We start from the raw sequence: 72,089 nt of genomic DNA, 5'->3' as shown, positions 1-72,089 counted from the left end.
AAGACAAAACCTTACTCATCCAAAGTAGTAATAATGATACTAATATAAATATTCCTCAAATGATTGAATGGAAAAATATTACTCTCCTTGACCAATGGGTTACAGTTAATGAAAATTACAAACATAATCAAAGACAATCTAATTGTCAAGATATTCAAGATATACAACAATTTATTGATGGATCTGTTAGGATTAAATTTAATCGATCTCAATCTTCTCGTCATAGTACTTCTAGTATACCTACTGATGTTGAAACTGAAGATGAAATATTTAATACACCTTTATTCAGAAAAAAATAGTCAAATTCATCTAGGTCAACCTTCCCATAATAAAATGAAAGGAATTGATAATTCCACAACTTCCCAAATTAGTAAACCTGTTTATTCAACACACACACATTTACCTGAAGATGACACTAAATCTCAAGATTCCCCAACACAAACTGATTTCGAAGTTATACCCCCAATCAATCCTCAATTAATGACTATGAGTAAACCTTTTGCTCCCTATCTTGATAAATTACACATTGAATTTAAATCTAAAATTAATAAAATCAAACGACATGCTTTTCAACTTAAATATAATTTTAATCAACAATCCGTAATCACTTGAAAAATGGTACAAATTTATGCTTGAACATAAAATTGAAATTCCTTTCTTTGAATATTTAGAAGATCATTACAAAGAAGTTCAAACAACTACAAAACATAAATGGAAAACTTCACCCAATACTACTGTAAGCTCTAGTCATCCTCCTTTATCTACTATAATTATAGAACATCAAGGATCTACTATTCAAGCTTCTCCTTTTAAATTAACTGGCACTGACCCTGAAATCAAATAAGTTATTGAACAAAATAATTATACTAATCAATGTCTAAAAACTGTTGGCAAACAATTAGATAAAATAGAAACGAACTTAGAAGATTATTCGGCTAACCATACCTTTTCCAATAAAACTTTAGACCAACCAATATTAAATTTACCTAGTAATCGGTCTAGACGAGATAGCCTAATAACTAATGATAATTCTACCGTTAAAGTTATCGAACAATTATTTTCTAAATTAATTACTGAAACAGCTTCTCCTTCTACTGAAAAAGGTCTTATTGTTTTAAATCAACAACCTACTCCAGGACCTATTTCTACTCAATCCGAAACTGATACAACTGATAATGAAATTAATATCTTAGCTCAACAATTTCAATCAACTAATCTTAATAAACTTCATTATCCTAAACCAACTCCAACCACTCTTACAAAAAATTGGTATTCTCAATCCACACCACCTGATCTCCAATATGAAGAAACTAATCTTAGTAATCAATTTTCTGTATCTGCTACAAAGTTATATGAATGGAATATCGATAGTCTTAGTAAAGATCAAATCCTTCAAAAATTAAATCATTTATCTATTGTTTCAAATAGTTATCTTAGTAACTACCCTAATTATACTCAACCTGAAATTGTCTCCCTAATTACTTCTGGCTTTACTGGTATGCTTAAATCTTGGTGGGAAAAATATCTTAATGAAGATCAAAGAGAATCAATTTTACATGCAAATCAAAAAGATGAAAATGATTTACCTATCTTTGATGAAACTATTGGCTATTATAAACCTGATGGTGTTAATACCTTAATTTATACCATAGTTCGACATTTTATAGGTACTCCTACTAATATTTATTCTCGTATCCATGACCAACTTAGTAATCTAACTTGTCCTACATTAAGTGATTTTAGATGGTATAAAGATGTCTTTACCTCTAGAGTTATGTTAAGAGAAGATTGTACTAAATCTTTTTGGAAAGAAAAATTTATTAATGGATTACCTAGTCTTTTTGCTCATAAGATTAGAGATGTACTTAGTCAACTTGTTGGTGTAATTGAATATGATAATTTAACTTATGGTGATGTAATTAGCACTATTCAAAAAGAAGGATTAAGAATGTGTATTGATCTTAAACTTAGTCAAAAAGCTGCTAAAAATAAACATAAGGCTAAATATGAATTAGGTAACTTCTGCGAACAATATGGTTTACCTCCTGTAGCACCCTCTCGCCGCAAGACACACAAATACACTAAACATAAGTCATCCTACAAATATTTTAATAAATATAAAAAGAATTATACACCTTTTAAATCTACTAATAAATTCTATACTAAACCCAAAAAGAAATATTATACAAAATCACATCCAAAATTTAAATCTAATAAAGATATTACCTGTTATAATTGTGGTAAAAAAGGTCATTATTCTAATAAATGTAAAAAAACAAAAATTAAAACATAAAGTTAATCAACTTCAAATTAATGATGACTCCAAAAATCAATTATTTGAAATCTTCCAATTAAATCAATCTGCTAGTAATTCCTCTTCGGATAATCCTAATACTTCATCTAATTACCATTCACCTAGTGATGATTCTGATAATAATATTGAATTAGGATGTAATGATGTTTGTTGTAAACCAGTTAAACAAATCACCGTTCTTACTACACAAAATCAAGAAGAAACTGTTCTTATTGAATTAATTAGTAAATTAGAAGATCCAGAATTAAAACACAAATATACTGATAAATTGAAATCTTTATTAACCAATCATGACAAGAAGCCTAAGTTTGATAAACCTATTATTAATCTGTCCAAAACTTTAGAAAGATTTAAAAATAAACAAAAAGAAGTTACATTACAGGATTTACAACATGAAATTAATCAGATTAAACAAACCATTAACGATTTACAAAGTAAAGATAGGGCTTTAGAAGATAAAATTATTACAGTAAAACTTAATAAAAGTTTAGATAATTTCCAAACCAATGATGAATCACCTAATGAATCAAAACATGAATCTGAACATACTAATCCTGATAATCTTTTGTTTGATAATCGATCACACCAATCCAATCATGAAGATAAAAGATTAAATCTTATTAATAAAATTCATATCCAAAAATGGTATTCAAAAATCAAAATAGTAATCAATGATTTTGAATTAGAAGTTATTGCTCTTATTGATATTGGTGCTGATCTTAATTGTATTCAAGAAGGATTAATCCCTACTAAATATTACGAAAAAACAAATGAAAAATTAACTTCTGCTAATGGTAGTAAAATGCGTATTAAATATAAATTATCTAAAGTCCATATATGTCAACATAATGTCTGTTTCAAAACCTCATTTGTTTTACTTAGAAATATGACTGATAATGTAACAACCCTCGCTTCATCTTGGTCGTGCTCACATGCATACACATGAATTTGTTTTGTTAAGTTGCATTTACAGACCTTAATTGTTTTGTCTGAGTGTTGCTTGCATGTTTTGTTTCTCGCTTGGCGTGTGTTAAGCCGAGGTCATCTTAAGCCTAGATCACACCTTTGAACCTCTTACACCTAGGACCATCTTGGAACCACTTTGGTTGACCTCTATCTTCATCCTGGCGTCTTGGCGGAGATGTCATCATCTAGGCCGAGATGCTATCATCTAGGCATCCGACATCCTTGAACCTTGCACCTAGTGACCTTGTATTGGGACTGGAATGACTTAGATCGAGGTGTGGCACAGCTGAGCCAAGTGTTATCCTTCCTAGCCGAGATCATTGAGACCTTACTTGCCGAAGCCTTTGTCCTAACCCGAGATCATTACCTGCCGGAGTGCCTATGTCACCTTGCTTGTTGTATACACTTTGTCATGCTCTTGTCCTGTTAGTTAGTCACCTTTTGAGGAGAGCCAATCAGCCGTTGCCACGTGTCCCAGCAGAGGGTTAAGTCTGCTGGCAGTAGAGAAACCTATATCATTTTGTTATATCTTGTTCTAGGAAGAGAGAGAAGCTCTAGAAAGAGAGGAAGAAGAGTTCTTAGAGTGAGAATAGATTTCCAAGCTTGATCTTCATACCTTGAACCGTAAGATCCGTACTTTGAGGTTAGAATCTTAATGTGCTCTTGTTATTCTTTATGTTCATCTAACTACATTGCATGATCTAGCATTATTCATGAGCCATGCATTGATGTAAAGCTTGTTTTGGAAAGAGAAATGATATTCTTGTGTTCTTGAAATAAAACCAAGTTTTGATCCGAAAGTTTGTATCGAGATCCATGTTTTCGTGTTTGTTTTCATGAAATCTCCAAGTATGGGTACCCAGGTCCATGTTTTCGAACTCATCTCATGAAATCTCCGATTTTGTAATAACAAGTTAAGATTTTAGCATTCATGTTCTTTATGTTCTTCATATTCATGTTCTTCATGTTCCTCGAAGGGAAACCCAGATTTTCCCGACTTCATTTCCCTGAATGTGGTCATCGGGACCACACCTCGGCCAAGAGGTATGGGACCTCGACCAAGACCTGGTTGGTGCCTAGCATGTTTTCTCGAGACGTGAAACAGAGTTTTAACTTCCCAACATATGTTTTGCTTTGCCTTGACTTAGTTTTGAAAGAGGTGCCGAGATTATTTGCACACATGTAAAGCTTGTCTCTGGGATGCATTCCATGTCCGTCTTTGAGCATCTCTTCTTGTCTTCTTGAAATGCATTCAATGGGATTTATTATGTGCTTGTAGGCCTTGGATCCTTGCTTGTAATCCCCACACCCGAAGAGCTATGTGAGCGGTATTTTTAATAAAGCTATGTTATAAAGTTTTGATAAAGCTTTGCTTCGTTTTGGAAAAGTATTTGATCAAGATGTAATGTGTATTTGTTTTATTTGTACTCAAGTCGTAAAACCACATTATGTATGACATTTCAGTTGATTTATGCACAGCTCTTGTGGACTATTTAGATTTAAATTTATTGCTTCCGCACATGTGAGCCCCATATGTATACTCTGATTGTGTGTGACTTTGTAAGTTGGCCTTCGGTAATCTCGGATTACTGGCCATCATGGCACCATTCTACTAGGGGCCGAATGGGGTCGTGACAGATAAAGTTATTTTAGGAACACTATTTATATCCTTATTATATCCATTTACTACATCTAGTGAAGGAATATCAATTCAAGCTTTTGGTTAAACAGTTACTTTTAAATTCTTATCACCATCTAAAGTATTGGAATTAAATCAATTAAAAGATTATTATATTTCCCAATCTATTAATCGATTAACTAGTCAGTTATGTTTTCTCAAAGAAGAAGTCCATTATAAATGCATTGAACAACAATTAACTGATCCTGTTGTTATATCTCAAATTGAAGAATTTAAATTAAAATTAGAAACAACTGTTTGTTCTACTTTACCTACTGCCTTTTGGCATAGGAAAAAACATGTAGTCACTTTACCATACATTAAGAATTTCAATGAAAGACAAATTCCTATTAAATCTCGACCTATTCAAATGAATTATGAATTAGTTGACATGTGTAAAAAAGAAATCAATGAACTATTAAAAAATCGAATTATTAGTCCTAGTAAATCACCATGGTCTTGTTTTGCTTTTTATGTTAATAAAAATGTTGAATTAGAACGAGGTGTCCCTCGCTTAGTCATCAATTATAAACCATTAAATAAAATTTTAGAATGGATTCGCTATCATATTCCTAATAACAAAGACTTAATCAAAAGACTTAGTCAAGCTGTTATTTTTAGTAAATTTGATTTAAAAAGTGATTTTTGGCAAATACAAATTCATTCTAAAGATAGATATAAAACTGCTTTTACTACACCCTTTGGTCACTATGAATGGAATGTTATGCCTTTTGGATTAAAAAATACACTTAGTGAATTTCAAAATATAATGAATGATATTTTCAATTCATTTAGCCATTTTTCCATACTTTATATCGATGATGTTCTCATTTTTTCAAAATCAATTAGTGAACATTGGAAACATCTTACAGCTTTCTTTTATACTATTAAAAGTCATGGTCTAGTCATATCTGCTCCTAAGATTAAATTGTTCCAAACTAAAGTCAGATTTTTAGGGTATGATATTCACCAGAATACAATTCTACCAATTAGTCGCTCTATTAAATTTGCTTTTAAATTTCCTGATGAAATCTTAGATAAAACCCAGTTACAACGTTTTTTAGGATCACTGAATTATATTGCTGAATTTTACAAAGACCTTAGGAAAACTTGTCAACCTCTGTTTGATCGGTTAAAAGACAATCCTCCTCCTTGGTCTTTTACTCATACTGCTATTATTAAACAAGTCAAACAATATGTCAAGTCCCTTCCTTGTCTTGGTATTCCTACTGAAAATTCATTCAAAATTATTCAAACTGATGCCTCTGATATTGGTTATGGTGGCATCCTTCTCCAGAAAATTACTCCTCAGTCATCTGAACAAATTGTTCGTTATCATTCTGGTGTCTGAAATAAAGCACAAAAGAATTATAGTACTATTAAATAAAAAATTTTATCTACTGTTTTATGTATTAGTAAATTTCAAGATGATATTTTAAATCAAAAATTTTTACTTCGCGTCGATTGTAAATTTTTTAAGTGTGTTTTAGAAAAACATGTTCAAAATCTTGCTAGTAAGCAAATTTTTGCCCGATGGCAATCTATATTAAGTATTTTTGATTTTGACATTGAATATATTCCTGGTTGTCAAAATTCTATTCCTGATTTTCTTACCAGAGAATTTTTACAGGGTGGATAATAATGCCTATTCCCTCTATTTCATCCCATAAACAAAAAATTAAACACTACAAATCCCTGATTAAGCATACTGCTCGTCGCCTTGCCTTTCTCAATTTGACCCATTTACCTACTCAAAAAGCCAAGTACATACAATTTCATCGGATTAAAGCTCAGAAACAACAACTTGCTCATTATATTAATTGTTTACATGAACATACTGATCAATTAGATATCCTCAGTGGATGCTAATTTATCTCATCTATTTCACAGATGTCTCGTCCACGGCCTTCTTCCGAAGCATTGGTCCCATCTAGTCAACCGTTTGTTCCTCATCCATTGGAGTTAGTCACCAAATACCATCCTGCTGAATTGGTTAACCGTTACCAAATTCTTGGTAACACTCCTAAACCTAGTTATACATCTGCTTTGGCTACCGATCCTTTTGCTTCATTTAGTCAAGCAGTTACTCCATACCCTCCTAATCTTATTCAATCAACCAGATCTGATTATGTTAAATCCACCACTACTAATCTCTTTTTCAAACAACCTAGTCACCCAAAGAGTCATACTGTTCATGATCTGGTTAAATTTTATTTCCCTCCTGGATGGCATTTTATTCCTCTCCATCCAGAAAAAACAATTACTTTCTATAAAGACATCATGTTCAACCATCAGTCAATTGTGATTAAACCCATTTATGATCGCACTTACACAAGTAAAATTGTGTACCATTCACTTTATATTCATGACTTTGTTTCTCTAGTTGATTGGGGTTCTCCTTATCAACTACGAGATCTGCCTGGTCATTCAATTCAATACAGTTACTATGATTACATTGATGCTTGGTTCAAAGTTCTCTTGTATCAAAATGAGTTAAATAGTCACTCCTGGTTTCTCCAGTTTGATCAAAAATTCAAATCTGAATTACCTACGACTCAGTATGGCGCCATCCCAGAAATCTTCCCATCCATAATTATGGATCAAGTCAACTATTTCTCTACTGTTTTCTCATTCACTCCACAGCAAAGGAAATTCCCTCCATTGCTTATTTTTATATCCAAAAACAAAATCCCTTGGATATTCAAATGGCAATATGGTCTTTTTGATAATGTTATTTACCGACAACACTTGGTTAAATGGTGGGATAATTTCAAGATTCCACGCATTGTTGAAATTGTTCAAACTGAATTTCCAATCAACATTCATGCCCCTACACCTGCTATGATTAAAGCTCAGCAGAACCCAACTGCTCTATTAACACAAGGAACCAACATCCAGTTCTTCCAAGCCCAAGTCATCCAAATCAAAGATTAAATCTAAGTCAGCAAAGCCCAGTACTGACCAACCCAAGTCAAAGGATAAGTCTAAATCAAAGGATAAGCCCAAGTTCAAGTCATCTAAAGATGAGCTCCTCCAAATGGCTCGTCTCCTCATGGCCCAAGCCAAGTCAGACTCGGATAACAGCAGTTCAGAAGATGGTTTAGACAGTTCAAACTCTTCTGAAGGTTCAACTACTCAAAATCCATATGGACCCGAGTTTCAAGATGCTCAGGACCCATATGCTTAATTTAGTCATTGAATTCTATATAGCTATAATTATCAACTTCAATCAATACTCGTCTTTTGAGAAAAGCTGCTGATATATATATATATATATATCTATATTGATTTCCTCAGTTACATGCCTCCAAGCAATGAATAGTAAAAAAGTCAACTTTACTGTTCACTATTCATCAAAAAGTCAACATTACTATTCATCTTTCATCATGATTCATTCCACTGACAAATTCAGCACAATAAAAGGCAGCTATCAACTTTAGTCACTCACCGAAAGTAGCAGACAGCCCCCATATGCTCCTGATGCTCCTTTTAAGTCAGATTATTCACTCACAAGGCTAACAGTAGTCACTCACAAGGCTAACATTAGTCTCTTTTGAGTATAAAAGAGCCTCTTCAGTCAAGAAGAAGGCAGAGTTAGAAAATTGAGAGCACTCATTTCCTCAAGAAAATAGCATTCTCTGTAATTTTATATTTTCAAAATTGTTTTCAAATTATGTATTTGGAAGAACTGCTTGCTTCATTCCAGTAATCAATTGTAAGTTTTATTAATTTTTATTTAAACTGTCTTCTGTATTATTGTTTATATGTATCTATTTTAGTGCTATTTTCTGTTGTTTCCTCTCCTCCTTCCCGCTTCCGTTTCCTTTTGTATATATATATATGATATCTCCTGACTCGCATTAATAAATACTGGTGCTGATCTTACTTGTATTCAAGAAGGCTTACTCTCTACCAAATATTATCATAAAACAAGTAAATAATTAACTTCTGTTAATGGTAGCAAAATGCATATTAAATATAAATTACTAAAAGTCCATATTTGTCAAAATCATGTTTGTTTCAAAACACCATTTGTTTTAGTTAGAAATATGACTGATAAAGTTATTTTAAGAACACCATTTATATTTTTACTCTATCCATTCACCACTTCTAATCAAGGAATAACTACTCAAGCCTTTGGCCAAACCATAACTTTTAAATTTTTATCTCCATCTGAAGTAAAAGAATTAAATCAGTTAAAAGACTGTTCTATTTCTAAAACTATTAATCGATTAACTCGACAAATCAGATATCTTAAAGAATAAGTAAATTATAAAAGAATTAAACAACAATTAACTGATCCTATTACTAGTTCTCAAATTGAACAATTTAAGCAAAAGTTAGAATCAACTATATGTTCTTCTTTACCTACTGCCTTTTGGCACAGGAAAAAACATGTAGTCACATTACCATATATTAAGGATTTTAATGAAAGACAAATTCTTACTAAATCTAGACCTATTCAAATGAATCATGAATTAGTTGTAATGTGTAAAAAGAAATTAATGAATTACTACAAAACAAAATTATTAGTCATAGTAAGTCACCTTGGTCTTGTCCTGCCTTTTATGTTAATAAAAATGCTGAATTAGAAAGAGGAGTTCCTAAATTAGTAATTAATTACAAGCCATTAAACAAAGTTTTAGAATGGATTCGTTATCCAATTCCTAATAAAAAAGATCTAATTAAACGACTTAGCCAAGCCGTCATTTTCAGTAAATTTGATTTAAGAAGTGGATTCTGGCAGATACAAATTCACCAAAAAAATCGCTATAAAACTGCTTTCACTACACCTTTTGGTCATTATGAATGGAATGTCATGCAATTTGGATTAAAAAATACTCCTAGTGAATTTCAGAACATAATGAATGGCATTTTCAATCCCTTTAGTCATTTTTCTATAGTTTATATCGGTGATATTCTCATCTTTTCTAAATCCCTTAGTAAACATTGGAAACATCTTACTGCTTTTTTCTATACCATTAAAACTCATGGTCTAGTCATTTCTGCTCCTAAGATTAAACTATTTCAAACCAAAGTCCGATTTTTAGGATATGACATCCACTAGAATACCATTTTACCTATTAGTAAATCCATTGAATTTGCTTCTAAATTTCCTGATGAAATCTCAGATAAAACCCAGTTACAAAGATTCTTAGGATCACTTAATTATATTGCTGAATTTTACAAAGACCTTAGGACAACCTATCAACCACTTTTTGATCGGTTAAAGGATAATCCTCCTCCTTGGTCTTCTACTCATACTGATATTGTTAAACAGGTCAAGCGATATGTTAAATCCCTGCCATGTCTTGGCATTCCTACTGAAAATTCATTTAAAATTATTCAAACTGATGCATCTAATATTGGTTATGGTGGCATTCTTCTCCAGAAAGTCACTCCTCAGTCCTCCGAACAAATAGTTCGTTTCCATTCTGGTGTCTGGAATAAAGCATAAAAAAATTATAGTACTATTAAACAAGATATTTTATCTACTGTTTTATGTATTAGTAAATTTCAAACTGATATTTTAAATCAAATTTTTTTACTTCGCGTTGATTACAAATTTGCTAAATATGTTTTAGAAAAAGATGTTCAAAATCTTACTAGTAAACAAATTTTTTCCCGCTGGCAATCTATCTTAAGTATTTTTCATTTTGATATTGAATATATACCTGGTTGTCAAAATTCTATTCCTGATTTTTTAACCAGAGAATTTTTACAGGGGGGAAAAGGGATGGCAACTCCTTTTATTTCCTACCATATATCACAAGCCACCTATTACCAAAACCTTATCCACCAAACTGCTTACCACATTGCTTGCCTCAAATTAGCCAAGAAATCTAGTAAACGTGCTCAATTTATTCGATTTCACACCATTTGCAGTCGCCGTAATTTGTTGGCCCACTATATTAACTGTGCTGATTATCATATGAGTAAATTAGATATCCTTAGTGGATGCTAATTTCAATCCACCTATTTTATAGATGTCTGCTCATAGACCTTTGAGACCTTCTAGTAAGGCTCTTGTTCTTTCTAGTCAACCAGTTCCTCCTTTGGAGTTAGTCACCAGATACCATCCTGCTGAATTAGTCAATCGTTACCAAGTTCTTGGTAATATTCCTATACCTAGTTATACCTCTGCATTGGCTACTGACCCATTCGCCTCTTCTTCTCAGTCAGTTACTCTTTACCCCCCTAATCCTATTAAATCAGCTCAATCTGATTATGTTAAATCCCATACCACTAATTTCTTTTTCAAAGAACCCAGTCACAAGAATACTCATACTGTTCTTGACCTAGTCAAATCCTATTTTCCTCCTGGATGGCATTTTGCTCCTTTTCATCCAGAAAAGTCAATCACCTACTACAAAAACATCCTATTCAATCATCAGTCCATTGTTATTAAACCTATTTATGATCAGGCTTACACCAGTAAAATTGTGTACCATTCATTGTATATTCACAATATAGTCTCTTTGAATGAATAGGGTCCTTTTTTTCAACTCCGAGATTTACTTGGTCATATAATTCAATATAGTTATTATGATTATATTGATGCCTGGTTCAAAGTTCTCCTGTATCAAAATGAGTCAAACAGCCACTCTTGGTTTCTCCAATTTGATCATAAATTCAAGTTAGAATTCCCCACTTGGTTTCTCAGATGGTGGACTCAATATGGGGCTATTAATGCTATCTTCAATCAAAATAGAAGGGAAAATATCATTAATAGCCCCATATTGAGTCCACCATCTGAGAAACCAAGTAGGGAATTCTGACTTGAATTTATGATCAAATTGGAGAAACCAAGAGTGACTGTTTGACTCATTTTGATACAGGAGAACTTTGAACCAAGCGTCAATATAATCATAATAACTATATTGAATTGTATAACCAGGTAAATCTTGGAGTTGAAAAGGAGGACCCTATTCATTCAAAGAGACTATATTGTGAATATACAATGAATGGTACACAATTTTACTGGTGTAAGTCCGATCATAAATAGGTTTAATAATAATGGGCTGATGATTGAATAGGATGTCTTTGTAGTAGGTGATTGACTTTTCTGGATGAAAAGGAGCAAAATGCCATCCAGGAGGAAAATAGGATTTGACTAGGTCAAGAACAGTATGAGCATTCTTGTGACTGGGTTCTTTGAAAAAGAAATTAGTGGTATGAGATTTAACATAAGCAGATCGAGCTGATTTAATAGGATTAGGGGGGTAAGGAGTAACTGATTGAGAAGAAGAGGAGAATGGGTCAGTAGCTAATGCAGAGGTATAACTAGGTTTAGGAATATTACCTAGAACTTGGCAACGATTGACTAATTCAGCAGGATGGTATCTGGTGACTAACTCCAAAGGAGGAACTAGTTGACTAGAAGAAACAAGAGCCTTACTAGAAGGTCTCAAAGGTCTCTGAGCAGACATTAGGGATGACAATTTAAACTCGGCCCAACGGGGACCCGATCCCCCGACCCCGATTAAGACGGGTTTTCCCCGAAAATTATCCCCATAGGGCCGGGGATGGTATTAAAAATTAAATCCCCGATAATTTTTGGGCCGGGGATGATGATAGCTTCTCTAGACTTGACCCCGGCCCGCTCCCGCCCCAAACATCCCCGAACCGTCTTTATATATATATATATATATATATGTTAAGCTTTATATATGTTAAGCTTTATTCTTATTATATTATATATATATATGTTAAGCTTTAGTACTAGGATTTATGTCAGATTCTCAGGTCTCTCTCTTTCACTTTGACTCTCCACTCTCTCTCTCAACTCTTTCACTGAACTCTCTCTGAACTCTCTCACTGTCTCACTCTCTCTTAACTCTCTCACAATCCTCCATGGCCTCCTCCGTCGCCGATCCTTTATGGCCTCCTCCGTCGCCGATCCTCCGCTCCATGGCCTCCTCCGTCACCGACTGTGAGATCTAGACTGTTGTTTGTTGATGATTTTTTCAAATTTGTTGATATTTTTTCAGATTTGTTGTTGATAATTGTTGTTGATAATTTTTTTAGATTTTTTTCCTTTCTCAGATTTTTTTTTTAAAGTTGATGATTGTTGATGATGAATTGAAACATACTGAAAATAGATTATTTTTTTTTTTTTTTTGTTCTTGTGTTAAATAAATTTTTTTTAAAAAAAAGTCAGGGTTTTTCCGGGGTCGGGGAAACCCGATCCCCATCAGGGGGCGGGGGTGGGGAAGGTGGTGGCGTCCCCGCCGGGGATCGGGGGTGGGGACGGGGATTTATTTATCTTCGGGGATCGGGGACGGGGAGTATAATCCCCAGCCTCGGCCTGGCCCGTTGCCATTCCTAGCAGACATTTGTAAAATAGGTAGATTGAAATTAGCATCCACTAAGGATATCTAATTTACTCATATGATTAGTTAATTGTTGTTCAATTCTTTTATAATTTACTTCTTCTTTAAGATATCTGATTTGTCGAGTTAATCGATTAATAGTTTTAGAAATAGAACAGTCTTTTAACTGGTTTAATTCTTTTACTTCAGGTGGAGATAAAAATTTAAAAGTTATGGTTTGGCCAAAGGCTTGAGTAGTTATTCCTTGATTAGAAGCGATGAATGGATAGAGTAAAAATATAAATGGTGTTCCTAAAATAACTTTATCAGTCATATTTCTAACTAAAACAAATGATGTTTTGAAACAAACATTATTTTGACAAATATGGACTTTTGGTAATTTCTATTTAATATGCATTTTGCTGCCATTAGCAGAAGTTAATTGTTCACCTATTTTATGATAATATTTGGTAGGAAGTAAGCCTTCTTGAATACAATTAAGATCAGCGCCAGTATTTATTAATGCGATGACTTCTAAGTCAAAATCATTGACAACCAATTTGATTTTTGAATGCCATTTTTGAATATTAATTTTATTGATAAGATTTAATCTTTTATTTTTAGGATTATCAGATGGATTGGATTGATTATCAAACAGTATATTGTCTGGATTAGTATCTTTATTAGTACCTTTAGATTCATTAGAAGAGATGGCATCATTCTGTTGAAAGTTGTTTAAACTTTTATTAATTTTTAGTACATATATTTCTTCTTCTAAAATTTTATCTTTATTTTGTAAATCTTTGATGAGACGTTTAATTTGATTAATTTCTTGTTGTAGATCTTGAAGAGTGACTTCTTTTTGTTTATTTTTAAATTGTTCTAAAGTTTTTGTTAAGCTAATGATTGGTTTGTCATGCTGTGGTTTAGTATCTTTGTTAATTAATAATGATTTTAATGTTTATCTTTAGCAACTTTTTGACTAAATTTTAAATCAATACACATTTTTAATCATTCTTTTTGGATAGGGCTAATTATATCACCATAGGTTAAATTATTATATTCAATTATTTCAGTAGGTTGACTAAGAACTTCTCTAATCTTATGTGCAAAAAGACTAGGTAGACCATTAATAAATTTTTCTTTCCAAAATGATTTAGTACAATCTTCGCGGAGCATTACTCTGGATATAAAAACATCTTTATACCATCTGAAATCACTTAGTGTTAGACAAGTAAGATTACTAAGTTGATCATGTATTCTAGAATAGATATTAGTAGGTGTGCCAATAAAATGTCTAACTATAGTATAAATTAGGGTATTGATACCATCAGGTTTATAATAGCCAATTGTTTAGTCAAATATGGGTAAATCATTTTCATCTTTTGACTTGCATGTAAAATAGATTCTCTTTGATCTTCAGTAAGATATTTTTCCCACTAAGATTTTAACATATCAGTAAAACCAGAGGTTATTAATGAAACAATTTCAGGTTGAGTATAATCTGGGTAGTTACTAAGATAACTATTGGCGACCATGGATAAATGGTTTAATTTTTGGAGGATTTGGTCTTCACTAAGACCATCTATATTCCATTCATATAGTTTTTTAACAGAAACAGAAAATTGATTATTAAGATTTGTTTCTTCATGGTGGAGATCAGGGGGAGTAGGTCGAGAGTACCAATTTTTTGTAAGAGATGTAGGATTTACTTTAGGATAAGTAATTCGATTAAGATTAGAAGATTGAAATTGCTAAGCTAAAAGATTAATTTCATTGTCAGATGTGTCAGTTTTTGATTGATGAGAAATAATGTCTAGAGTAGGTTGTTGGTTTAATACAGTAAGATATTTTTCCCACCAAGATTTTAACATACCAGTAAAACCAAAGGTTATTAATGAAACAATTTCAGGTTGAGTATAATCTGGGTAGTTACTAAGATAACTATTGGCGACCATGGATAAATGGTTTAATTTTTGGAGGATTTGGTTTTCACTAAGACCATCTATATTCCATTCATATAGTTTTTTAGCAAAAACAGAAAATTGATTATTAAGATTTGTTTCTTCACGTCGGAGATCAGGGGGAGTAGGTCGAGAGTACCAATTTTTTGTAAGAGATGTAGCATTTACTTTAGGATAAGTAATTCGATTAAGATTAGAAGATTGAAATTGCTAAGCTAAAAGATTAATTTCATTGTCAGATGTGTCAGTTTCTGATTGATGAGAAATAATGTCTAGAGTAGGTTGTTGGTTTAATACAGTGAGACCTTTTTCAGTTGAAGGAGAAGCGGCTTTTTCATTTGAAGGGTGGCTAACTTACTAAATAATTGTTCTATGATTTTAACAGTAGAACTATCCTAAGTAACCAAACTATCTCTTTTGGAACGTTGACTAGGTAAATTAATTAAAGGTTTGTCTAAAGATTGTTTGGAGGAATGTCCAGGCGTATATTCATCTAAATTAGTTTCTATTTTATCTAATTGTTTACCAGTTGTTTTTAAACATTGATTAGTATAATTGTTTTGTTCAATAACTTTCTTTATTTCAGTGTCATTACCAGCTAACTTAAATGGAGAAACATTTATAACAGAACCTTGGTGTTCTATAATTATGGTGACTAGAGGAGGATGATTAGAACTAACAGTAGTAGTAGAAGAAGTTTTCCATTTGGTTTTTGTAATTGTATTAACTTTTTTGTAATAATTTTCTAAGTATTAAAAGAAAGGAACTTCTATACTATGTTCAGTCATAAACTTATACCATTTGTGAGTAATTTTGGATTGTTGGTTAGTATCATATTTAAGTCTGTAAGCTTGGCGTTTGATTTTGTTATTTTTGGATTTAAATTCAGTATGTAATTTATCTAAGTCAGGAGCAAAAGGTTTGCTAATAATTAGGGGTTTATTGGAGGTATGACTTCAAAGTCAGTTTGTGTTGGTGAATCTTGAGAGACAATGTCCTTTTCAGGAAGATGAGTATAACTTGAATAGACAGGTTTACTAATCTGGAAAGTTGTAGAATCATCTACTCCTTTCATTTTGCTATATGAAGTTTGACCAATATGAATTTGATTGTTTTTCCTAAATAATGGTGTATTAAATATTTCATCTTCTGTTTCAATTTCAGTAGGTATACTAGAAGTACTATGTCTAGAGGATTGAGTAGATCTATTAAATTTAATTCTAACTGAGCCATCAGTAAATTGTTGAATATCTTGGACATCTTGACTAGTAGACTTTTTTTTATTATGTTTGTAATTTTCATTGACTGTAACCCATTGATCTGGGAGGGTAATATCTTTCCATTCAATCATTTTAGGAATATTTATATTAGTATCATTACTACTACTTTGAATAAGTAGAGTCTTGTCTTTTGGACTTTTGTGTAAAACTTGAACATTTAAATTAGTTTTAATACATTTGTAATAAACACGGTAAATTAATGCAATATTATGAACTTTCTCTTTCATATTTGTAAAAGAACCATTTAACTGAATATTCAAAGTTAAAGCATCTAATATATGTGGATCTCTAAGACTAAGAGTAAAATCAGGAAAACAATTAAAATGAACGAGTCCTCTGTGGAGACCAGTTTCCATCATACTCATTAAACTATCATTATAATGAAGAATACGAGCATCTCTTAAACATAATAAAACAGAAGTATTTTTACCTTGTTGAGTTAATGGTTTGATTCCAACTTGAATTAATCCTAAGTGAATGAAATTATGACCAGTTTTTAAATGATGTTTAATAGTATTAGGATCAAGTAATTGACATGTTTCCCTAGGTTTTTCAAAAGCATAAACTTGTTCTAGGGTGTTAACATGAAGATTGACATGAAATGTAGACTGCATAAAAGTAGTTTTATATATTTCTTTAATGGGTAATTATGGTATATTCCAACTTACATCAATTTTATCATTTTGTATTTCTACATCTTCTTCATTAATTACTAAACCTTGATTAGGTATAGAGGGTAGTGTCATTGACCTAGAGCTGACAGAAGAGTTACTTCTAAATAATCGACTCATTTTTCTCTTTTCTAGAAATGGCTTACAGTGAGCTTAATACATTGTCCAATCTTATCATGTTTTCTCATACGATGTGTTCACACATACCCATTCTGGAAAACCCCTATGTATCCAATATTGCCTAACCAAAGGACTTATCTAGGACCTGGGATGAAAGATGGGTGGCTAATAACAAAGTGAAAATACACAGATAAAGATTTTGACAGATTAAGAGGACTACAAACAATTTTCTAGAGGAAAGGAACATAGTTGATTAAATAGGACTAGCACTTCAATAAGCAATATAGATCAACATCAACTAGGCTCTGATACCAAAAGGAGGCGGAAGCAGGAAGGAGGAAGTAGCACTAAACATGATAATTAAAATGAGAATAAAATAATTAAAACTTCAAATAATTAAAACTTCAATATTAAAACTACAATAATAAAACTTACAATGGTTTACTGGAATTACTGGAATGAAGCAAATAGTTCTTCAAAATACATAACTTGAAATTTGAAAACAAATTTGAAAATATAAAATTACAGAGGTAGCTATTTTTCTTGAGGAATGAGCACTCAAATTTTTATAACTCTGCCTTATTCTTGACTGAAGAGGCTCTTTTATAGATGAAAAGAGTTACTGTGAGCCTTGTGAATATATATATATATATATATAAGAACCGGTTACAGGTTCATCTATTCTTTCCTATTTTGCCCCTTCATATTAAATCATTTACTAATGGTGGTCTATATATTGAGTGAAGGTTTTTTTGTAAATACGCAAACATTCTTGGTCAATTATGAAACAAGTTTTTTTGTAATTATGCAAACATTCTTAGTCAATTATAAAATATAAATCTTTTATTTTTAACAAATTACAAATATACCCATAAGATTTGTTTAAAATAAGAATTTGTCGTATAATACTAGAAATTACAACTACCGTTTTTTATAAGTTTTTATTTAACATAATACTTAAGGGAAAAAAAAAAAACCAATTCTCCTATGCAATAATAAATTATTAAAATTGTTTATTGAAAATTATTTCTCATCTCATTAAAAACTATAAATTGACTCAATAATTTTCATATCATTAAAAATTATTAATTTACTTAATGATTTACTTAGGAATAAAATTGATCATTTGTTATGCGAGTATGATTTATGTATTAATAAAATTAGTTATTTGTATATATATATATATATATATATGTATGTATTTTCTTTTACTTCTTTATTAGTTCAGTGAATTATCTTAGTAGTTTTTTCAGATGGGAGAATTATCTTAGTATTTGTTTTATATTATCTGTTGAGAAAAGCCGAACACCATAATTTTTTTTTTCTAAATTCGAAAGAAATATAAAGACTAATAAATTCACCCAAAATGATATGGTAATAAAATTAGAGTCTACATCATTGGGTGTATAGCAAATCAAAAAAATGATACATACCATACCACATAATTCTATTATATATCTAATGATTTATTCCATTCAATTTCAAAGAATAATATTTGAATTTTTAACAAATTATCAATATACAAAACTTAAATATATTGTAATAATAGCCCATGCCTTGCACGGGCCTATGTAAACTAGTATAGATATATATACCTTTTCACTGTGGTTTAGTATCCAATTACGAAATTAACATTTTTTCAATTATTTTTGTTTTTAATGATTTTTTTTCCTTCAAAATTTTGTCAACAGTTTTTATTTTTTCGGATCATAAAAAAATTGAAAAAAAATATTAAAGACAAAAAAATGCAAATTGTTGTGGACGCGCCCAAACGTCCCGGGAAAATCCCGTTTTGTTCATTGGGTTCACTACAGTTCGGACTCAATGTCACGGTTCTTAATCTGATCTTGCAAAGTGCAATGCGAGATTAATAAATCACAAAAGAGTCCAAATCCGGCAAATCGTTTTGAAAAACTGATTTTTAAGTGCCAAACATGGACTGCTTTGCCAGATACAGAGTCGCCACCTAAATATTTTATTTTGGGGGGATTTAGGAAACCCTGACTTGTGCCTAAGGCCACGTGTCCGTCATCACCAAAGTTGCTTCGGCTCGGGAACTTGGGTACAAGAGGGGAAGGTCATGCAATGAGCACCCCCGCTCGCCCGATCAAAGATCGGCCTTTACTAACATGATATCTTGTTTTTGAAAATACATGTGCTCTTATTCCGGTTATTAACCTAGAATTACTATGTGATGCACACAGCATACAAGTATAGACTGGATCGCCAAAGTTGGAACAAAACATCTCATGTTTGTTTTTGAAAGCGGTTTAGTACTTGCAAGTAGGCTAAAATGCGGATTTTGCCACCCTCAAGTGGGCTTTAGAAAACATGGTGATTTGCCACTCTCAAGTGGGCTTAAAACTCGCAATCAATGAATTGCTTCAATTCAAGTAATCCAACCTTCACCCATAGGCATTCAGGCAGTTATATCACATAAGCAGTTAACCTCATGGCAAGCATGCTATCATGGCAGTCACTCACACATATGCAAGGATGCTAAAGCATAAACACTTACCGAGTACTCCGAGCCAAAACAAAAGCTATGTTAGAAATCAATGCATGATCCTAGCTCTGTCAAGAATGCCTAATGCAACACATACAAAATGCAACTAAGATAGGCTCGGCTATTCTAAAATGTCATGTGAAATGCAATTTTGATACATGTATTCAAACAGGAATTGAAATACACTACAGTTAGTATGATGCGCCGAGCCTGGTGCATGCAAGACAAATGAATGGATGCAAACATACGAGCATAAGGATGCTAATTAAAACATGCCCTAAAACTAACCATCGTAAGCTGGTAAATAAAAGGGAGAAAGAAATGGGGGTTGGAAGACATGCATCACACACACCTACACTTATTTACAACAATTGTGCCCTCTCGACGGAGGGTCCGAATGAATAATATAGAACCGACTAGCTAATCTAAGCTAATCTAATTAAACTAGTTATTACACAACAGAATGAATAACAAGCTACAACCAATTATTACACAACTCTAACTAATTAACAAATTAACTAAGTTAGCAATTAAATAAGCATATAAACTATATGATGTAGGCTGCCTCAGCTTTGCTTTGGATGACAAAGGATGCATGCATGCTCGAGTCGCCTTGTTCGGAAATCCCTCGCGACGCCCCGATTTGCCTCTGTTTGCAATTGATCTCAGAAACTTGCACCAAGCTCCAGAGAGATGAAACTCCACCTTGGGAATCTGTAGGGATGTTGCCGACCAGATATTGGCCTTGGAGACCACTGGCCGACCAGTTTTTGTGGTGAAAACCAGAAAAAGTGGTCGGCCAGCCACTTTATCTGGTCGGCCGACCAGTTTTTGTTGTTGGTTTCTGGTTTTCTGCAACAGAGGGCAAGAAAGGGACATGGCAAAGTATTTGCAACACATGTGTGCACAACCATCCTCCCTATCATTACATGAGCTCAAGGGAGTATAGTTCTCGATCCTCGGGCCATCAATCACGTATCTCGATGCATGATGGCCGAGGAGCCAAATTGCGCAACTCAATATGAAATGAATGCACATATGAACCCGTAAAGCCTAAAACTCCATCATGTATACTCAAGAGTATCGGTGACCGGGAATTGAGGCACGTTTCATCACTTCGAGTATGAAACGCCCCTCGTTTTCCGTGTTTAGGCTAACTTCTATCCTAAACACAATGCATCAAACATGTCATGCACAATGCGACCTCAAGTATGCAACCTAATGCGATACAACTTAGACGTGCAAACATGAAAGGGATGGACATGCAAACATGCAACTAGCATACACAATGTTATGAATTACATGGCATACACAATGCCCATAACGCTTGCATACACAATGCACATGGTAACTAACATACATAATGCGATGAAAATGGCATGCACAAGTGTAATGATCAATCATGCAACAACATGGCATACTCAATGCTATGAACCACATGGCATACTCAATACACAATGGACTTAAACCAAGATGGATAGGCCTCAACCATGTCCAAATTAGTGGCCAATGGTGATGAAATCAAGGCAACAAAACCCATACAAGCATGCACAATGTAAGGGCCTAAGCCTAAGGCACAAACACAACTTTCCAAAAGCATTGAAAGGATGAAACATGGAGTACAATAGCATGTGTACCAGCACTGAAATGGCATACAAAATGACTTCAAATCATGCAAACAACTCACGCAATGCATGTTGAAAGGCTTAAGTATCGAAAGCTAGTGAAGCATATTACACTAGAGACATGCAAAGCAATGCTCAAATGACCAAACCAACCCTAAACAGACCCTATGCAGGCCAAAACAGTAGCAAAATGAGTTGGGATGATGGCTTTGAAAGGCACAAAAAAGGGGCTCATGCAATGGCTCACAAATAGGGCATAAAAGCATAACTCTAAAGAGCACTTAAAGAGTGAAAAAAAATGGAAGTATGGAAGCCCTACATGCTCTGAAATAACATTCCCAATGATGTCAAAACATGCAAATATCTCGAGTTAAGCATGCAAGAGACCTTAAAACTCAAAGCTAGTCAAGGCTATTACACAACAAGCATGCATGGCAAGCATCATTCGACCAAGAGGCCTTAAAATAGAGCTAAGGCAGCCCAAAATATGAACAAAACCATGTTGGAGGAAAGCCAAAATGTGCTAAAATAAAGAGCCAAAACATCATGCGAACCAAGCTAGTAAACAAGATTTACACTACAAGCATATGGAGCATGTGAGTGGTTACCAAACCTGCCAAAAACAGAGCCATGATATGCCAAATGATGACCAAAAACCCACTGAAATGGAGCTAAAACATGCTAGATTGACATGCTACCTTGATGAGCCATAAATGGGAATACACTACACATATGAGAAGCATGCCAAGGGTGACCAAACCAACCATGGAAAAAGTCTAGGAAGGCCCTAAAAATCACCAAAAAGTGCCTGAACCAAGCCTTGAAAGTCTGAAAATGTATGCTCCTTTGATATGCCAAAATGCAGGTAAACAAGACAAAAAGAGAGAAGGTCACCCCTTTCTGATTTAGGACCTCAAAACCACATTTCAACCATTGAAAATCCACTGGATTTCAGTGGCTAAAAGGCTAAGCAAGGATTAGCTCAAAGGCCCTAAGGCATGGCACAAAACAAGGCCAAACAAGGCGTGCAAGAGGGTAGGAGACCCTCAGCACCCAAGAGGCCTTAAACAAACATGTTAATTGCTCAAAAATGAAGCTTTTTTTTAGTTGAAAACAAAGCTCAAATAAGCATGCAAGTATGGCTAAGAGAGTGACCAAAACAAAGCTTAAAAGTGAGAAAAGAGGTTACCCTTGAAGCTCAGTAAAACCAGCAGATTTTCTGAACCAAAAACTAGCTTTTCAACCTCCAAAAAGGTCCTCCAAGAGCCTTAGTTTGATGGTGGGGTATGTGGTTAAGAGTTGTAGTGTAAAGGTGAAGAACAACACACATTTTAGGCACCAAATATAGAGATATAGAGGGAGATAATACACTTGTGTCTTAGGCAAAATTCAGAACCTCTGGAATGGAGAGGGAGAGCCTCTTTTATAGAAAAACCAAGGGTTCAAGCTTCTTGGAGAAGCTAAGGCTTGGATGCAATCCCTCCGTACACGTGTATAGAGGATACAGTCTGTGCCCTCCAGCTGGCACAGCTGGCATCCATTCAGTCTGACAAAACAGGGGGAAAGCTGCCGACCAGAAAAGGTGGTCAGCCTGCTACTTTTAGTGGTCGGCCGACCACCCAAAGTGGTCTCCTAGGCAAAAAAGTGGTCGGCAGGGGGAAATGATGGTCTCCACACTAAAAGTAAGCCAATGGTGGGGTGGGAAACCAGAAAATGTGGCCCAAAGACTAAGAAAACCAGTTTCCCGACCAGAAAACCGGCTAGCGTGGAGAAAAGTGGTCTCCAAGGATAAAAACTGGTCTCCCACCTTTGTACCACTTCCCAAACAAGGAAAGTAAGGTTTGTACCTAATATAAACCAAAACGGATGCAAGACGAGGGTTTGGGAGGCAAGACGCGCAGCTGGGAGCCCTAAAAACCAGCTGCCGAGCATCAAAAGTGGTGTATGACCACAAAAGTGGTCTCTCGGACCATAGTGTCCCTCTAGACATAGGAAATGAGGTGTGTTCCAAAAAATCGTGCCAAACGGAGAATGTTAAGCGGTCCCGAGTCGAGGTGCATTGTCGACGGCTCTGAAAACCGGAAACTAGTCTCCAAATGGGAACAATAGCCTACGATCACAAAAAGTAGCCTACGACCACTGAGAGATGGTCTACAAGACCTCTCCCTCCCTTCGGGAAGAGAAACAGAGTTCGGTCCTTAGACCGAGCCTAAGCACAAAGAGTTCGGAGACCCAGAGGCAAGGCTCTCAGCCAAAACTCCGAAGCTCGAAACGAGCATGACATGCGCAATCACCGAGCGCTCAATCGATAACGTCTGAGTCTTAAGGTCGGTCAAAAATGGGGTGTCTAAAGTTGCCCCTTTTTGACAGAACTCAGAAGTCAAGAAGTGACGGGAGTGAATGTCAAAGCCCAGAGACGACCCATTTTTGACAAGGCTGAAGACTTGGACAAACAGGCGAGATAAACAAAGAGATATGCCCGCAGGCAGGGGCAAAATGCAAAAGACATGCAGGAGGCCAAACATAACTTATGATCATGCAAAGAAAACTGTAATGAAGCACATATACACAATAAATGCAACAATTTAAGCAAGCGAATACAGGCCAAACTACATTGCATGCAGAAAGGATGTAAGAGAATTATACAATTCTCGCCATGTCTCACGCGGAGAATACAATACCTTCCGGTTCGTCTGGTCGCACCAGCTTCAAATGAATTGTGCATACAATATCGTGTCTGCAAAGGAAGGAAACTTAATAGGTACAATATAGTTAGCAACACATGCCCAACGCCATATCAAACGCGGACACATATGGTGCCGATGGAAAAGTGCATAGCAATGAAAGTGAAACGTGCGTGACGACGCGTGCAAAGTATGGGTGCATGGCAATGCCAGTGAAATGTGCACAACAATGCAAGTAGTGTGCATAACAATGCAGGACAAGTGCAATTTCAAAAGCATGTTTGAAACAAATGCTGAGTAAAGAAATACAAACCTTAAAGAGAGCAACCCAAACGCGACCTCCGATTTACCTCTCGGAGGGGTCGCAATGTACTCAAAAAGGATACACCTTGCTCATGGCGAGTAACGACGAGCCACGCATTGAAGACTTGAATTGAGGTTCCCGCGGAGACATTTCGCGCCGAAAAGTGCGCTTTTCTTGTACTTTCTCGAGAGCCGAGGACTCCAATCATAACCAAAATGCACAGGGAGAACAAAGGGACTTTGGAGACCGCCCATGAGGGCCACTGACCACCTAGAACAGCCACCGACCAGTTGTTGAACACCAAGTGGTCGGCCAGCCAGAAAAACTGGTCGGCCGACCAGTTTACATAATTCGGGGCAGTTTTGTCTTTTAAGGTTCAGATCTTTAAGTTCACTCATCCAAATCACTTTTGCTCACACCTCCAAGGTCGAAAACAACTTCTCTTGCTCCCTAGACCCTTTTCTCTCTCAGATCTGCACTTTATACGTGTTTTCCAATGCCCTACGCGAAGTTGTTTCGCGAAAACTTTCGGTTCTCTTCGCTTTGAACCGATTAAAATTTGATTTCGGAGCTTCTTTCTCCATTTTCACCACTTGACGTATGTTTGTCTCGAAGTTTGGCACATTTTCTCGGGCGTTGAATTTTGTTGACTTTTTCCTTTCCCGAGAGTTGACTTTTTGCGATTTTGGCTCATTTCGCTCATTTTTGCTCATTTCTTCGGATAGCAGATCATTTTCATCACGAGGGAGGTTCTCCACATGCCGAGGACGAGCCAAACATCATGTCATTTCCTCCAAGGATTCGGCCCTTCGACCTGGAGAGGTACCACCCTCGGGAGCACGTCTTACCTCCTACCACCTTCTATCATTTTACTGACTTCGCGCAGCGAGCACCCGTGGACCTACTGCTATGGGAGCCAGAGTCTCATCTATCTCACTAGGCGCGAGAGGTACATACTTCCTTTTACATTCTCTGTAATGTATTCTGCATTTCCTGCACATTTCATGCCTTCGCAATGTATTATATCTGCTCGTTCTGAACACATTCATATGCATAGTACTTCTGCATATTCTGGCATACGGCTCGCACATAGCACAATATTGATTTGGCACGCAGTTTGTTTAGGATATGATGCTGACTTGGCACACAGCTCACAGCACAATATTCTGTTAATTTGGCATACAGCTCACTCTGAACACACAGTTCATCCTGACCACACAGTTTATCTCGAGCACACAGTACATTTTCGGGCACACAGCTCATTTTTTGGGCACGCAGCTCATTTTTCAGGCACACAGCTCATTTTTCAGGCACACGACTCGCTTTTCTGTTTGAACACACAGCTCACACATTTCATTTGCACGCGGCTCATACTGGACACACAGTATTTGATTTAATTTGCACGCAGCTCATGTATTCCACTTTGAACACGCAGCTCAGACCTTTCAATTCTGAACACACAGCCCATACATTTTTGTTTGCACACAGCTCATATATTCCACTTTGAACACGCAGTTCATACCTTTCAATTCTGAACACACAGCCCATACATTTTTGTTTGCACGCAGCTCATATATTCCACTTTGAACACGCAGTTTATACCTTTCAATTCTGAACATACAGCCTATACATTTTTGTTTGCACGCAGCTCATACATTCCACTTTGAACACGCAGTTCATAAATCTTCATTTCTGATCACACAATTCATTTACTTCATTTCTGAACACACAGTTCATTTGCTTCATTTGCACGCAGCTCATACATTTCATCTTGAAACTGAATACATCTGTTCATTCTGAATGCAGGTATCTTCCCGTTCCATACGGGGTTATGGGTCGATCGTTGCTAGGGAGTGGTATACGGAGCTCCCAGATGTCGTACGTCATATCATGGACGAGGCAGGATTTGGACCTTTCTATGCAGGGATATCACGTTATCCGGCGAGTAGGACCCTCATGGGGGCACTTGTGGAGAGATGGTGGGACACCACCAACTCGTTCCACTTTTCAGCTACTGGGGACATGACGATGACCCCGTATGACTTCTCTATGTTGATGGGCCTTGACGTGGCCGGTCGACCGGTCCCCTATGACGCAAACATGGGCGAGTGGGAGGCGGCTTGGATTTATCTGCTGGGAGCCCGCCCACCGATAGACAGATCATCAGGTAGAGTCAGGTACACCTGGTTCTCCGAGCGGTTCAAGAGGACTATGCCTGAGACTGTCAAGGAGATAGAGCAGTATGCCTGGGATTTTTTGATGTTTCTCATCGGGACCACTCTGTTCTCTGACAGGGGGAACACAGTTGGACTTTATTTGCTCAGTGTTTTGGTAGACCTATCACAGGTCAGCTAGTATGATTGGGGTGGCGCCGGCCTCGCTACCCCTTACTGTTATATGAGCATGACCTCCCGTGGGCGAGGGAACATAGTAGGTGGCTACTGGAGAGCCTGGGAGGTACATTCTACCCTCTTGATTTACATTTTTGCTTTTCATTATCTGTACACTGCACACACGGCACACATTTCTTTTTGTATCCTACTTTCTGCACACAACATTCTGTATTTTCTGTACATTCTATATTCTGACAGCCATTGTCTTGTTTTTTTACAGCTATGGGTTTATGCCTACTTTCCAACATTAGCCCCTGAGCTCAAGGTGGAGGTACCTCTTGAGATCCCCTACTCTCGCAGATTTTAGGGTCGGTGTCGGCCGAGGACTCGGGAGACTTTGCCCTATCTCCGATAGTTCTTCGATTCTGTACGGCTGACAGAGGTAATTCAAAACTCTCAGTTCGTCATGTTTTCAGCTTTGGTTCATCTTGCTTATTTACGACATCTAATCAGTTTATGCCCTTGTTATCCATAGATCACTTGACAGCCCTGGGCACCCTTGTCAGGAGATGCCCGGTTCCGATTCCCTGGGGGGTGGGCCGCTTCTCGATACAGGACTTTATTTAAGGGGCCAGTTGGCAGGGCCTGGTTTCTGGGAGATCGCTTCATGCGTCAGACAATGGGCAACCCTGATCAGGGTATCCCCTCAGCACCTCCAGAGGACATGCGATCCACTGAGAGACTCATTCCGCGGGAGGTCGAGGAGCTCATGTTGGGTACTGATACAGTTCTGTTGCCGGAGGAGAGGAGGGAGAGTACGTGACCTACCGCCGTACATACTTAATGCATCCGCTGTTGGATGTCCGTGCCCCCAGGAGGAGGGCTGTTGACGTGCCTTCCTCGAGTTGCGCTCGAGCTAGAGACATTCCTTCGACCAGCGGAGCCGGCACATCGAGGGGTGGGGCTGGATGGATGCCCTCTACTTGCCAGTATGCCGGATGGCCAGATCTTCTAACCGGGCTGATAGGTTGGGAGTATGGGACATCATACCAGATCCCGCTAGAGCCTCCGCGGCCAGATCATCGATACGTCAGTGACCTTGACTCACCATCGGTATGCTTTACAGTTTTCATTAATTATTCAGATATATACTTAGACATTCATTCATTCATTGATGACTTGAACTTGCGTCTGCAGCCTCCCAGAGAGTACACTGATGGGTTGCTCGGTGTGGTGGCCTCGCTCGAGGGCATGGTCCTGAGGAGGGAGACACTGTTGTTCATCGCCGACGTTTCGGTACTTTTCAATTTTCTTGCATTTATCATACTTCTGATGACATACTGAAATTGAATATTTCACTACATTGGTTGACTGCATGTGTAGAGCACATCTGACACACACCATATTCATATACTGTATCTGCAATGCACACACTCTATGTAGCATTCTTGTATCTGCATCTGATATACAGATTGGCTAATGCACTCAAACTGTTCTTTTCAGGTCCTATCACTACAGGCCGGGCCATCGAGGCCTTCTCGAGGGGCTAGGAGAGGGGACTCGACTCGCAGCCGAGGCAGGCGTAGAGCGCCTATCAGAGATGATGAGGAGTCCAACAAGGAAGAGAAGTCTGCGCATCTTCAATCGGAGACATCCGCAGGTAGAAAGGAGGACTCTGGCTCAGGTTCTGAGAGTGGAGGTGATGCCGGGGAGGGTTCCGAGGACGGTAGCTCCGATTCGGATGGTGGTGCTGGTGGAGGTGGTGCAGAGGCTGCTCAGCCGAAGAGAATGAAGAGAGCCTCCCGAACTTGAGCCTGACAGCACTGATGCAGATGTTCTTGCTTTATTTTCTTTTTTTTTTTTACTAGTAGTTGTATCACATTAGCTTTAGGCAGTTTTATTTTCTTTAAAACTTGTACCTTGTTGTAAAATGTTGTAACGAAAGAAGCTATATATGATGGAATGAAACAGCTTTTTGTTCAAAAAGTGTTGTGTTTTGCATTCTTAGCCTCGCATTGCATCATTTTGCACGAAAATGAGATTGAATGGAAATCGAGCATTGTACATTGCCAAGTCAAGTAATGAGCCATCATAGCAAACTAAACAGCTTAACTTACTAAGAAACAACAAAACCTCAGCAAGTTTACAACTCGATAAGCAAATTTCGACAATGTTGATAAAGAAATAGCAACAATTCGATGAACAAAACTCAACAACTCGATATAACTTAACAATTCGATAAGCAAAACTTAACAACTCGATAATCAAAACTTAACAACTCGATAAGTAAAACTTAATAACTCGATAAGCAAATGCATTTTGGACAAACGGGGCGACGGAACCCATCCGAAACAGAGGTAAACTCGAACTTTCAACACTCCCAACACATGGAAGGCTAGGAGCACTCTTCTAGAGACTAGGAAAAGGCCAAAAACCAGTTTTTCTCCATGGCCAACCACCAAAAGTGGCTGGCCGACCAGTTTTTTGCTCAGTAGACCAGTTATGTGGTTGGCCCACCAGAAAAACTGGCTGGCCGACCAGAAAAAATGGTCGGCCGACCAGTTGGCATGGTGACCTCTAGATTTTTGACACTTGTCCTCCAAACAGTGCCTTATCCTCCATAAAAGTTCCAGCTTCATGGTTCTCTCATTCCATCTTAGTTTTACATCAAAATGGAGGCATTTCTCATCCAAAATCTCACATTAGACGGCTCGGAAAAGTTGAACTTCCGAGGCTTCGACGTAAATGCACTATTCACGCTGAGTCGCACTTCGCTGCACCTTCCATTTCTCCATGCCGTGGCAAGGTTTTGGAACCCGGTAACATATGTCTTTAGTTTTGGCGGGCAAGAGATGTGTCCTACCTTTGAAGACTTTCAAGCTTTGATGGAATCCGAGCGCAATGAAGAAATCTTGCCCCAGCTTCGCTTCGGCCATGCCCAAGCCTTAGGGCGAATGTGTGGGCTCACTATGCATGACTCTCGGTCCTTGATCCGCGACGGAACATCCTCAGCTTGATTCATCGTTTTTCCAATGCCGGTGACCATGGTGATCACCACTGGCAAGGTTTTCGGCGACATGCCCTTTGCTTGTGCATGTTGTCTCACTTTTTACATGCCCCAGGCTTCAGTGGGTCTAGCGTTCGTTTGATCGAAGTTGCCCAAGGCTTGAAAGAGGGCAAGAGTTGCATTGCCATGACATTGACCGAGACATTGATGGGCTTGGATGCTTTCCATCGCCGGGAAACGACCAGATTTGCGGGGAGTGCACTACTGCTGCAGGTAATGTTCCCACCCTTCCTCACATATATTTCTCACATCACTCGGCCCTCAGGCTCGGTTTTTCTCACAAAACCCTTTCTCACTTTTCTCTCAACGTACACCTCTCTATTCTTTATTCTCTCATTTTCCATCCCTCCCCAGGTGTGGTTAATGGACAAGTTGTAGGTTGTGGACTCTTGCCCAGCATACTCAGCTCGCGGCTACTTCTTCCGGCGACGTCTAGTTGATGCCCTTGATGAGGGATGGTGGTTCGACTGGATGTGCAGTTTGTCCGCAGACCGTATTGCTTGGCGTTGTCCTTGGCTCAATCTACCGGCAATGAGCTACAGCATGTCCTGGTAGACTGGGATTCAATTGATTGGCCTGACACACTGCGTGTTCTACTTTCCTTTCCGGTTCCAGTGCCAGTTCGACCATGATCAGATTTGCCCAGCAGAGGGAATAGAGTACCCAGCTGTATTTTCGGTCCGAGGCACACAGCTAGCTCGGTATGCCACGGCATGAAGGACGAGAGAGCTTCTGGCCCCCACTCCCATTTTTAGTTACACCCTTTCTGATGAGTGCATAGATTTGCTCAATGAAGAGGCACAGATTGGGCCCAGCTTGGCATCAAAGGCTTTGACCAGCTCTGGGAGGTGACGAGGGAACACCTGACTATGCCCCTGATTTATTTGCTTTAATCAAAACTTTCAAGTTTTCTTTTGATTTATTTGCTTTAATCAAAACTTTCAAGTTTTCTTTATGAGTGTAATAAAAAAGCAACTTCAATTTGTATGCAAGAGCAGGAGAACTCTGTATTGAAATCAATAAAATTGAAAGTTGTGGGTACTGAAAATTTTTCGTTTGGTCCAAAAATGGTCTAAGTTGTAAAAGATTAATTTGAGCAAAATCAACTTTTATTAAAACTTTTTCAAAATAATTTTCGATATGGATCAGAACTGGACACGCCTGAGATCTGTCACTGGGATGTATAACCCCGGATCCCGGCAACTGGAAAGTTGCCCCTAGTCTGAAAAGCACTGCACCGGAGATCACAATCGAGCTCTTGAACGCAGAGTAGACAAAGATGACCGAACATGATCACAAGGACAAAGTTGATCGGGAAAGTGTTTATGGGTGGACTTCAGAATGAAGTTGCCTATGTATCCCAAAGATGGGAATCAAGTCTTACATAGTTCGGCTCAGGTTCGCTTGTGTATTAACCCTTACCTTTTACGCTCTAACTTTTGCCAAGGCCGCCCTTTGCGGGTTTTTAACCTTGCGAGCTCAGTTTTTATAATTTCAAATTTTTGTATGCTCTAACTTTTGCCTAGGTCGCCCTTTCAGGTTTTTGGCCTAGCGAGCCACTCAGAGGTAATATTTCTTCAACTTGTCCATGTTGATCGGCTGTGAGAACTCTAGACCATCCAGGTCCATTAGAACAACAGCTCGGCCCGACCAGATAGACTTGATGATGTAAGGGCCAGTCCAATTGGGTCTGAACTTGCCCCTAGGTTCGTGGATGGGAGCTCGGTTGTCTTTGAGCACCAAATCTCCTTCTTTCAAATTCTTGGACTTAACTTTCTTGTTGAAAGCCCTAGCAATTCGTCATTGATAACCTTGAACATGGTACAGTGCTTTCAGCCTTCTCTCATCAAAGAGCATGAGTTCCTCGAATCTGTTCTGCTGCCAATCTGCCTCAACTATCTGACACTCAGCCAGTACTCGTAATGATGGAACCTCAATTTCGATAGGTAGAACGACCTCCATCCCATAAACCAACGAATACGGAGTCGCCTCAGTAGATGTTCTAATTGAAGTCCGGTAGCCCCATAGAGCAAATGGCAACTTATCTGGCCAGTCTTGGTAGGTTTCCACCATCTTCTGCAAAATGTGTTTGATGTTCTTGTTGGCGGCCTCAACTGCTCCGTTGGTCTACGACCGATATGTGGATGACTTATGAAAAGCCACGTTGTATTTTTTCAACAAGTCAATCAATTCCTTCTTGAAGTGGTAACCGTTATCTGAAATAATCTCGTTTGGGACCCCGTAGTGACAGATGATGTTGTTCCTGATAATCTCGTTCCTGATGTTGTTCCTGTCAGCATAAGATTAGGCCTCAACCCGCTTTGTGAAATAGTCTATCGTGACCAGAATGAACTCATGCCCATTGGACCCCTTCGGAGTGACAGCCCTGATCACATCGATTCCCCAAACTGAAAATGGCCATTGCGAAGTCATGTTGTACAGCTTCGACGGCGAAATGTTCATGCGGTTTGTATGGATCTGACATTTGTGGCATCGCCGGACAAAGCAAATACAATTCTCCTCCATGGTGGACCAGTAGTAACCCTGTATGAGGATCTTTCGGGCTAGCATCACCCCGTTCATGTGCGCTCCGCACTTTCCTCTATGGATGGCCTCCATTAGGCACTTCGACTCTTCAGCCTCAACACACAGCTTATGCATTCCCAGATGACCTATCTTGTATAGTTTTCCCCCGCAGATGATGAATTGAGCAGCCATTCTTTGAATTGCCCTTTTATCCTTGGCATTTGCCCCTGGTGGGTATGCCTCTTTCTCCAAGAAGTTCCAGACATCGTAATACCAGGGGTTCTGTCACGACCCAAACCCGGCCCTATGGGTTTAGCACCATAACCGGCCAGTAATCCGAGATTACCGAAGGCCTGCAGAACAGTAATACAGTAAAACAGAGTACAGGGCCTGGCGGAAGCCAATACAGTAAATAAATAGTGTCCATTGAGCTGTGACAGTCTGTATGCAAAAAGGCTTTTCATACATTTATACATAAACAGTACAGAACAGTATACACAATATTTACAATCATTCAGACTAGGGACTCGACCCTAGATAACAGTACAGTAACACTCGGTCTATAGAGAACAGTAAAACAGTACGGAAGGGGGAAAAACGAACAAAACACCCCCAAGCCATAGCATGGCAACTCGGAACCTCGCAGTGAGGTACAAAGGCTGGCTTGACAAAACTGGAGTAATCCTGACGCCTCTAGCTGCGGTCTGGTGCCTGTACACCTACATATATATATGAGCAGTGAGCTAAAGCCCAGTGAATAACATAAAGCGTAAAGGGGTTTAGAATGAATGTCCTTACAGTAATGAAAACAGTTCAATTCAAATAGTATTTCAGTTGTTCAGTACAGTAAACAGTCATATGTGGTACATCCATTAGTATAACAGTAACAGTAGGTCTTAAAAGACCGAACAGTAATGATGGCCATCAGTCAGTAAACAGTAGTGGCTCCACGAGGGAACCGACAGAGATCTCTGTAACAGTAACAGTAACAGTAAACCGTAGGTACTAAGGATGCCACAGTACAGTTCAGAAATAAAGGACATACATTCATTCAGTAATACCAGTTCAGTAAACAGTTCAGTTCAGTATTCAAAAGATATCAGTTGAACATATCTTTACACATTTGTTACTCACAAAGTTCTGGGCTACAGTATGCTAGAGCGTGTCTCCCCAGTTGCCAACCCTACACAGTTCACAGGTTGAACACACTAAGCTACACAGTTGGGAAATCTCATAACTTAATCCCTAATTTGCCTTGGTGTGTTCTACAATGATATCCTCATCAAGATGCCTTAAACTAGGCCTAAGAATGCCTAGGATGGGATGAGGATGCAAAAATACACTTAGAAAATATTTCGCAAAGTTTGCTGAAAATAGGAGCCTCGCTCGAGCGAGACTTTCTACGCTCGAGCGTAAGTCCAAAATCAAAGGCTTCGCTCGAGCGAGGAATCCTTCGCTCGAGCGGTCTGCAAAACAGTAAAAGTACTGGATGCTGAAATTTTACGCGCGATGGTCGCTCGATGGTCGCTCGAGCGAAGCCCTGGACAAAGGTGCTCGCTCGAGCGGGGAATCCTTCGCTCGAGCGAGGAAGCCAAATCTGGAATTTCCAGATTTGCCTCCCAAGCTCAAACCAAGCATTCAACCACTCCAAACTCGACCTCTTGGGCCCAAATTCTGGAAAACATAACTAAATTCAATGTATAACAAGTTTCAAAGCTCAATTTATGAATTCAAGCCCCAAAGGTGAGTCAATTAAAACCACATTCAAACCCATTTTCAAGAATAACATTCAAACATGTCATGTATGAGTTTTAAACCAAATTAAAGCTCCAAAGCTTGATCAAATGAGCTCATTTCTTTTCAAACCAGTTGGAAACATGGTCTATAACAACAATGTGAGCATGCATGTACTAATGTCCATGCAATCAACCTCAAAATGCAACAATACTAACATGCATGCATGAAATGAGTTCCAAATCAACACAATGAACCAATTCTAGACTTGAATCACTAGAGGCTCAAGAATCTAACATGAATGAGCTCAAACACAACAAAGAGGGGTTGAATTCCTTACCTAGAGCTTTAGTTACAAGGTGAGGAAGTTAAATTTGCAACCTATGTTCCAATTCCTTCAATTTCCAAGCAATTCACAAGGTAGAACTCAATTTCTCTCCCTCTCCCTCTCTTGGTCGGTTAAGCACAAGAAAATGGTTGAGCAAATGTGTTTTGATTCAAGTATAAGGCTCAAGTGTGTGTATATGAGATAGTGGCAAAATGGTAAATATGGCAAACTCTTTAATTGGCTTATTTTAATCCAATTTAATCATACCTAATCAATTTTCAGATAAATATACCATAAAATCACATTAATTATGAGGGTCACGGAACATCAATCGGTTTCTAATTCGGCTGCCGATAAGGCCTTCAATTAGCAGTTTAAACATATAAACATGAACAGATAATCAGACAATCAAACAGATACAATGCAATTAACTAACATATACTCAGTCAATTCAGTTTCAATTTCAGTCAGTCATTTCAGTATTTCATTCAGTTCGATTATTAGTCAGTTATCAGTTCCGTTTAGCAGTAATCGGTGATTATCGGTAATCAATCAGTCCTTAATCAGTAAACAGTATGAGGGTTGTTACAGGTTCTCATCTTGAACCTCATTTATGGCAGCAATCAGCTCGTAGGCCGATGCAAATTTCTGGTCAATGATAATCGAACGCATCCGGACTCCAAAAGGGATGTCTATCATAGAAGATAGAGTTCTTAGTGAATCTGCGAACCTGTTGTTTTCTCTTAGCAGATGAGCAAAGTTTAGTTTCTCAAACCGAGGAATCAACAAGTCCAAGGTCTGGTGGTAAATTCTCATCTTTTCTTCTTTGACTTTCCAATTTCCTTTAGCTTGAGAAACAACAAGGTTCGAGTCCCCGATGACGTCCAACCGTTTTGCTTCTAGTTCTAGAGCTGCTTCTAGTCCAGCAATACACGCTTCATACTCTGCCTTATTGTTCGAGACTTTGAACCGGAGTTTGAATGCTAGAGGAATACGAGAATTATTGGGTGTTATTAGCAACACCCCTATCCCATACCCGTATTGGTTTGACGCTCCGTCAAAGTACATCGTCAAAAATTCTTCTTCGACATGCAGAATGGCCTCGTCTGGGAATAAGTACTCAACTGCTTCATCCCCTTCAACTGGGTGATCAGCTAGTAACTTCGCTACCGCTCTCCCCTTCACTGACTTGCATGTCACATACTTCAGATCAAATTCGGAAAAAAGAAGCAACCAACGAGCTAGCCTACCCGTAAGTGCCGGTTTCTCGAAGAGATATTTGATGGGATCTAATCTTGAAACCAACATTACAGAGTGAGCTAACAGGTAGTGCCGCAGCTTCCTGGTAGCCCATACCAAGGCTAAACAAGCCTTTTCCAGCGGAGTGTAACGGGTCTCGTAATCTAGCATTTTCTTGCTTAGGTAGTAGATAGCTCTCTCCACTTTGTTCTCAGACTCCTGTGCAAGAATGCAGCCTATTGTAGTTTCAATCACTGAAAGGTACAAAATCAACGGTTTCCCCGGCTTAGGTGGTGACAACACATGTGGGTTCTGTAAGTATTGCTTGATCTATTCAAAAGCAACTTGGCATCGGCCGTCCCATTGGAACTTCGTTCCTTTCTTCAGGAGACCAAAGAGTGGTTCACAAGTCAATGTTAATTTAGCAATAAACCGTCTTATGAATTGCACTTTACCTAGAAAGCCTCGCACCTCTTTTTCAGTCCTCGGTGGTGGCATTTCTAAGATGGCCTTGATTTTGGAAGGGTCAACTTCAATACCTCTCTGTGTAATCAAGAACCGCAGCATTTTCCCTGCTGTAACACCAAATGTACATTTCTAAGGATTCAGCCGCAACTGAAATTCTCTGATCCTTTGGAAGAACTTTTGCAAGGCGGTGTAGTGGCCCACTCTTTCCTTGGACTTGACAATTATGTTGTCCACGTATACCTTCACTTCTTTATGGATCATTTCGTGCAATATCGTGGTCACAGTCCGTTGATATGTAGCTCTAGCATTCTTCAACCCAAATGGCATTACCCTATAACAATATGTCCCCCACGAAGTGGTGAAAGCAGTCTTCTCCCGGTCTTCGGGTGGCATCAGAATCTGATTGTAGCCTGAGAATCCATCCATGAACGAGAGCCGTGCATGCCTAGCAGTGAAGTCCACTAACTCATCGATATGCGGCAAAGGAAAGTCGTCATTCGGACTGGCTTTGTTCAAATCCCTGAAATCCACACATACCTGAATCCTGCCATCCTTCTTCGGCACCGGAACTATGTTGGCCAGCCAAGTTGGGTACTCAGATACTAGCAGGAACCCTGCGTCGATTTGCTTGGTGACCTCTTCTTTAATCTTGAGAGCCCAATCCGGGCGGATCCTTCTAAGTTTTTGTTTAACGGGTCGGGCCTCTAGGTCAAGAGGGATCCGGTGCTATACAATCTCAGGATCGATTCCAAGCATGTCTTCGTAGGACCACGCGAAAACATCTTTGAAATCTTTTAATAAAGCGACTAAGCGCTCACGCTTCTCCGAAGACAACGTAGACCCGATCTGGACCATCTTCTCAATACCAACATTTACTGTAGTGATTTCATCCACCAGGGGTTTAACAAATCTCTCCTGCTCTTGATCAATTAATCGTTGTAAAACCGGAGGAATTTCTTCCTCGTCGTTTTCATCAAAATTTTGAAAGTCCTGATTAATACAATAAATCAAAGGCACAGAAAAGTACTCAGAAGCCACAGCCATTCCATTCTCATTAATCACTTCCAAATCGTCCGATTCCTCTGTTACAACAGACTCAAAAGAGAAAGAAAAAGACGACATAGACAGGACTGTGGCATCCCGGTTGTCATCCCCAGGAATACTGGACTCAGACTCAGACGAGCTAGAACCTGATTCCGACTCCATAGACTCGGTGGAATCAGATTTCGGCTCACTACCTGACCTGGTGCTGCTTGATAAAAATCCCTTCTTGTACTGCCAGATGAGGGAGGGTGCGATGGATGCATCTAAAATGTTTGAAGGTGGGCTCGCAGCCGTTTCATTCCCAATCATGGACACCGAGAAGTTATCCCCCAAGCACTTCTGTATGATCGGAGGATCTGAAAGTAGACAAGCCAGTGCTACCCCTATTTCAATCTCAGTGCTCTCAGAATCTACTCCCTGATACTGCTCAACTTCAGCTAATGGGTCTGTCTGCTCCTCGGCAACGTCATCCCCAGATAACTGTAGGTCAAAGAAGATCTCAAACCCTGGCAAGCGATATTTATCTGCATTCAACCATGGTTCTAGAAAGTCGCAAAATGGAAAATCCTCCCCTCCCGGACAAAGCGTCCGTTTAAGGTACCCTGGATGGGTCGGTGCATTAACTCATAAGGCTTCCCCGCCTGTTTTGCTCTGGCTCTCCCAGCCATCTCCTTGCCTTTCCTCACCCAGTCCTCTTTGGTGGGCAGATAACCCAAGCCAAAGGTATGTGGGTTGTGCGTCACTTCGATCGATACTGCAATGCCTTTTCGGCCACTCTTCCCTAATCCTATCCCGGGGATGCGTTGGAGCTTGTTCATGAGGTACACTGATTGTGCGCTGACATATAACCTATCATCAATAGCCAAGATGTTCTGTACGACCCGAGCCTTGGCGAAGGTAAATCCTGATAGGAACATATCCTCACTGCCATGCTTAATTTCCAAAACTGGTGTAGACACATTTGGCGGCGGATGGTTTGACGAGTTCCCAAAAACTATAGCAACCCCTTCTTGTGGGGATATTTCAACATCTGATGTAGGGTGGAAGAGATCGCCCTCACCTGGTGCAGCCACGGCCGCCCTAGGAGTAAATTGAAGGTTGCGGGAACGTCCAAGACATGAAAGTTAATCTCGTGTTGTCCTGGACCAACCTGAGTCTGAATTTTCACAGTCCCCATCACCTCTCTGCTTGTGTTATCATATGCCCTTATCACCTGGGCTGTTGGCACAAAGTCCGCGGGCTTCAACCCGATTGCATATGCCGTCCTTGACGGGCACACGTTAATAGCGGATCCCGTGTCGACATGAACCACCGGTACCCACTTGTTTCTATACTCCACAGAGATGTAGAGCAATTTGTTATGATTCGCGCCCTCAGGTGGCAGTTCTTTGTCGGAAAAGGTCAACATCGGGGAAGCCCCTCCCGAAAAAACCAATCCCACCAGCTGTTCAGGCGTGGTGTCTATTGAGAGTTTGGCCTTATCAATTGCCGATAGGACGGCTTGTCCATGAACACGTGAAGCCATAAGCAGTCCCCAGATGGAGATGTCTGCTTGTATCTTTTTCAACTGCTTCAGTACGGCCTCTTCTTCAAGTAGCTTCTCTTTCTGCTTCTCCGACTCCTTGTCATTCCCAGACGCCTCTGGTTGATCTAGGTGCGGGGGCTTGAAATATCGCCCGCTCCTAGTCATATGGTCAACTTCACCAATATACCAGGTATCATCTGGTTGATTGCTCCCCCAGTCCTCATCGGTGTTGGCGAGACATTGGTCATCGTCTTCCCACCACATTCCATCGGCAGCCGACAGACACCTGTCTGGCTCCGTTACAACTGTCCTCGTACCCACAGCACCTTCCGTCCATATGCTCACAGCACGTTCTGTTCTTGTGCACACAGCACGTTCAGTCCCCATAGGGGCTTTGGCCTTTCTGGCTCTCTCAGAATCTTCGATCCCTTCCCGTTCAAACTGCTTCAGTGCAGCCTGCTGCTCAGCATCCTTTGTACTCGAAATGTTCAGATAATGTCCTTGTCCCTGACGGGCCCTGTTCTAACTGAGATTCTTTAACAACATTTGGTTGGTCAGCAAGCCACCCTGTAGCCTCTGCCAACCCATCAAAATCAAACCAGTTGACTGTCATGTCTCCTGGATCTTGTTCGTTGAAAAACCAAAGGTTAGCAATGTCCTTTTCCAGATCCATTAAGTCATCTAGCCTCTGATCAAGTCCATCCTCCCGTACTACACAAATCTTTGCCCCCACTGGCAATTCCACATTCGGCCTAACCCGGCCTGCTGACGTAATATAGCCACTCGGATTGTATGCCTCCTCAGCAAAGCTCCTAAATTCCTCAGACCCTGATTCCACAGTCCCACTTTCCTCCGAAATCATCCCTGTCCTGCCTTCGATAATCACCACCATTGGTTCAGGTTGGGTTCGGGAGATGTCTAACACGCACAAGTCAGTGCTGCCAGGAATGAATACCTCCGGCTTGGGTAGGTGAGAAGGGGTGATATATATGCTAGGGTCGTATGACACAACCCCAGTTTGGATTGAGTTGATGCATTTGGGAGGTGGAGCTTGGTTATGTGGTGGGAGAGGGTTGGTTGTGACATTGGGTTTCTCCGGAGGCATAATCACCCTGTTATCAACGAGATCTTGAATCTCATGACGCAATCTAAAGCAATGGTCGGTGTCCTGACCATGCTGTTGGTGAAAGGCACCGTATTTAGCTGGGTTATGGGAGAGGGGAAGTGTTTCTGGCAATGGTCGCGGCTCCAGGGGCTTCAAGTGCCCTTTCTTGATCAAAACCCCTAGAGCTTTGGACAGAGGCATGTATAGTGGAGTGAAGGTTTTTTGACCTCGAGGTAGGTACTTGGTTGTTTGTGAGTTACTTCCGAATGCACTGGTGAATGGCGTAGCCGCAAGGGTTCTTGGGGCGGTGGCGGTGACCATGCTCACATCTGAAGCTCTGGCAGCTGCAGCACTGCTTGTGCCTGCATTCGTACTGTGGTTGAAAGTCCTCCTGGGCCGCTTTCAGTCATTGTCAATCAGACCCTGCTTCAAGGCGTCCTCAATCTGCACCCCAATCTCATGTTGATCTGTAAAAGTGGGGAGAGGGAGGACGATCATCTTCTGCATGAGCTTGGGCTGAAGGTTGCGCACAACCATCTGTATTTGATCTTTGTCAGTCGACCTAATGGTCATCATTGAGGCTTTAGCCCTCTAGCGAGTTACGAAGTCGGAAAAGCTCTCCTTCGGCTCCTGTCTAGTCGTCTCGAGATCACGAGTTGTGATCTCGATCTGTGTATTGTAGGAGTATTGAGCTACGAAGGCCTCGGCTATCTCTTCCCAGTTCCTCTTGACGGAATCTTCCAATTTTGCATACCAAATGGCCGCTACACCCGACAGGGTTCGGCCGAACAAAGAAAGCTTCTGTAATCTGGTGAGGCCCATCGGCCTTAGTATGTCCGAAAACAGCCTCACATGCACCATGGGATCCCCAGATCCGTCAAAGCGGTCAATATGTGGCATCTTAAACCGGTCTGGCAGCGTCACCGCCAAGTTGGTGTACCCGTCCTCAATATCTGGAATGAACTTCACACCCTGAGATTTCTTGAACATCTTTTCAAGCTTGCTTACTTTCAACGCTGTAGGGTCCACCTCGAACTCAAAGGGAGAATCCGGTAGGTTGGTAGGTGTTTTGGATAGCTGGGGTAGGATTGGGGGTAGAGCTGGCCCTGTCGGAATGTCCGTATCTTCCTGGGCATTTGGTACCTCCCCGGGTATTGGAACCCTTGGTGGGAGAGGAGCTTGGTGTGAAGTAGATACTCTGGTTTGCTGTTGTAGCCTAGTAATTAGCTCTGCCTGTTGGGCCATGATCTCAGCCTGCTGTTTGGCAAATTCTGCTTGATGAGCAGCGTCCTGCTGCATGGTTTTCATGCTCTCCTGGAGCTGACGCATCATTTCTTTCATTCCTGCCATACTGCCCTGATCTAACTGAACCATCGGTATATCTGTCTCTAAAGTAGACTCGGAAATCTCAACCTGACTACTCAAGGACCACTGATCTGGCAACCGCGGTATCGATACACTGCGCCTTACTGACCTCCGTCTAGCAGCCAGGGGTAAAGAATGGAACACTGGTTGTCCGTCTATTAGATCCTCAGATCGATGGAGTCTACGACCTCTAGTCCAGAGTACTTGGAAATATCTGCTTGGTCGGAAACAATTGTGCTAAACTACCTAGCAAAAAGATAAATAAAGCATAATAAGGAAATAACGAACAGAAAAACGGACAGCATAACAACTTAAGTAAAAACAACACACAGCTGGAAAACATATGCTAAATGAACCGTTCTCAACCACTAATCACTGTTCCCGAATCACTGCCCCAAATCTGAATCTGATACCCACAGATATAACTGATTCTTAAAACGCTGATGCCCGCAGGCTTGATACCCAGATTTGTAGACTGATAGATGCATTCCTATAGAGACGCACTCTAAAAAGCACATAACAAGCAAATGAGAGCCAAAACACCCCTATGGAGGGGTAAGGTTTCCCTGTCCTATTTTGTCAGGAGCTAGGGTTTCACTATGCACACAGCGGTTTCACACAAACTATAATCGGGTAGGCAACCTGTCCTAGTTTGGGATGGTCACTATGGATTCCGAATATGCACTAGGTCGAATGGTCAAAAAGGGTGCCCCGGTAAAAATCGGGGTTTGTGTTCCCATCGTGGCAGAGCCCGTAACCGGTCAGCCTTATGGCATGCTTCTCGAAGCGAGCCTCTGACAGACCGTTCAGGAATAGCAGACGGCAAACACAGTGTCCTAAGCGCACCAATGCAAATGCAATGCAAAGAAACACATAAGTGTAGTTAAAACAAGATATCATGAGTTCGAGTCAAGTTCTCCAAATTCCCCAACAGAGTCGCCAGAAACTGTGGACGCGCCCGAACGTCCCAGGAAAATCCCGTTTTGTTCATTGGGCTCACTACAGTTCAGACTTAATGTCACGGTTCTTAATTTGATCTTGCAAAGTGCAATGCGAGATTGATAAATCACCAAAGAGTCCAAATTCAGAAAATCGTTTTGAAAAACTGATTTTTAGAAAGAAGTGTCAAACATGGACTGCTTTGCCAGATACAGAGTCGCCACTTAAATATTTTATTTTTAGGGGATTTAAGAAACCCTGACTCATGCCTAAGGCCACGTGCCCGTCATCAACAAAGTTGCCTCGGCTTGAGAAATTGGGTACGAGAGGGGAAGGTCATGCAATGAGCACCCCCGCTTGCCCGATGAAAGATCGGCCTTTACTAACATGATATCTTGTTTTTGAAAACACACGTGCTCTTATTCCGGTTATTAACCTAGAATTACTATGTGATGCGCACAGCATACAAGTATAGACTAGATCGTCTAAGTTGGAACAAAACATCTCATGTTTGTTTTTGAAAGCAGTTTGCTACATGCAAGTAGGCTAAAATGCGGATTTTGCCACCCTCAAGTGGGCTTTAGAAAACATGGTGATTTGCCACTCTCAAGTGGGCTTAAAACTCGCAATCAATGAATTGTTCCAATTCAAGTAATCCAACCTTCACCCACAGGCATTCAGGCAGTTATATCACATAAGCAGTTAACTTCATGGCAAGCATGCTATCATGACAGTCACTCACACACATGCAAGGATGCTAAAGCATAAACACTTACCGAGTACTCCGAGCAAAAACAAAAGCTATGTTAGAAATCAATGCATGATCCTAGCTATGTCAAGAATGCCTAATGCAACACATACAAAATGCAACTAAGATAGGTTCGGCTATTCTAAAATGTCATGTGAAATGCAATTTTGATACATGTATTCAAACAGGAATTGAAACACAATGCAATTAATATGATGCGCCGAGCCCGGTGCATGCAAGACAAATGAATGGATGCAAACATGCGAGCATAAGGATGCTAATTGAAACATGCCCTAAAACTAACCATCATAAGCTGGTAAATAAAAGGGAGAAAGAAATGGGGGTTGGAAGACATGCATCACACACACGCACACTTATTTACAACAATTGTGCCCTCTCGATGGAGGGTCCGAATGAATAATACAGAACCGACTAGCTAATCTAAGCTAATCTAATTAAACTAGTTATTAGACAACAGAATGAATAACAAGCTACACCTAATTATTACACAATTAACAAATTAACTAAGTTAGCAATTAAATAAGCATATAAACTATATGATGTAGGCTACCTCATCTCTGCTTTGGATGACAAAGGATGCATGCATGCTCGAGTCACCTTGTTCAAAAATCCCACGCGACACCCCAATTTGCCTCTGTTTGCAATTGATCTCAGAAACTTGCACCAAGCTCCAGAGAGATGAAACTCCACCTTGGGAATCTGTAGGGATGCTACCGACCAGATATTGGCCTTGGAGACCACCGGCCGACCAGTTTTTGTGGTGAAAACCAGAAAAATTGGTCGGCCAGCCACTTTATCTAGTCGGTCGACCAGTTTTTGCTGCTGGTTTCTGGTTTTCTGCAACAGAGGACAAGAAAGGGGCATGGCAAAGTATTTGCAACACATGTGTGCACAACCATCCTCCCTATCATTACATGAGCTTAAGGGAGTATAGTTCTCGATCCTTGGGCCATCAATCACGCATCTCGATGCATGATGGCCGAAGAGTCGAATTGCGCAACTCAATATGAAATGAATGCACATATGAACCCGCAAAGCCTAAAACTCCATCATGTATAATCAAGAGTGTCCGCGATCGGGAATTGAGGCACGTTTTATCACTTCGAGTATCAAACGCCCCTCGTTTCCCGTGTTTAGGCTAACTCCTATCCCAAACACAATGCAACAAACATGTCATGCACAATGTGACCTCAAGTATGCAACCTAATACGATACAACTTAGACGTGCAAACATGCAAGGGATGGACATGCAAACATGCAACTAGCATACACAATGCTATGAATTACATGGCATACACAATGCCCATGACGCTTGCATACACAATGCACATGGTAACTAACATACATAATGCGATGAAAATGGCATGCACAAGTGTAATGATCAATCATGCAACAACATGGCATACTCAATGCTATGAACCACATGGCATACTCAATACACAATGGACTTAAACCAAGATGGATAGGCCTCAACCATGTCCAAATTAGTGGCCAATGGTGATAAAATCAAGGCAACAAAACATATACAAGCATGCACAATGCAAGGGCCCAAGCCTAAGGCACAAAATACAACTTTCCAAAAGCATTGAAAGGATGAAACATGGAGTACAATGGCATGTGTACGAGCACTGAAATGGCATACAAAATGAGTTCGAATCATGCAAACAACTCACGCAATGCATGTTGAAAGGCTCAAGTATCGAAAGTTAGTGAAGCATATTACACTAGAGATATGCAAGGCGATGCTCAAATGACCAAACCAACCCCAAACAGACCCTATGCAAGCCAAAACAGTAGCAAAATGAGTTGGGATGATGGCTTTGAAAGGCACAAAAAAGGGGCTCATGCAATGGCTCACAAATAGGGCATAAAAGCATAACTCTAAAGAGCACTTAAAGAGTGAAAAAAAATGGAAGTATGTAAGCCCTATATGCTCTGAAATAACATTCCCAATGATGTCAAAACATGCAAATATATCGAGTTAAGCATGTAAGAGACCTCAAAACTCAAAGCTAGTCAAGGCTATTACACAACAAGCATGCATGGCAAGCATCATTCGACCAAGAGGCCTCAAAACAGAGCTAAGGCAGCCCAAAATATGAACAAAACCATGTTGGAACAAAGCCAAAATGTGCTAGAATAAAGAGCCAAAACATCATGCGAACCAAGCTAGTAAACAAGATTTACACTACAAGCATATGAAGCATGTGAGAGGTTACCAAACCTGCCAAAAACAGAGCCATGATATGTCAAATGATGACCAAAAACCCACTGAAATGGAGCTAAAACAAGCTAGATTGACATGCTACCTTGATGAGCCATAAATGAGAATACACTACACATATGAGAAGCATGCCAAGGGTGACCAAACCAACCATGGACAGAGTCTAGGCAGGCCCTAAAAGTCACCAAAAAGTGCCTGAACCAAGCCTTGAAAGTATGAAAATGTATGCTCCTTTGATAGGCCAAAATGCAAGTAAACAAGACAAAAAGAGAGAGGGTCACCCCTCTCTGATTTAGAACCTCAAAACCACATTCCAACCACTGAAAATTCACTGGATTTCAGTGGCTAAAAGGCTAAGCAAGGATTAGCTCAAAAGCCTTAAGGCATGGCACAAAACATGGCCAAACAAGGCATGCAAGAGGGTAGGAGACCCTCAGCACCCAAGAGGCCTTAAACAAACATGTTAAGTGCTAAAAAATGAAGCTTTTTTTATTTGAAAACAAAGCTCAAATAAGCATACAAGTATGGCCAAGAGAGTGACCAAAACAAAGCTTAAAAGGGAGAAAAGAGGTTACCTTTGAAGCTCAGCAAAACCAGCAGATTTTCTGAACCAAAACCAGTTTTTCAACCTCCAAAAAGGTCCTCCAAGAGCCTTAGTTCGATGGTGGGGTATGTGGTTAAGAGTTGTAGTGTAAAGGTGAAGAACAACACACACTTTAGGCACCAAATATAGAGATATAGAGGGAGATAATACACTTGTGCCTTAGGCAAAATTCAGAACCTCTGGAATGGAGAGGGAGAGCTGCTCTTATAGAAAAATCAAGGGTTCAAGCTTCTTGGAGAAGCTAAGTCATGGATGCAATCCCTCTATACACATGTATGGAGGATACAGTATGTGCCCTCCAGCTGGCACAACTGGCATCCATTTAGTCTGACAAAACAGGGGGAAAGCTGCCGACCAGAAAAGGTGGTTGGCCTGCTACTTTTAGTGGTCGGCCGACCACTCAAAGTGGTCTTCCAGGAAAAAAAGTGGTCGGCAGGGGGAAATGGTGGTCTCCACACTGAAAGCAAGTCAATGGTGGGGTGGGAAACCAGAAAATGTGGCCCAAAGACCAAGAAAACCAGTTACTCGACCAGAAAATCGGCTGGCTGGGAGAAAAGTGGTCTCCAAGGATAAAAGCTGGTCTTCCACCCTTGTACCACTTCCCAAACAAGGAAAGTAAGGTTTGTACCTAAGACAAACCAAAACGGATGCAAGACGAGGGTTTGGGAGGCAAGACGCGCAGTCAGGAGCCCCGAAAACCAGCTGCCGAGCATCAAAAGTGGCGTACGACCACAAAAGTGGTCTCCTGGACCACAGTGTCCCTCTAGACAGTGGAAACGAGGTGTGTTCCAAAAAACTGTGCCAAATGGAGAATGTTAAGCGGTCCCGAGCCGAGGCGCACGGCTAACGGCTTCAAAAACTGGAAACTAGTCTCCAAATGGGACAGTAGCCTACGATCACGAAAAGTAACCTACGGCCATTGAGAGATGGTCTACAAGACCTCTCCCTCCCTTCGGGAAGAGAAATAGAGTTCGGTCCTCAGACCGAGCCGAAGTACTAAGAGTTCTGAGACCCGGAGGCAAGGCTCTCAGCCAAAACTCTGAAGCTCGAAACGAGCACGACATGCTCAATCACCGAGCGCTCAATTGATGACGTCTGAGTCTTAAAGTCGGTCAAAAATAGGGTGTCTATAATTGTTTTCCTCTTTTTTCAACTTTTAAAATTTATTTTATTTTTCGATTTGTCTAGTTAAGTAAAATTTAAAAGTCTAAAACTTTTAAAATTTAAAAAAAGTTAACTAAAAGGAGGAAAACAATAAAGGTTCCATTTAGTTTAATTTTAAAATTATATTATGATTTCAACCATCATTTTTCTTTTTTATTCTTCACTATGTAAAACATGAATATGTATATATATAAGCATTACAAAGTGTAGTGGTAGATTTTGCATGGAAAATTAAGAGAGTGTTTGAAATTATCTAAATAAGTGTCATGACCCAAACCCGCCCCTATAAGTTTAGCGTTGTAGCCGGCCAATAACCCTGAGATTACCAAAAGCCTCTGACCTAAATATCATATAATATAAGGGGCTGTGGAAATAAATATACAAATACAATGTCCATAGAGCTGTGTAGACATACATGAGACAGAAAATTTAAAACTTAAATATATCTATATATATATATATATATATGATATCAAAAAGTCATAAGTCATGCATTACCATATAGATATTATCAAAAGGGCCTAGCCCAGTACACAGATAAACAAAACAAAAGGAAGTACATCCTTAACATGATCCACAAAAACTTGACCTCTACAAACAAAACGAAACTCCAGACCATCAACTTTAGATTTGGTCACACGCCTGGTCACCTACATACATTAAATAAATAGTGAGCGAAGCCCAGTGAATAATAACAAAGTAAAGATTTTAATGAATGATGTCCATAATAGATTTAGATTTCAAATCTCTTATGCAAACAGAAACATCAGCATGGTCGTGTCAAAACAGAGTCATGTTCATATTCAAATCATACGTGGTACATCCATTAGAATTAACATATCTCTTAGGTCAAGCATATCAAGTTCCATAATGGAACCTCCAACACCGGGTAACATATCTCATAAGTGGGCTATGGTATTGTTTCCTCTGGGTGAGGGCCTGGGCACGGTATTATCTCCTTCGGACGAGGGCTTCATGATCATAAGCCACAGTATTATGGCCCTTGGGCGAGGGCTTCTGCTAAGGATACCACAATTACATTTCAAAGAATTGAATCATCATTCATTTATACAAAACGTAGCATTTTCGAAAACTGATCATATAGGTTTAGCGTCGTAACCGACCAGTAACTCTAGGATTACCAAAAGCCTTTGAATAGATTACCACATAATAAGGGCCTGCAGAAGCAAATATAAAAGATACATAATCCATTGAGCTGTGTAGACATACATGAGATAAAAATTACAAAAACCTTATATACATAGGCGTTACGTCACAACTACAATAATCCACGTCACATACATTATAGATATAACAAAAGGGAGCTTAGCCCAATATATATATATATATATATATAGAAAACTTGTTCGTATTCCAAAAGAAAACCAAGTCTTAAACATGTGTGTCACAAAAGAGAACCTCCATGGGAGGCACAACAGTTGCCTGTCATGACTGAGACTCTATGTCATGACCCGAACCCACCCCTATGGATTAAGGTCATAACCGGCCAGTAATCAAGGGATTACCTACGGCCTCAAACCAAATAAACATATATCATCAGAGTTAAGGGGGCCAAACGGAAGCAACTTAAGACTTTTGTCTATAGAGCGGTGCTTACATGGCACATCAAACGTGTCAAACATATGTACTCGTTAATAACTCACACCAAAAGGAAAATAACTTGAAATGTTATACACACAGGATCATTCAAGACCTAGTCAGCCAAGCCAAAGCTTATATATCAAGGTGATCCAACGTTTTCGCCAACATTGCAAAATTATAACATAACAAAAGAACAAAATGGAAAAAACGAGTCTCGTGTGTGAGACGTTAAGGCTGACTCCTCAAAACTTGACTGTCTTTCACATACTTCACTGAGGCTGGGTTTAGACATCTCTTGGCTCATCTACAGACACATAAATGAGAGTGAGTGAAAGCCTAATGAATAATATCAATTAAAGAAGGTACATGAATGGAATTCGAAACAAATACATCAGACGACCTTAGGCCCAATTTATGTTTCTATCAAACATATCAAGTAACTACAGATCCAAACGTATCAAACGGCCTCGGGCCCAATTCGTTCATATTTGACAGCCTTTGGCCCAATAATTAATATCCAATGGCCTTTGGCCCAATCATTAATATCCAACGGCCATTGGCCCAATCATTTATGTCCAACGGCCTTTGGTCCAATCGTTCATGTCCAACGGCCTTTGGCCCATTTATTCATATCAAACGGCCTTTGGCCCAATCATTCATATTCGACGGCCTTTGGCCCAATCATTCATGTCTAACGGCCTTTGGCCCAATCATTCGGCATATCGAACATTTGTCCATAATTCAAATTAACAAACTTACGAAATCCAAATAGGAGTAAGCAATTGGACAAATAGCATATTTCAAAGTATCTTTACTAAGATATTACTCACAGTGATCTGCCGGTGGATTTGCTCTCGTGCTTGACCCTACACATTACATAACACATATGGGTCATAAATGATTCAATCCCTTCTTAATTCATATATCCTTCTTAGGCTTCTTTCTTATCCTTTTAACTCATTTATAATGCTCAATGTATGCCTAAGAGTGCTTAGAAATGGAAGAGTACGGAAATCGAAGCATAAATCAACCTTTCAAAATTTCCGAAACAGGGCTCCCCGCTCGAGCGGACCCCTTTGGTCTGCAAAAGTACTAGTTACCTCATTTTCACGCTCGAGCGTGACTTCGAATGCTCGAGCTGAAAGTCAAACTACATGGCTTGGCGCTCGAGCGTGAATATCCCCGCTCGAGCGGACATTAATGTCTGCAAAAGTTCTGGGAACTAGCATTTCACGCTTGAGCGGACATGCCGAATTCTAGGTTTTCCAGCAACTATTTTGAGCTTCAAACTTGCATTCAAACTAATGTAACTTGCATATTATGACCCATAGCTCACATATACATTTACTAACATGATACAAACACCAAATTTATCACCTAATGAAGCTCAAATCTCATGAATTAATTACATGCATGCCCCAAATTACACCAAACTTATTTCCAACATAACAAATTCATGTATTCAAAACTCATACCTCTATTAATTGTGTTTGCATGTGGGATACAACTCCTATTCCCAACTTAAATGATGTAGATGATGATCAAAGGCATGAATTGACATCAAATTTTTCATGGATTACATATATCATGCTCAATTATACAAATTCATAGCAATTATGCACATGCATGTACATACAAGCTCCAAATTCAACAAATTCAACTCAAATTATGTTCTTGATCACCATCTAACTTTGAATCCAAAAAATTACAAACTCAAACTTGTGAATTTACTTACCTAGGAGCTCCAATCTTCACAAATTATAGTTAATTCTTGAGTGTAGCTTCCAAATTCACAACCCTTGAGCCAAAATGCACAAAGATGTCTTTTTTCTCTCTCAAAGTCGGTTCTCTCTCTCTCTAGATAGCTAATTCAAATTTTGAGCCCATAGCAAGATGTATGAGTGTAAGTTGGCCTATTTATAGGCTTAGCTAATCAAATTGATTAAAGCTAAGTAATTGAGCCTAATTTAATCGTTCTAAATCTAGTTATTTCGTTCCAAATCAGTTTTCAAATAAATTTCACCATAGGCTCTAAAAATTATGGCAAACACAATGGCACAGTAAATTTTGGTTTGTGTGGCCGATAAGGCCTTTAATTTAAATTCCAAAACAGAAAATCAAACAGATTTTCCTACGGTGAACAGATAGAAATTCAAAACCACATATAACCATATAAATGGCACTCAAGATCATATTAAACACATTATCACAATCATAATTAAGATCAATTAGCATAATACGGAACAGGGTTATCACAGTCTTCCTTCATTTAGGAAGTTTGGTCCTCCAAACTTATTTTACCTTCATCGGGAAACAAATGTGGATAGTGTAGTTGCATTTCATTCTCTTTTTCCCATGTAGCATCCGTCCTATAGTGTTCCTTCCATTCCACTATCACCATCGGGATGGATTTGCTTCTTAACTGTTTCACTTGCCAGTCAACGATTCGTTCCGGCTATTCTGCGTATTCCATATTTTCATCAAGAGCTATCTGGTGATAATCGATCACATGAAGCGGATCTCGAAGATAACCCCTCAACATTGACATGTGGAGTACTTTGTGCACTTGTTCGAATCCTGGTGGCAAAGCGATTCGATAGGCAACTGGACCAAGCCTTTCAAGAATTTGGAACGGCCCAATGTAACAGGGCGACAATTTTCCTTTCTTACCGAACCTTACTTGGCCTTTGATCGGAGTCACACGAATAAACACATGGTCACCAACCTCACACTCAAGAGGTCTTCTCCGAACATCTGCATAACTCTTTTGCCGACTCTGAGCTGCCTTGAGCCTTTGTTGAATAGTTTTGATCTTTTCAAAAGCATCTTGCACAATTTCAGGCCCAAGTAGAGCCGTATCCCCGGCTTCCGTCCAACAAATTGGTGATCTACACCTTCTACCATACAAAGCTTCGTATGGTGCCATACTGATGTTGGAGTGGAAGCTGTTATTGTATGCAAACTCCGCTAGTGGCAAATAATCTTCCCAATTCCCTTGGAAATCCAAGGCACACATTCTTAGCATATATTCCAAGGTCTGTATTGTCACACCCCCAAACTTGCCCCTAAAAGTTCGGGCATGACCCATTCAGAAACAGACATATAACCTGGTATATATAGCATATGGGGCCTTGACGGAAGCACAAAGTATTAGAAGAATACAAAACCAACAAACTCCATTGAGCTATTTCTAACATGCCAGGATCTCATACATTACATGCACCATGATAGGTCGATAGAGTCCAAAAATATTCCTTAGCAATACTTATATACAAACACATATACAGACCCAACCCTGTAGTCGGGCATATAATAAAAAAAAAAACTGTTGAAGTTATACACATTCAACCTTGGAAAGATAGCCAAGAAGTAAGCTAATTATCTTAATAGACTTCACAAAATAAGTGGCCTCAAAAGTGCTTGGGTACACGAAGGTTGACAAAAGAAACCGGGCGTCATGGTTTAGGATTGACCACCTGGTTGATTGCCTATAGAAACAGACATAACAAATAGTGAGCCGGGCTCAGTGAATAGTAATACATGAATGAAACAATGCTCAACTTGAAACATGACATATATCAATACATATGGAAAAGCAGAGATCACAAAGTTAGCCTGATTCTGTATTCATCTCATAATGGCCTTAGGCCCAATCTTGAACATAACAGCTTGGCATATCACATTCTTAAGTCATAGTGGCTTGAAGCCCTTGAACATGGTGGCGTAATGCCCTTGAACATAGTGGCGCAAGGCCCTTAAACATGGTGGCACAAAGCCCTTGTAACATATGGCACTAAGGCCTTTGAAACGTGTGGCACGAGGCCCTTGTAACTTGTCGGCATTGAAACCCTTGAAAGTGGCATAAAGCCCTTGGAACCATACTTATACGAACTCAAGAGGTGTCTCACACGAATTCTAGAGGTGGCTCACGTTGTAGCACTTAGTTCCGTGTAGCACTTTGTTTCATATCATAATAACTTATATTGAATGGCCGTAGGCCTATCTTTCCCATTTTATTCTTTACATACTTGGAACATACTTGAGCATTAACATACATACTTGAAACATTAATCATGGTTACGTACTTGAGACATTAACATAGTCGCGTAACGAAATGCTAATGAAAATCATTAGTCATATGTAAAGAGGATAATGATACTACTACTCACAGTGTTGCGATGATGTGCTTGTTCTTCCCGGAGTGTGCCCTGCACACATTCAACCTTACACAATTTAGTTTCCTTTCCATATTAGATCACTTTCTGTTTCGTTTTACTTCGAAGGAATTTATACATATTAAAAGGCATCAAATACATATTCCGACAACATTGGAGGGTTCTACACGTAAAACGGAGCAAACAGTATTTTTTAGCATGAGCTGCACGTGCGGCTGTGAGCCCCGCACGTGCGGCAGTTGGCCCCACACGTGCGGCCCTGAGGTCCCGCACGTGCCTTTTTAGCAGAACAAAAGCCCCAAAATTGCCCTTCTCCCGCACGTGCGGCCACAACCCCCGCACGTGCGGCAGCACTTCCCGCACGTGCGGCCATGACTCCCGCACGTGCGGCGATTCTGCACTTCCAGTCCGAAATTTGCTAAAAAAAATTCCATTCTTTTAGGAGTGTTTTCAAGGCTCTAAATTGAAACTTCTAGGTGTTAAATCAAGGCTAAAACAACATATAAATTATACATACAACACACCAAAATTCATCTAACTTGAATTGGGCTCATGAATATAACTCAATTGATTTGGAGCAACCATAGAAGTTCATCCACATATCATTGTTCTTGAAGCTCCTAACTTTATACCCACATACATAAATATACAAAACATGGCATAAACATGGATAGCAATTCTTAATCAAATAACTTGAATTGGTCCAACATGCACAAATAGTAGGATTATCATACCAAGTCTTCAACATACACATGTTTTCAAACTTTTATCACACTTAGCTCATACCATAGCCAAATCTTACTACTTCAAATTGAGGAGGAGAATTAGATTAGGGAAGTTGAATTCACCTTAGCTTCAATCTCAATTCCTCCTTGCTCTCATCCCCTTTTCCCTTTTCTCCCAAGAAGATGCTATGGAAAACTTGCTAAGTCTTAAGGTCATAAGACTCTTATAAGCATGTATATATATAAAGCTTGAATAGGGACAAAAATTAATCGTTTAAGCATCCCCAAATTGAAATTTCACAGAAGTGCTTAATATTACTTAAAAATTATGCTGATTATATATGTGAAATCAATTCCAGATAATTAAGCCTCTAAGGCTTCCAATTTCTGATCTAAGCATTCTCATGTAACAGATACTTTTCTTATTGAACAGATAGACATCTTTAATCATATGGTTTACTTACTTAATTTAAATTTCCCATAGGATTCCACAGTAAGCATTCAAAATCACAAAATAGGATCCGAAAATATAACAAAGAACATGTACGAGGGTCGGGTTATTACATGTATCGTCCGTTCTGATTGCCCGTCTGTCTGTGGGTGGAATGCGATACTAAACCTCAATTCTGTTCCCATGGCTTTTTGCAAACTTTTCCATAATCTAGACACAAACTTCGAATCTTTATCCGAGATAATGGATACCGGAACTCCATGTAAACGGACAATTTCATCAACATATATAGTAGCCAATCTATAAGCATCAAATTTAGTTTTAACGGGCAAAAAATGTGCAGATTTAGTCAGTCTATACTCTATAACCCAAATAGAGTCCATACCTTGGGGAGTGAGAAGTAGACCAACAACAAAGTCCATAGTCACATGCTTCTACTTCCATTCAGTAATAGGGAGAGGTCGGAGTAGGCCACCCGATTTCTGATGTTCAGCTTTAACTTGCTGGCACTGAAGGCACTTGGACACATATTCTGCAATTTCTTTCTTCATTTTGGGCCACCAATAGTTTTGTTTCAAATTTCGATACATTTTGTTATTACCCGAATGCATGGCAAACACTGACTTATGGGCTTCATCTAAAATTCTCTTCTTTAACCCAGGAATGTTAGGAACACACAATTTGCCTTGGAATTTCAGCAGCTCATTCACCACACTATATTCCGGTCTCAGATTCATTTCAAATTCATCAACTATCTTTTTAAGGAATTCATCCTCCTTCTGTTTCAGTTTAATCTCATCAATGATTGCTGGTTCGGCTGAAATGGCGGCTATCAATCTGCCCTGTTCACACAACATTACTTCAATCTCGGGTTTCTCAAAATCTTGCAAGATCTCCTTCTGTTCAGTGAGTAAACAAGCCAAACTCCCCATTGATTTTCTGCTCAAGGCGTCGGCAACTATATTGGCTTTCCGAGGGTGATACTGAATCTCAAGGTCATAGTCTTTTATCAATTCGAGTCATCTTCTCTGTCGCATATTTAACTCTTTATGTGTAAAGAAGTATTTCAAACTTTTATGATCTGTGTAGACTTCGCATTTTGCCCCATACAAATAATGCCGCCAGATTTTTAAAGCAAATACGACTGCGGCTAATTCTAGATCGTGTGTGTAACATGCCCAGGGGGTACTCGCGCACGTTAAACAGTTCAGACTCTCAAGATCTCTTTGATCTAGCCTCATGAGTGCAATGTGAAACATAGATGAGAGTCCAGATTTGGAAACCTTTATTGAAAATCCATTTTATTGCAATTTTGTCAAAAATGGACTGCGTCATCAGATCTCAGAGTCGCCACCTAATATTTTGGAAAATTAGGAAACCCATGACTCGTGCCAAGGCCACTGTTTGTCGTAACCAAAGATGCTTGGCTCGGAACCTTAGGTATGAGAGGGGAAGGTCAATAATAAGCACCCCCGCACACCCAATCAAGGATCGGCCTCTACTAAACCATGATATGACTTTTATTTTCTTTATATGTTCATGTTATGATTATTTAGTAAATCCTAAAATTTACTATGTATAGCATACAAGTATAGACTAGTTTGCTCAAATTGGAACAATTCAATTTCATGTTTGGTTGTCGAAAGGGGTTTGAATTTGTCACCTCAAGTGAGCTTAAAATTTGTGAATTTGCTACTATAAAGTGGGCTTAAAATGTACAATCGTTGAATTATTTCAATCCAAGCAACAAGCCTTCATCCACAGGCATTCAAATAGTTTATCACTTAAGCAATTAGCCACATGGTAGGATGCTAAACATAATAAGAAAATTATGTACAAACGGGATGCTAATGCATAACAACTCACGGATTTACCGACGTCCCTCGAACAGCTACAAAACAAAATTAGTGAAATCTGTATGATCCTATGTACAGAATCCAATTGCAATACATGCACAAAAATGTTCCTAAAGATCCGACTTCTAAAACATAACATGCAAAATATTGCAAAACATGGGATAACGCACAAAACCATGGGATAATCAATTAAAGCATAAAGATGCAAATTTAGCTGGATCCAGGCATGAATCATGGATGCAAAGCATGGCTATGCCTGGTATGTCAGATATATACATATGTACAGGTAGGGAAATAGATTAAAGAATGGGATAGACAGAAGCGAGGTGGGGAATTATTACATCACATAAATTATTACATATTCAAATGAGAGAGAGGAGGGAATAATAAAATAAAATGAAACCTCACAAACACTCAAAAGAAAAATAAAATTTTTAAACCCCCCGGTCATTCACAGCAAAGATCTATGTGTCCTCAATCCAATCCAGCAGGTTTGCACACTTCAGCCCAAGTACTCATCTTCAATGGAAGGCCCCATCAACACTCAAACAAAACCGGCCCACTGTCAAGCCGGCCTGACCTCTTCAAGACCAACCCACCGGCCAATCAAAAATGCACCAACCCAACATGAATGATATCCACATGGGTTATTATTCTGCAGCACCAAAATCTCACAACTTTACGGCCCAATAACCATGATTTTTCTCCAAGTGCTAGATTGTTAATCTGTCTGTTTTGTTTGAAGCTTTGGTAGAGAGAGAGAGAGAGAGAGAGAGAGAGAGAGAGTGTGTGCGTGTTCATCTCAGAGAGCCAGTGAGAGAGTTGTGTATGTTGGGCATAGTTCTAAATATCGGCTGGTATGGTACGTATTGGCCGATTCGTACCGGAAAATCATACCTCTGATTCGGATATTCACCGGTACACCGGTGAGAATGAAATTCACAACCGTAGAGTCTAAGTTCCGGTACGTAGCGGCGTGAATCCGATATATGGGCCGATACGGGCCGATACGAGCCGATACGATCTCTGTTTTATAGTCTCTGTTTTCTTCTTGATGTGCTCTGTTTCTGGTTTTTTTTTTTCTTTTTTTTTTCCGTTGATCTAAAACTGAAGGTACCAAGGTTTGGCCAAAGTCACTTTCGAAATTCACCTGAAGGTGCTTGGTTTTTTTTTCTTCTTGATGAAATTCACCTATTTTTCTTCTGCAACTTCCGGTCAACATTTTGAGTGAGAGAGAGAGAGAGAGGTGGTTGTATTATGGTATGAAAGTTTGAGATTGAAGTGGAAATTTTCGATTACAGTATCTCAGCAGAGATGACTCTGCAACAAGCATAGAGGTAAGAGAAGAACCACCAGTTAACATAATTCTAGTTTTTCGATTGCAGTATCTCAGCAGAGATGACTCTGCGAAGTGGAAATTTTGATATATTTATACAATCACCATTTGTATTAAACCTCTATTTATATTAATATATATATATATATATATATATTTATTAATTTTTTTCTCAGTACAAGAAAAAATAAATATTCAAATTAATTTTTTTATTAAAAGTTTAACATATGCCAAATATAAATACATATCATTTAGTTGAAAATGAGTCAAAAATGTTCCTACATAATGAAATTTTGATTAAAATGTAACAAATTAAAGTTAAAAGAGTCAAAAAATGTATAAAATTTAGTTTTAGAGGGATTGCTAATGATTTTTAAAATTTCACGGTCGCGACACTCGATTCCCGATACGTACCGGCCGATACTACCGATACCGATACTCCGCGATCAAAACCGTTACGTCAGCCGATACCGCGATTTAGAACTATGATGTTGGGTCTTGCCGAGAGAAAGAGAGCCGAAAGCCCATGCAAGAGAAAGAGAGAGATATCATGCCAACTTGAAACACGAGGTCAGAACTGCCATGTGGGCAGCTTCCCCCCCCGAGAAAAGCTGTTGCACAGTCGAGCCACCCACATTTCAAAGCTCAAAGCTACAGAGTGAAAGAGCCATAGTTCTAAATATCGGCCGATTCGTACCAAAAAATCATACCTCCGATTCGGATATTCACCGGTACACCGGTGAGAATGAAATTCACAACCGTAGCATCCGAGTCCCGGTACGTAGCGGTGTGAATCTGATATACGAGCCGATACGGGCCGATACGAGCCGATACAATCTTTGTTTTATAGTCTCTGTTTTCTTCTTGATATGCTCTGTTTCTGGTTTTTTTTTTCTTTTTTTTTTTTTCTGTTGATCTAAAGCTGAGGGTGCCAAGGTTTGGCCAAAGTCACTTTCGAAATTCACCTGAAGGTGCCCAGTTTTTTTTTTCTTCTTGATGAAATTCATCTATTTTTCTTCTGCAACTTCTGGTCAACATTTTGAGTGTGTGTGTGTGTGTGTGTGTGTGTGTGTGTGTGTGTGTGAGAGAGAGAGAGAGAGAGAGAGAGAGAGAGAGGTAGGTGGTTGTATTATGGTATGAAAGTTTGAGATTGAAGTGGAAATTTTCAATTACAGTATCTCAGCAGAGATGACTCTGCAACAAGCACAGAGGTAAGAGAAGAACCACCGGTTAACATAATTCTAGTTTTTCGATTGCAGTATCTCAGCAGAGATGACTCTGCGAAGTGGAAATTTTGATATATTTATACAATCACCATTTGTATTAAACCTCTATTTATATTAATTAATATATATATATATATATATATATATATATTTATTTATTTTTTCTCAGTACAAGAAAAAATAAATATTCAAATCAATTTTTTTATTAAAATTTTAACATATGCCAAAAATAAATACATATCATTTAGTTGAAAATGAGTCAAAAATGTTCTTACATAACGAAATTTTGATTAAAATGTAACAAATTAAAGTTAAAAGAGTCAAAAAAATGTATAAAATTTAGTTTTAGAGGGATTGCTAATGATTTTTAAAATTTTATGGTCGCGACACCCGATTTCCGATACGTACCGGCCGATACTACCGATACCGATACTCCGCGATCGATACCGTTACGTCAGTCGATACCGCGATTTAGAACTATGGAAAGAGCCTAGGGAGAGGGAGAGTAGATCTGCGTTAGTTTCAGCCGTGTACAGCGGAGCGGAGACTATGAGTGAAGATGAGCTGCTGCTGCTTCCATGATGGTAGTGGTGAGGATTGGTGGCTTTGGCGAGACAATGGAAGTGGGGGAGATGAGTGAAAAGTGGAGCCGTGGCTGCCGAAGCTGTTGCGGCATCAATGGTAGCCACAGTTGTAACCGCCGATGGTGTGCAAGGTGGCGTGGGTCTTCGATGACGACGATGGCGCCTACAGTGGCAGCAATGGGCTGTGATGTGGCTGGTCACAACAGCTACATCTACTCACCAAAAAGATCTGAAATCCAGTCGAAGAGAGAGAGGGAGCTTTTAAAGTTTGGTGAATGAATCCATCATGGTGAGTTTGCTAGATTGGTTCTCGTCTCCATCCCTGTATCATGTGTGTGCCTATATCAATTGTAGAGAGAGAGAGAGAGCAATCAGCCCATGTATTGATGTGTTTTTAGCTCCCTAACCAAAACTGCCGAGAGAGAGAGATAGTGCCTTCATCCCTCGCCTGTTTGTATCTCTCTGTGTATTAGTGTGTGTGTATGTGTGGTGATGTGTTGAAGCTATCCGTGTATGTGTGTGGTGAAGCTATCAGTGTGTGTGTGTGTGTGTGCCGTGTGTGCTGTGTGTGTGTATCAATGTGTTGTGTGTGCTGTGTGTGTATCAGTGTGTGAGAGAGATCTGCGTGTGTCTGTGTGTGTCGTGCATGGTGTGTGATGGCAGCGGTGGTGTGGGATGTGTGCGCATGTCGTGTGTATGAGTGTGTCCTCAGTGTATCTGTGTGTGTGTTTACTGTGTGCTAATGTGTAGCAGTGTCGTGTGTATCAGTGTGTGCGTGTATGGTGAAGCTCAGCGTGTGTGTGGCTTGTTCTCTGAATTTCAACACCGAGAGAGAGATCAATTCTTTTGGGTGTTGCCCCCCCGAGAGAGAGAGGTCTGTGTTGTTTTTTCTTTTAGCTCTTTAGATCATGTTCTCCCTCTCCAACCCGAGAGAAAGAGATAGTGCATTGATCAGTTGCCTCCCCCCCCTTTTTTCCGTTAGACCAAAGAGATAGATTTTATATTATATTTTTCTTTTGAAACTCTTTTCTTTTAGAATCCGGATCCTCGGTCGCGTTTGCCTGTAGCGCTTCCTGCGGCGCCCCAAAACGACGTCGTTTTGGGGCCAAATTTCAATTAAAAAAAAAAAAAAACGCAGAACTGTTGACAGAAGAGAAGAGAAAAAGGAAGGCCGAGAAAGGGAGGAGGAGGAAGAAGAAGAGGAGAGGAGAGAAAAAGGATCGCAGGAGGTTTTGATGTTAATCACAGCTTCATTTATTTAAAGTTTGTGAAAATGGAGAAGCAAACAAATTTTGGTTGTGGGTCTGTCGTGAATTCGGGTAGAGAAACGAAATTAGAAGAAGATTTCCAGAGTTGTTGCGAAGATGAAGATGAATTGATGGAGAGGGAAGAATCAGCGAAGGAAAGTTCGAAGGCCATCTTCTTCCCTCTTTCTCTTTCTCTGTTTTAAATTGAATTTTTGATGTTTTTTGTATTATTTGTAGATCCCATTTAATCTGTATCCCTCCCTCTCCCTCTGTTTTTTTTTAAATTCAAATTGCCCTGAACCCAGCAGCTATCTGGATCTGTGAAATTGCCCTGAACCCAGAACCCAAACTGAAGAATAGATCCAAAAAATACCAACACAGAGAGAGAAGAGAGAGAGAGAGAGAAGCAAAGTTTTGTCCAGATGAAGTTCTCTCGCTCTCTGGTGATCCAATCTTGTTTTATATCTATATCCAATCTTGTTAACTTGAAAAGGAAACAAAAGTTAATATATATCACCAAAGTTATATATATATACAAAAATCTGAGAAGAAGAGAAGGGAACAATTTTGAAGAAAAAATTGATTCTACATCTATATCCAGATGGGTTTGATTTTATATATATCTCAGATTTTGATTTTATACAAAAATCCAGATGGGTTTGATTTTATATATATATACAAAAATTGCTTAAATATTGAACATTTATATATATATATATATATATCTCAGATTTTGATTTTATAATCCTTCTTCCTTATTGATGTTGATCAACAAAATCTTGATGGGCTTAAATATTGAACTGTTGTCCCTCTTTTTTTTTTTTTTTTTTTTTTTTTTTTTTTTCTAGATCTAGAAGAAAGAAAGGAGGAAGAAGAAAAGCAAGGAGGGGGTGATGTGGCTGGGGGAGGATCGCCGGAGGGGGAGGGTTAGGGTTGTCGTCGGAGCTGTTGGAGAAGATGAAGCTGTTGGGGAAGATAGAACCATGAACTGAGACAACAGTTTTGCGTTTTTTTCCTTCTTCTCTTCTCTTCCGTCAACAGTTCTGCGTTTTTTTTTTTTTTTTTTTAAAATTGAAATTTCGCCCCAAAACGACGTCGTTTTGGGGCGCCACAGGAAGCGCTACAGGAAAACGCGACCAAGGATCCGGATTCTTTCTTTTAACCAACCACACTCTCTCTCTCTCTCTCTCTCTCTCTCCAATACTCAAATTCTCCACCCACTTTTGAACCCCACTCCTACCTAATTGAACACCCAGATCCATCAGCTTTTGAACCACTTCTTGAAATTCTATCTCCCCTCTCATCTGTTCTCCTCTCTTTTCAATGTCCCCCACCTTCTCCTGACCATGCATGCTCCCTCTCTCAAAATAATTTTCAACCACTCTAAACATCATCATCCTCTCGGCCCTCAATTCCACCATCCACCGAAAGCCATAATAATATTATCCCTGTCTTTTCTTTCTCTTCTTCCCAAAAATACCCTTGACCACACTCTAACTTTTCTTTTTTTATGATTTCTTTTTTTTATTTATTTTTCTTTTTTTTATTATGTTTTATTTATCAAAATAGTTAAAATGTACCAATTTATATAACACTACCTCAAAATATGTACACACACATTAAATTATATAAAAATATATAAAAATTATAAAATACTATAAATTAATAAAATATTAGTGATATAAAATAATTTGGCCAAAATGGGTGAGGTTTGAGATTAAAGCTTCAATTTGATTTTTTGGCTGAGAAATTCATAAAATGGCATATTCCAATTTTCATCATGGGGTGTTCAAAAGAAAGTACCCAAGTCTTAGGGCCGGTCAAAACGGGGTGTCTACAGTTGCCCCTCTTTGACAGAGCTCGAAGTCATTTCATGACGTGGGTGAATGTCAAAGCCTAAAGACGACCCTTTTGACAAGGCCGTAAGACTTAGGCAAACAAACAAGATGCAAATGCAAGTGGTTGAATCCGAAGGTTGCCTACGTATCCTTTTGCAAGGAATCAAACTAGCGTAGTTTAGGGGCAAGGTGCTAATGATATGTAAGAAGATTTTGAGAATTGGACTTATACGCTACGCGAAGCCGATTATTTTTAAAAAAAACTTACGATCATGCAAGAGAAGGAAGACTTCAACCAAGAGAAATCAACAACCTAACACGTCTCACGCAAAAGGAGGAGGAGTGGTGTAAACAGACAGGCGCACCAGCTGTTTTTAACCGATTTGCAATCCTAACGCGTCTCACGCGAGAGGAGGGGTGGTGTAAACAACAGGCGCACCAGATGTTTTTAAATGATTTACAATCCTAACACGTCTCATGCGAGAGGAGGAATAGTGAACTTGAGATCCAAACAGGAAAATGAACACAAATCCTAACACGTTTCACGTGAAAGGTACGAAGGTGGTGTAACCAACAAGCATACCAAACCATATCTCATACGGAGAGGGGGAAGGTTTTAACTGGGGAGAATAACAATGGTGTAACTAACAGGCGTACCTAACCGTATTTTATACGGAGAGGGGGAAGTTTTAACCGGATAGAAAAACAATAGTGTAACCAACAGGCGTACCTAACTGTATTTTATACGGAGAGAGAAAAGGTTTTAACCAGGTAGAAAAACAATGGTGTAACCAACAGGCGTACCTAACCGTATTTATATGGAGAGAGGGAAGGTTTTAACCAAGGAGAACAACAATGGTGTAACCAATAGGCGTACCTAATCGTATTTTATACGGAGTGGGGGAAGGTTTTAACCAAAGAAAATGACAATGGTGTAACCAACAGGCGTATCTTAACGTATTTTATACGGAGAGGGGAAGGTTTTAACCAAGGAGAACAACAATGGTGTAACCAACAGGCGTACCTAACCGTATTTTATACAGAGAGAGGAAGGTTTTAACCAGGTAGAAAAACAATGGTTTAACCAACAGGCGTACCTAATCGTATTTTATACGGAGAGAGGGAAGGTTTTAACCAGGTAGAAAAACAATGGTGTAACCAACAAGCGTACCTAACCGTATTTTATACAGAGAAGGAGAAGGTTTTTACTAGGGAAAATGACAATGGTGTAACCAACAGACGTACCTAACCGTATTTTATATGGAGAGGGGGAAGGTTTTAACCACAGAAAATGACAATGGTGTAACCAACAGGCATATCTCAACATATTTTATATGGAGAGAGGGAAGGTTTTAACCAAGGAGAACAACAATGGTGTAACCAATAGGAGTACCTAACCGTATTTTATACGGAGAGGGGGAAAGTTTAACCAGGTAGAAAAACAATGGTGTAACCAACAGGCGTATCTAACCGTATTTTATACGGAGAGGGGGAAGGTTTTAACCAGGTAGAAAAACAATGGTGTCACCAACAGGCGTACCTAACCGTATTTTATATGGAGAGGGGGAAGGTTTTAACCAGAGAAAATGACAGTGGTGTAACCAACAGGCGTACCTAACCACATTTTACACGGAAAGGGGGAAGGTTTTAACCAGAAAAAATGACAATGGTGTAACCAACAGGCGTATCTCAACATATTTTATACGGAGAGAGGGAAGGTTTTAACCAAGGAGAACAACAATGGTGTAACCAACAGGCGTACCTAACCGTATTTTATACGGAGAGGGGAAAGGTTTTTACCAGGTATAAAAACAATGGTGTAACCAACAGGCATACCTAACTGTATTTTATACGAAGAGGGGGAAGGTTTTAACCAAGGAAATGACAATGGTGTAACCAACAGGCGTATCTCAACGTATTTTATACAGAGAGAGGGAAGGTTTTAACCAAGGAGAATAACAATGGTGTAACCAACAGGCGTACCTAACCGTATTTTATACGGTGAGGGGGAAGGTTTTAACTAGAGAAAATGACAATGGTGTAACCAACAGGCGTATGCCAACGTATTTTATACAGAGAGAGAGAAGGTTTTAACCAAGGAGAACAACAATGGTGTAACCAACAGGCGTACCTATCCGTATTTTATATGGAAATGGAAAAAGTTTTAACTAGAGAAAATTACAATGGTGTAACCAACAGGTGTATCTTAACGTATTTTATGCGAAGATAGAGAAGGTTTTAACCAAGGAGAACAACAATGGTGTAACCAACATGCGTACCTAACCGTATTTTATACGGAGAGGGGGAAGGTTTTAACCAGGTAGAAAAACAATGGTGTAACCAATAGGCGTACCTGACCATATTTTATACGGAGAGGGGGAAGGTTTTAACCAGAGAAAATGACAATGGTGTAACCAACAGACGTATCTCAACGTATTTTATATGGAGAGAGGGAAGGTTTTAACCAGGTAAACATCAAATTCTAACACGTTTCACGTGAAAGATACAAAGGTGGATTCGAAATCCAAACGCGTCTCACCCAAGTGGAAGAAGGTATGGTAGAATGATCCCTTGCTGACAAGGGGGCCACATATGCCATTTTTCTTCCTGATCATATTCACAACTTTTCCTATTCTCCAACGGGGTGACAAACTAGGTTGATTCAGTATCCAGAATTGAGGCGCATACATGCTACCTTAACCTATGGGGCTGCCATACAGATTTCAAGCCGGGGATACACCCCTGGGTATTTAAACTAGACTTTAGTCTTGGAAATTTCAAACCTTTTGCGTCCTAGGCCTCGGCCATTCGAACTCTAGTTTCCACCGTCGCAATTGGTCTCCTAGGAACTCATTGCAAACACAAGTAAGATGGCTCTACTAGACCATCTGAAGTCGTTCGGGCACGACAAGCACCAAAGGAATTGCACCTCTAGAGGATTTAAGGTCTCCTAAACCAGAAGAGTGCACAAGATAATACGATGGATTTTAAATTGCACAAGACAGTGCGATGGAATTGAAATTGCACAAGACAGTGCGATGTAGGGGAATAAATGCTCAAAACAGTGCTGTGTAGGTGCACAAGACGGTGTGACTGAATTTGATGCACAAGACAGTGCGATTGAATTTGATGCACAAGACAGTGCAATGCGCAAAATAGCGCGATTGATTTGACATGAACAAGACAATGCGATGCGTAAGATAGCGCGATTGAATTGATGCACAAAACAATGCGATTGAATTTGAAGCACAAGACAGTGCGATTGAATTGATGCACAAGACAGTGCGATGCACAAGACAGTGCGATTGAATTTGATGTACAAGACAGTACGATGCGCAAAATAGCACGATTAATTTGAGATGCACAAGACAGTGCGATGCGTAAGATAGCGTGATTAAATTGATGCACAAAGCAGTGTGGTGGAATTGAAATTTGTGTGGTAGGTGCACGAAGTAAGATTATTGTGCGATAGATGCACATAATGGGATTATTGTGTGATAGATGCACAGAATAGGGTGCGATCGTGCGATAGATGCACAGAATGGGTACGATCGTGCGATAGATGCACGAGGCAATTGCGATGTGCGATAGATGCACGAGGGGGGTGCGACGTGCGATAGATGCACGAGGCGGGTGCGACGTGCGATAGATGCACGAGGCGGGTGCAATGCGATAGATGCATGAGGCAGGTGCGACATGCGATAGATGCACGAGGCGGGTGCGATCGTGCGATAGATGTATGAGGCGGGTGCGATCGTGCAATAGATGTACGTGACGGGATGTGATCGATATGGTATATACATAAACATATATGGACATATATACAGATATATATGCGAGGGAAGAATATTCCGTTATTGACAAGGAATCCGCGACGTGCGATAGATGCACGAAGCGGGTGCAATGCGATAGATGCACGAGGCAGGTGCGACATGCGATAGATGCACGAGGCGGGTGCGATCGTGCGATAGATGTATGAGGCGGGTGCGATCGTGCAATAGATGTACATGACGGGATGTGATCGATACAGTATATACATAAACATATACGGACATATATACAGATATATACGCGAGGGAAGAATATTCTGTTATTGACAAGGAATATTCCATTTGCTAATGTTAGCGTACGCAAAACAAGCAAAAAGAAGGAAAAAACACAAATGCATGGACACGGGGGTTCGATCCTCTGATCTCAAGTTTGGCCTTCGAGTCCTCAACCACTAAGCCACGTCACTCTTGTGACAAAATATTCAAACAAATATATATATAGGTATACGAGACATATATATACATAAAACCAAAACAAAACAAAAGAAACATTTGTTGTGGGGTTTGAACCCCTGACCTCGGGCTCAGCCTTTCAGCCTTCAACCACTGAGCCAAACCACTGAACCCAAGCCACTTTTGTGACCAAATATTCAAACAAATATATATAATACATAGATGTACAATACATATACACATATATATACATATACAACTCTCTTGCCTCTCTCTCTGTTTTTTTGTTTTACTCTCTCTTCCTTTATCTTCTTCGAGCGTTGTGTTTGGCGCGCGATTTCAACAATCGCGGCGCCTGACCGACAGGCTATCTAATCCTGCCCTGATTGTCAATGATCGTCTCAGCCTTCCTCCCTCTTTGTCTTCTTCTTTGGCTTCATCCTCTTCTTAAGTTGAAGCCTGTGAAAGAGAAAGGTAGAGCAAAAGCCCCACCACTCTGCAACCTCTTTCTTTTGCATTACTCTCCTCTGCCATGGCCTCTTCACACGGTTCTCTTACTCTTTTTCTAGACCTGAACGAGTCCACGTTAGAGATGACTGATTCTGACTCCCCTGAACCTCAACCACGGGCCCCTCCTCTTTCCCCTGTTTTCAACTTTCCAACGATGTCAGTTGAACAAATAATGGCGGCACAATCTGACATCAAAGCAAACTCGTATACGCGTAGGTCATGTGTGGAGACCGTGACTGCAGTCTCTAACTTGTCTCGTGGACTGCAGAACAGGACGTGTGAGGTACATCAGTTAAATGCACAACTCTCCCTCCTTCAACGTATGTACAAAGACGCTCGAGTAGAAATTAGTGCACTGAAAAAGCAGAGCAAAGAGCTGAAATGACAGGCCACCTCCGTGGCTCGATTCGGAGTTTCTTCGCACAACCAATTTGATAGTCGACGAGGAATAATCTCCTTCGGAAGCTTTGTCAAGGCCGAGGTAGAGTTTCAAGAGCTTCGAATGAGTAAAGATGAAGCGAGGCTGCTGATAGTAAAGTCAGGCAACGAAATTGTGTGCAAATGAAGCCGGTTGTAATATTCGCCGCCGAGCTACTGCCGAAAAATTGAGAAAACGCTACTCTCTCTTTTTGTTTTTTTGTTGTTTTTGTTGTTTTGTTTTTGTTTTTGTTTTTTTTTTTTGTTTTGTGTCTCTGTGATCGAGGATGTCCACCCTGACTGCAATAAAATCAGTTTAGTTTTTGCACATCAATGGCGTGACTGGCATATCACTTTGAACTTGAAAACATTTTTGTTTGATTGAATTTGAGAGTGATTGAATTTTGAACTCTGAATTGAACATTGATTCTATACTGGCCTAAATCAAAGAATGACTTAACGAAATAAGAACGAAGCAAAACGATCCAAACACACATGTATACACTGACTGGTATGAATACACCGACTGGTATAAATATACTGACTGGTATGAAAGGAACACACTTATATACACTGACTGGTATGAATACCCTGATTGGTATGAATATACTGACTGGTATGAATGCACACTTATATACACTGACTGGTATGAATACCTTGACTGGTATGAATACACACTTATATACACTGAATAGTTGACTCGAGCGGTGGAGAAGACATAATCTCTAACTCGACTATGCCCCTAATTCATTGCCTTGACCCTTTTTTGTCTCTTGATTTTTTTTTTTTGTGAACATGTTTTGATCAACATGAGAGTTAGATTAGCATACTTATTCCATTTTCTGTTTTGAAATCATGTAAGCTAAGCTGTGAGCACTGAAAATTTTCCCTTTTTAAATCCAAAGAATGGTTTGATTTTGCAAAAATGGAATAATTTTCGAGAAAATTAGTCAACTTCATTCAAAATAATCAAAACCTATTTTTGCAAATGGCCACTACCCAAACAACATGGAATCAACCATTAGGGAGCATAGCCCCAAGCCAGATAATCAATGGTGATAGCTGAACCAAGAGGATCCAAACCAAATAAAGCTGAGCGGAACTGGATTGAACCGAACCGAACAGAACCAAGTTGCATCGAACCAACTGAACTGAGCAGAACGAAGATATACCAATCAAACACGGATAGGACAACCAAGTCAACTAAAGATATACCAATCAAACATGGACGAAATGAATAAGTTGAAAATTTATTAGGGCCGAACTTCGAGATGAAGATACCTACGTATCCCAAAGATAGGAATTAGGCCATTGTACTTCCGGCTAAGGGTCACTCGGGTATTGACACTCTCCTTTTGTGCTCTAACTTTTACCAAAGCCGCCCTTTTGGGTTTTCAACCTTGCGAGCTTTTCTATTTTTTCATTTTTTTTAATTTTTTTTTTCCATGCATTTTTTTGGTTTTTAACTTTCTATTTTTTTTTCTTAATTTTTTCTGCTCTAACTTTTGCCTAGGTCGCCCTTCCGAGTTTTCAGCCCAGCGAGCCTCTCAAGGATGGTACTTTTGTTTTAACTTGTCCATGTTGATTGGTTGTGAAATCTTTAGGCCATCTATGAACGACTGCTACACTTGACCAGTAGATATGATGATGTGGGGACTAGGCTAATTGTGCTTGAATTTGCCTCTAGTATAGTGGATAGAAACTTAATTGTCCTTTTTTCTCTCAAATTATGGGTTTTGACTCTCTGGGCGGTCTTTATTAGGAAACAATCCAGGTTTAATTCTTTGATCACATCCAACCTTATTGCCCTAGTTCAAGGGCCATTTCCATTTCGGCTATGCCCCTAGTTCAAGGGCTGTTTCAAATTTGAATCATATCATTGCCCCTAGTTTAAGGGGGCTGATTCCAATCTAACTCATATTCGACCTTATTGCCCCTAGTTGAAAGACTGCCTCCATTTGAATCACATCATTGCTCCTAGTTCAAGGGCTGATTCCTATCTACATCACATCTAACCTTCTTACCCCTAGTTCAAGGGCTGTTTCCAATCTGAATCACAGGCCCTACGTAATTCTGGCTAAGGTTCACTCGGGTATTGACACTCTCCTTTTATGTTCTAACTTTTGCCAAAGCCGCCCTTTCGGGTTTTCAACCTTGCGAGTTTTCTATTTTTTTCATTTTTCATTTTTTTTTATACTCTAACTTTTTTCTGGGTCGCCCTCCCGAGTTTTCAACCTAGCGAGCCTCTCAAAGGTGGTACCTTTTTGCCCCTAGTTCAAGGGTTGTTTCCGTTTTGGCTATGCAAGCCTCACACTTTTGGTTGATTACTGAACACTTTGAATCATGGTTTGAAAGCTTAGGAGCTAGGGAGGTCGGACCTCAAGTCAAGATAGATCTTATGTTGTATAATCAATTCCAGGCATGTCTTCGTAGGACCACACAAAAACAGTTTTTGAAATCTTTTCACAAATTAACTAATCACTTGTACTCTTACGAAGACAAGATAGAACCAATCTGGACCAAGCTAGGATCCTTCTCAGTACCCAAATTAACAAAAATGATTTTATTCATCAAGGGCTTAGCACACCTCTCTTCCTCTCAGTTGATCAAAATTTGTAAATTCCGAGGAAATTCTTCCTCTTTGTTTTTATCAGAGTTTTGAAAAACGATTTTGAATTTTTGGTCAATGTAATGATTTAAAGGTACAGAGAAGTAGGCAGACTTTATGACATTTTTTTTGTTTATTGAAAAGAGACTATGACTCAGTAATGACAACAGGCTTTTGACAACAGACTCAAAAGAAAATGACAAAGAAGACCTCAACAAGACAGAAATGTCTAGGTTAGCACTATCGAAATCAACAGACTTTGACTCACTAGAATGACTCGAGTCTGATCCCAACTCTACAAACTTGGTGGAATCAAACTTAGACTCAATACTCAATTCAAAACTCAGAATAAAACCATTCTCAAATTGCCAGTCAACGTGTGGGCCATCTACAATATTCAAAATAAAGCTCGTGTAATCAACAGGTGGACACTTCTCAATTACAAAAACAAAACGGAACTTCCAATTATGCCCCCACGAAAAACACACTGAACCCCATAAACTAAAATGCCTTAACCACTCATTCGAATTTGAGAACCCCTGTATAGATCCAATACATTGCACATAACACATAGCAGGAAAGAGAACAAACACCCCTATGGAGGGTAGGATTATCCTGTCCTAGCTTTTGAAATGATCTAGGGTTCATTATTCAAACAAGTGGTATCACACATCCTAGAAATGGGAGAACATGCTATCCTAATTTTGAAAGGTACTATCGCTCACTACATGTACAAGGTTAGCTCTACTCAAAAGGTTGAAGTCAAGGTGACGTTACCAAAGAGTCCTAGTGTCACAAAAAGTGTGTCTGTGCTCACACCAGTATCTAGGCAACACAGGAACTTTAAGTGCACCAATGCATGCAATGCAATGAACATATAATTGAAAATAAAAGTCATATCATAGAGTTTGAGTCAAGGTTTCAAAAAATCCCCAACAAAGTCGTCAGAAACTGTAACATGCCCGAGGGGTACCCGCGCGCGTTAAACAGTTCGGACTCCCGAGATCTCTTTGATCTAGCCTCACGAGTGCAATATGAAACATAGATGAGAGTCCAGATTTGGAAACCTTTATTGAAAATCCATTTTATTGCAATTTTGTCAAAAATGGACTGCGTCATCAGATCTCAGAGTCGCCACCTAATATTTTGAAAAATTAGGAAACCCATGACTCGTGCCAAGGCCACTGTTTGTCGTAACCAAAAATGCTTGGCTCGGAACCTTAGGTATTAGAGGGGAAGGTCAATAATAAGCACCCCCGCTCACCCAACCAAGGATCGGCCTCTACTAAACCATGATATGACTTTTATTTTCTTTATATGTTCATGTTATGATTATTTAGTAAATCCTAAAATTTACTATGTAAAGCATACAAGTATAGACTAGTTTGCTCAAATTGGAACAATTCAATTTCATGTTTGTTTGTCGAAAGAAGTTTAAATTTGTCACCTCAAGTGGGCTTAAAGTTTGTGAATTTGCCACTATAAAGTGGGCTTAAAACGTACAATCGTTGAATTATTTCAATCCAAGCAACAAGCCTTCATCCACAGGCATTCAAATAGTTTATCACTTAAGGTGCCATTTGGTAACACTTACGTTTTCAGTTTTCTGTTTATATTTACAAAAATTTTAAAAACTCAAATAAAAACTTGTTTGATAAAATTTTTGATTTATAAATCAGTAGTCTCAGTTTATAAATTAAGCCAAAAAATGAAAACACAAAAAATGTGTTTTCATTTTGAGTTTTCAGTTTTTTTTTTTTTTACCACCCAACACCCGCCACCACCCGCCACCATTTTCCACCACCGTCTTCCGCCACCACCACCCACCACCACCACCTGCCACCACCACTCACCACCCACCTGCCACCACCCGCCACTACCACCCACCAGCCACCCACCAACCACCACCAGCTACCACCCACTTGCCACCCACTCGCCACCCACTCGCTACCACCACCCAGCCCTCACCGCCACCACCACCACCACCCACCACCCACCTGCCATCCACCCACCATCCACCCGCCACCACCCACCACCACCTGCCATCCGCCATCTGCCACCCACCTGCCACCACCACCCACTCGCTACCACCCGCCACCGTCACCTACCCACCCATCACCACCACCTGCCACCTACCCGCAACTACCACCCACCTGCCACCACCACCACCCGCCATCCGCCACCCACCTGCCACTACTACCCACCACCCGCCACTCGCTACCATCCACCACCCACCACTATCACCCACCCACCCACCACCTACCGTCACCACTTTCCACCACCATTTTCCGCCGCCACTTGCCATCACTTGCCATTTCTTACTCTTTTTTATATTTTTAAATTTTTTTAAACATTTTGTCAATTACCAAACGCGTTTGTAGTTTATGTTTTTCTAAAAATAAACAAAAACCAGTTTATAAAATTTTTGTAAAT

This window comes from Camellia sinensis, chromosome 3 (genome assembly GCF_055761805.1).
Source record: "Camellia sinensis isolate YWXY chromosome 3, ASM5576180v1, whole genome shotgun sequence".
NCBI classification, from domain to species: domain Eukaryota; kingdom Viridiplantae; phylum Streptophyta; class Magnoliopsida; order Ericales; family Theaceae; genus Camellia; species Camellia sinensis.
Note: the sequence above shows the minus strand (reverse complement) of the source record.